A 70536-nucleotide genomic window follows, 5' to 3' on the forward strand; every position below is an offset into this window, starting at 1 on the left:
GAAAAGGGGAAGTGTAACGTTGCCATGGTTGCGGCGAGTTACACTTTGGGATTTTATGGTGCGTTCATAATAAAAAGTAAAAAGACACGTTTTGTTGTATTTATTTTTTAATATTATATCTACTTCTAAATCGCTGTATTCCTCAGACAAATAATAAACTTTGTAGTTGGACTACTTTTAGTCATTTTATTTAAATAATATTAAGATAAAAAAAAATTATTCTCAGTTTATATATTTTTTACTTAAAAACTTGATTTGTGTTTGTAGTGCCAGAAATTTGCTTTTAAATCTGTTTTGTTTTTTTTGTTTGCATAATGAAGACACAAAAATAACCTTCATAGATGTTAATGTTCGCCAGCAGATGGCAGTAGCGTCAACAAGCGTTAATGGAACATTTGTGAGGAAACTATCCCTTTAAATGTAAAACCTCACAACTTCCAGCTGAAACTTCCGCTGGGTTTATGTGATGGATTTGACAGAATGAGCAGCGACACTGATATTTTATCATCAGGAGGATTTTTGTTGCCGTCTGTGTCTTCAATAAAGAAGCAAAGAGAGGCGGCGCCATCTTGAGGCGAGTCACCGCAAGTACAACGAGATCCAGACGACTCGTTGGAGATGAATTTCACATCAGCTGGAAGGTGGAGGAGACAAAAAAAAAAAAAGAAGAAGCTGCAGTCGACTCTGTTTCCAGCAGAATCTCTGACGGCTTCGTTTCCACGAACTCATAAATCAAAACAGAACTTTATTTAAAATGTGAGAGCAGATTATAAAGTTTGAAACATGTCGGACTGAATCTGAGGGAAAATATTTGTTTTGTGGAAACAACGTGAACAACATGACGATCAAAATCTGTGATGTTAGAAGAGAGAAAAGAATTCAAATCAATAGAATTTAATTTACTTTATTAAATAAATTTAAATCCATCAGTTCAATCAGTTTCTGAGGAGCTGTGAGGATTTGTAGTTTTGTATTTTAAACATCAGATAACAGTCCGTGTTATAAACTCGCCACCAACCTGAATGTTTTTCAGTGTTTCTGCATCATGTGACCCAGATTTTTTTTTCTTTTTTTTTTCAAATCCAGACGATGAAACCTCACGAGCAGCTTCAGCCGAGCTGTCAATCAGCAGCAGCAGTCTTATCTTTGTGCTGCAGGGGCTGATGGGAGGGTTTTGAGGACCTGTTAGAAACCACGTGTCCCTCGTCTGGTCTCTCACGGCTCGTCCTCGTTCGTCCTCGGCTGCGTCGGAGCGTCACTTCTCTCCAGGTTCACCAGAAGGAAACGCCGCCGCACCGAAGAAACGAAATGTTTTTCCTCCCGGCTGCTGCTCTGTGCTGTCTGTGTTCAGGTGAGTGTTTTCCAGCCAATCGGGAGCCGGCAAACTTCACCTTTAACTAACGCCGTCACGCTGACCTTCATCTGTCCGTCCGTGTCTCCACAGCGCTGGTTGCCATGGCAGCAGAGCTCATTCAGGATGATTTAACTCTGACCAGGAAAGTTGGAGACAAAGTCTCATTCAGCTGTGGACAAACTGACCAGTGTGATGGTAGTTATGTGTTCTGGTACCAGAAGAAAGAAACAGAAACATTCAGAGTGATTCTTGGTATTCGTAGGAGCGATGGAGAAATATATTCAGGGTACAATCATCCTCAGAAAGATGATTTCTCTTCAGTGAATAAAGGGAACGGCTGCGTCCTGCAGATCCAGAACGTTAAACTCCATCATTCAGCCACCTACTACTGCTCCTGTGGGAAGTATTCGTACCCACAGTGAGAAATGATCCCTGCAGCCTGAACAAAAACCAGCAGATGTCAAACAGTGTTTGTGACAGGAAGAGAGCAGTAAACCACAGCTCAGGTTCACATTTCACCTCCATCTCACAAACAGACTGAGCTGAGGGAAGTTTTTCTTTACTGCTGTCAGAACTTATTTTACATTTATTTCATTTGGTTTTCAGCAGCTTTCAAGATCAATATTTTTGTTCTCATTTTTATTTTCTGAAGTTAAAGAACCATTAGTTGGGTTAAAATGTCAAATAAAAAGTGCTGAGTCAGAAAAGTGACGTAGTTTTACATCAGAGTCTGTGACTATATTATTGAACACACAGGCTGCATCTTCTGTAAATATAAGTACTTTAAATCTTATTTTTTAGCGACAACCATAACGGGAGTCTTTATGTTTTCAGGTTCCTTCACCGACACGTGAACGCGATATCTCAAGAATGCCTCCAGAGAACTTCTTCAAACTTGGTACAAACGTTTACCGGGCTAAAGGATGAATTACAACTTGATTTTGGTGGTCAAGGGTCAAAGGTCAAAGTTAATGTGACCTCATGTCTTTCCTATCCCGTCATCCCATTCTTGTCACCTTGAATTTCAGAACGCTTTGAAGGAATTTCTTAAAATTTGGATAAAATCAGCACCTGTACTCAAGGATTTTGGGGTCACAGGTCAAAGGTCAAGGTCACTGTCAGCTCACTTTGACCCATCCTCATGAATATAATATGTCATGAATGCCTGGAGGTAGTTTCTTCACATGTTACACAAAGGTTCACTACATCAACGATAAACTGACTAGAAGGTCAAAGGTCGAGGTCAAAGGTCAAGGTCGCTGTGACCTCATGTCCATCTTATCCATCAGAAGAAGAGACAGTCATGTTGATATGAACCTGAAAGAAACACATCATGGAGCTGAAATATGACACTTTGGACTCGTTCACTTCATCTGACACGTTCAGCAGAAGACAGGTTTTTGTATCAGTCTGTTTCACTGTGTGTTTGGATCTTTGGCTCTGGAACTAAACTGTATGTAACAGGTAAGAACAAACATTTATTTTGCTTCAGCTATTTTATTGTAGAAACTGAAAATGTGTTTAAAGTCAGTTTCTGCTGCTTCGGGCTTCACAGGTTATTTTTTTCAACAGATAGCAGAGAATTCATCTTGCAGACATTGTTACGTAAGAAAAAATCTATAATCTCTGAAAATATGTTTGAATCTCCCATAACAACTAAATCTTTTTCTTTTTCTCTGCGTGAGAATGAAATTATCCACAAAAAGTGACATTTTAGTTTTGGAAGGAATATTTAGTGTTTGATTATCTGCGTAGTTCTAAATCATCACTTGACTTTTGAAAACAAAATGAGATTTATGGTAAATTTAATTTAATATTGTATTGTTCTTCTAAATTTATACAAAACTACACATTTTAAATCATCGTGTCGGATAGTTAATGAATATCTTAATGAATATTAACTGTTTAATCATCTCTGTAGTTTTGTATCATCATTTGATGTTTTGGAAAAACAAAATAATTGTGTTTATTATAAATGTAAGTAGGATTTTGTGTTAATTGAAACAAAACTATGAAAAGTAAAAAATTTTAATCAATCATCAATTAGTAGCTTCATTGTTCAGATTAAATCCTGTTGTTAATAATAAAGTAAACATTTCTGTTAATTGTTTTGGACAGATAATTAATATCTTAATGAATATTAACTGTTTGATCATCTCAGTAGTTTTGAGTCATCTCTTGAAGTTTTGGAAAACCAATATTATACTTTATTTTAAGTTTAAGTTAAAGTTTCATGTTTTTAAACGTATTTTTAAGAAAAGTACGGATATATGTTAATTTTATCGCACAGTCAATAAATAGCTAAATTGTTAACTTTAAATTCTTGTTAACTATTTGTTATATGAAGGTACAACTTTAACGTGAAAATACATTACTTTAAAAATGTAATAAATATATATGCATTTAAAAAATATATATTTGCAAATGTAAAAGGTGGTATTTAAATGAACACATTTTATTACTTGAATTTTCAATTTCAGAATAATGTCTTACATAACAGACTATTTAAAATTGTTATAAAATATAATTATCTAAACTGTATTGGTGTTTTGATGTGTTTAAAACAAAGTTTTAAATCAATTAACAATGTTTCTCTCTTTAGAGGCAACTGCAGAAATTTTTATATTTACCTTTATATTGAAGAAATATTTTCCATTGATTTCATGTAAATTTCATTGTATTTCATTAAGTTACATTAAAGTATTTGGTAAAATAATAACTGTGCAAATAAAGCTGTAATATGATTTAATTATTCAAACATTTTCAGTCTTCTACATGTGACACTTGAATACATGAAGTGATGATTGTGTCTGATATGAAGGTGAACACAGTATGTAGTGAACTTTGTGCTGTATTGATGAGTAGTTTATTGATCAGAGTCCATGTAGTTTCCAGGATCAGACTGAATGCAGTGCTGGAAGCTGCTGTTGACTGTGTCACTGTGTGTCTGTGCTGCTTGTTGCTGCTGTCAAACTTCAGATAAGCCGGTGGTGAAGCCGGAGGTAATCATGTACCCAGCAGCATGCAGAGCCCACCTGGAGGGGAGGACCTTCCTGCTGTGTCTGGCCTCAGCCATGTTTCCTCCTGAGGTCCAGTTCTCCTGGAAAAGACAGAACAAGAGCGACTCGCTGGAGGAGCCTCTCTCTTCTGAGGGAGAACAGCTGGAGCTCAGAGAGCCGGGACGCACCGCCTCCATCAGGGTGGTTGATCAGGATGATCTCCACACCTTTAAATACCACTGTTACGTCAAGCATGAGTGGGACACAGTGAAGAACCAGACAGAAGAAGGTAATGAAGGCTTGGTGACTGTGTTCAGCAGGGATTCAGCTTCACGTGGAGACTCTGTCAAAGAGGACGGACATGTCTCACTGCAGCTCCAAACATCTGTCTCCATTTTATTTCAGAGGTTCCAGCTCCAGCAACCACCGATCCTCCACAGACAGAACCAACAGACCCTCCATCTCTGCAGCAAGCTGACTGTAAGATCACCTGCTGTCGGTGTAGGGGTCATATTAAAGCTTGGTCAGGTCCTGAAGGGTCTTTGAGCTTTCAGTCAAACTGTAGTGGACACGTGTCTTCTTGCAAAACTGGTCGTCCCGCCAGGAAATGTTAAAGCGATAAAAAAAATTAATGATATTCACAAGAAATGTATATATTTGAACAGACTGTGGAGAGATGAATGACCTGTCTGTCTGTCTTTCTGTCTGTCTGTCAGTGTCCTTCCAGTCTCTGCGCAGGGTGAAGCTGCTCTGCGTGTTGTACACAGTGCTGATAGTGAAGAGTCTGGTGTACTGCTGTGGACTTTCTCTGATGACGAGCCTGAGAAACAAGAGACCGTCCACCAACTGAACACATGCTCGCTGACTGGTCATCTTAAATATAACTTTAATCAGTGTTCAGAAATTTTATTTTTGACGTGTGGTTGGTTTAAATGTGGACTTGGATAGAGTTGTCGAAATGTTTTTAAAAACTTAAAGTGTGACAAACAAAACGTGAAATTAAGCTGAATTTTTAGCTGCCTTGTTGGTATTTTAGCAGTTAACATTTCTTTCGTCTTGTTCTTATTTTTAAATATTGTAGGTTGTAGGTTCCTCTCATTTATTCAGTACAATATTCTCAATAAACTAACAAAAAAACATTATTGTTTCAGGTCTCTGCTTACAGTAATTTACCGTGATTATACATAAATTCTCTCCCATCCAAAACTGAAGTAAAAAAAAGAGAAACGTTCAGGCTGATACGAATATCATTGTACAACTAAACACAAACCATTCCTGTACTATTTTAGATAAACATGAACGTGCAGTTTTTTATCTAAACAAGCAGGTGTGTGAGATCCAGCTGGTTCAGGTCTGCATCTCCTGATCATTTATTTTGTGTATGAATCATTTTGTTTTAACTTGTGTCAGTGTCAAAGTAAACCTCTACGCCAGGGGTGTCAAACATACGGCCCGCAGGCCGGATCCGGCCCGCCGGGGGGTCAGGCTCGGCCCGCCGGATGACTTTGCTAAGTGTGAAAATTACAGAAAGACATAAATTGCATTTCTATGAGAACATGGAGGTTTATGAGTACAAACGTTGTGTTATTTTTGTTTTAATCGATCCAGTAATTGCTTCAAAAACAGCGTAAATGCGACGTCTGCTCCGGAGGAAGAAGCGCTCGGTGCCACAGGATGCAGCGCTCGCTGCTCGCTTTGTGACGCGTTTGTCGTCAAACGCGTCACAAAGCGAGGGAATCTGCAGAGGAGAGCCGGGGCAGATAAACAGTGGGCTGATGTCTGAGTTTTTGGTCTTTATGTTTCTAGTTTATTGTAGAAAGACCTTAAAACAGGGTTTATCATCCAAAAACCTTCACCAATGATTTAAACAAAGAGAAATATTGTTGTTGTGTATGCGTTATTATGCTATGATTTTACTGGTCTGGGCCACTTGAGATCAAAGTGGGCAGTATGTGGCCCCTTAACTAAAATGAGTTTGACACCCCTGCTCTACGCTGATGACACTGTTGTTTACACACATGAACATACAGCAGATTGAGCTGCTCTGAAGCTACAAATGCTCAAAAACAACAATCATGCAGCTTTTTGATAAATCAGGGCTGAAGTCTGAATGCTGAAGAAATGAAGGGCGTGTTTATTAGTAGTAGAGAATCAGTTTAATTCCCAGTAGGTTGGTGTGTCAGTGGAACTTATGAGGTGAATTTGTTTAAAGTTGACAACCGAAAGTGCACTTTGATGTTCCTCTTACTGGGTCAATTAATTCATGAATCTTAATCACTCATTGATAGTGATAACTTGAATTAGAGTAGATTGAGTTTAATTTTCTCGTGTTGCATTTTCTTTCTTTGTAAATTTCTCCTTTTTTTTGTTTTTGTTTTGTTGTTCAGGTGGGCGATGACGTTCAGTTTCAACTCTTGGCAGACGGGGGGCGCAGTGGAAAAAGTTATTTCGAGTAAAGAATGAAGACCAACGACAGAGAGGGGAGCTCATAACAGCTGCAGATATGAATCTGTTCTCTGTGGTTAGAAAAACCAAAAAAAAACTGTTGACTGCTAATGAAAACTTCCTTTCCTGCAGCAGACGGGCTGCGGGGGTTTCTGCTCTGCAGCCTCCACATTGTGGGTTTAATAAGACGTCGACAGTTACAACCGTTCACTCCGGTGGAAGAATGATTCCAGGAAGGAGCTGTGTTATTCATCGAAGAGAGAAACAGCTCAAACCGTAAATTGAGATCAGAGAAATGAACTTTGACGGAGTAAAAGCAGAGACCATAAACTTCCTGCTCTCTTTTTATGACCCGATATTTACAGTGTTTTTAGTCTGATAGAAATGACAAGAAAAAGTCTAAAAATGAATCTTGGAGAATAATAGTGACGAATCTTGGAGTGAGGTGTTGGTGACATGGCATTTTTGCTCATGTCAAACCTGTTAATAAGGTTATGCTATTAATACAAAGAGCAACAGCGCACAAACCACAGAGATAGAAACACAAACCACAGAGACAAACAAGTCATGACGTTTCACACGTTAACAAAACCTGGAACTTGTTCGGTGTTGGTTCACTTCAGGTCTCATTATTTTAGGTGCTCATAAAAATAAAGAAATTTACCCGTCAGAAGAGTTTGTACATGTTAGTGAATTTAATCCAATAAAATGTAATTAATTCACCTCACTACACACATTGACCCACTTCTCTCCAGGAAATTTATGTTAAATTTTACCATTGTAGCCGTCAATGTTTCACTCATGACGTGTCACATGATTCTGGCATTATAATATATCTTTAAGCTTATTAAGTAATTTTTGCTTCATTTGGGATCAATGATACACTGATGTGATTTTATATCTGATCTGTATTCACTGAAACGAAGAGATTGGCTGACTGTGGCCTCGATAATAAACTGGGGTTCCAGAAATCACAGCCCACCACTGAAGTGACTGGTCAAATCACTACTGAGTCCAGAGGTTCCAGTGAAAGAACTTTTATTCAACTTAGTTAGTCACCCAGAACGGAGGGGGTTTGCTCACATTCGTGGGTTAGTGTGTTTGTGTGGTTCTGAAACAGAAGAAGAACACACAACGTAAGAATAATGTAACTTAATAAAGAATAAGTTAATGGCAACTCGACGCCGTGTGGCATAACTAACACAAAGTGTTGACATCGATTCAAGGAACAAAAACACAGTCAGAATACTTGAAACAATGAGACTCAGGAACACATATCATACGTCAGTGATGAACTAAACAAGATCTCAACAGAGCGCTGAAGAAAGCATGCAGTGTTAATTAAGCCACGTGTGCAGAATGAATGGATGCTGCATTGCGCTAGCACTCGGCATTACAGGCTACAACAAACAACATGATGAAGGACGACTACTAGTGATGTTACGAGATGTGCCGACGCTTCGAAGCGTGTCGAGTAATGGAGGGGGCGTTTCCTCGAAGCGCGTGTCGAGGCTTGCTTCATTTAGGGGAGGAGCCAAAAATGATGACCTCCGAAGCCTCGCTGCCCGGCTGTACCACGTGACTGCTTCGGGAAGTGGTTCAGATTTTGCCGGGAGGTTTGACAGCAATATAAACCCCTCAGGCTGCATTCAAAATGTGGGTTGTTGGTGGAGAGTTGAGGTCAGTTGAGAGTTTGGATAGTTTGGAGAGTTTAGAGAGAGAGAGAGAGATAGTTTGGAGAAGTTAGAGAGAGAGAGAGAGATAGTTTGGAGATTTAGGAGAGTGAGGAGAGAAGGAGGTGATAAGATGGAGCCAGCTAGGAAGAGGAGGATTTCCCCTGTGTGGGAACACTTTGATTTAATAACTCCTAATAAGCTAAATCTAACTCTATTTCAGACACATTAGGTTTGCTTATCAAGAACTGTATTTTTCACAGTTTCTTATTTTATTCAAAGGTGAGGTGTTTATTGTGCTCCAAGGAGTTGGGGTACAATAACAACACCTCATCCATGCTGAGGCGTTACCGTGCCTTGCATGAGAATAAGGAGGAAACTGGAGCTTCACCCAGCCAAGGTAAGTCATTACAATATTACAAATGCACCATCACAATTTTTCCCTGTTCACTTTTGTTTATTGTGTAAATAAAGACAGGTAACAGACACTGTATTTATTCTCTTTTAACCAGCCACCAGAAAACAAGAGCTGGATGAAGCCCTCGTCTCCATGATAGTGAAGGACACACAGTCCTTCAGTATTGTGGATGATGTTGGATTCAGGGCATTTGTGTCCAAACTGGATCCTAATTATGTTCTCCCTACAAGGCAGGTATGTATGGCTGCATGCATGAAACAAATGAGTACTTTATTGTGTCTCACAGTTCAGCACTATATATTTTTTCCTTGAGGCTCTGAAGGCCACGGTGGAGGCCAAGTATGAGTCAGCTAAGGAGAAGGCTAAAGTGGAAAAGGTGGCTGCTGTTAGCCTTACTTCGGACATGTGGACATCCATCAATATGGATGCCTACCTGGCTGTAACATGCCATTTTGTGGGTGAGAAAACCACACTCAGTTCAGTGCTGTTAGGAGTGCAGGCATTCCCCCAATCACACACTGCTGAAAATATAGCTCGTGTGAAAGCCTCCCTGATGGAGGAATGGGGAATCGCTAATAAGGTGACATGTATGGTCACTGATGGTGCTCCCAATATGGTTGGCTGTGTGAGAGAGCTGAAGCTTCGGCACCATATTTGCATTGCACACACACTGAACCTGATAGTGAAGAAGGCACTTGACCAGCAGCCTGCGCTCTCTGGCATCCGGGCCAAAGCACGGAAGCTGGTTGGCTTCTTTAGAAGCAGCACCACTGCTAAGGTATGCTCTTTCCCTTTATTTCAATTTCTAATAACGCTAATAGTTTGTCTGTGTTCCTACTGCAGTGATTTAATGGCCTACTCATCTGCATCTTTAAAGGAGAAGCTTACACAAGTGCAACTTCATCTGGGGATGGCAAACATGAAGCCAATGCAAGAAGTGGAGACCAGATGGAGCAGCACATATTTGATGCTGCAACGTTTGGTGGAGCAAAGGGAGCCAGTAGGAGCAGCGTTAGCTGGGTTACAACATGACATCCCCTTCCTAACATCAGAAGAGTTCAACATTGTTGGAGGGTGCCTTTCTTTGCTGTCTCCCTTCTATGATGCCATCGTAGAGCTGTCGGCAGAGGAAAATGTGTCTGTCTCCAAAGTTGTCCCCCTCGTGAAGATGCTGGAGCACACCCTTCAGGAGGAAATAACAAAGCCGGCACCTGCAGCAGCATTGGAAATGGGAGACCAGCTCATCAGGCAACTCCGGGAGAAGCTGTACACTTTGCAGTCGACGAGCATCGTGTCTCTTGCTTCCCTCCTGGACCCCCGATTTAAAGCAATAGGATTTTTCAGCCAAACAAAAGCCACCGAAGCAATAAAACGACTGACCTCCGAGTGTGCCACCATTATACGGTCAACACAAAGCAGAGAGGAAATCCCCCAGGCTTCCACCTCTCGTGATGTCACAGGAGGTAATCTATTATTTTACATTTTGAGATCAATTATTCCTATGAGAACACTTAGTAACATGATCTGTGGTTTCCTCTTAGGTAGCAAACTGTGGCATCCTTTAGACACCAGCGTCATGGAGGCACGGAAGACTCAAAATGTGACAGCAGATGCCACTGTGGAGGTCCAGCGCTACCTTTCAGAGCCAAATATAAACAGGCTGGAAAACCCTCTGGAGTACTGGGAGAGGCAAAAATTACTGTATCCAAATTTATATAGACTTGCTCTTGCGTTTTTGTGCACGCCAGCATCTTCTGTACCCTGTGAAAGGGTGTTTTCAAAGGCCGGAGAGGTTGTGTTAAAAAAAAGGAATCGTTTAAAACCAAAAACTGTTGAGAAACTGTTATTTCTGAATGAAAATGAATAAAATGTCCCCTGTCCTGTACATCATTGTCCAAGTTACACAAGCATATTCAGTCCCCTCTTCCTTGTTCCACAAGCACTTCCACTGTCCTCTGCCTGCTTAAGCCCATGCCATTTTCCTAAAGTGACAGAAAAACATGATTACACAACCTGCCATATCATCAGATACTACCATTTTGGGAAAATTTACACACACAGAATATATTCAAAAAATATTTTATTATGCACATATGTGATAATTTATGTACAGAAATTATTTGGTCATGCATTTTTGTAATTCATAGTCATTCCCAACAGCCATAACAGACACAAAAATTCAATGCATCACATGTGGTTCAGATACAGCTGCCTGTGATTATACACTTGGCCAGTAGGTGGTTTCGTGTTCACATGAAGCTTCGAGAAATGAACCCTTTCTCGAACCAATTGGCTGAAGTGGTTCGATGCCTCATGAGGCTTCATCTCACCATCACTACTTACATGTCAAAGGACGCACACATGAAGTCTTCAAACGCTGTAACACACATTCACGACTACCACCTCCAGCATATTGTGGCAGGGGAGAGCTGCCCTGCACAGGTGAGCTGGTTCACACATGAGCGGTGGAACGTACCACTCCGAGGGGGTGTGGCGGAATAGTCCAAGTGAGCCCGGCCTTTTCACCAGAAACACAAACCACTGAGACAAACAAGTCATGACGTTTCACACGTTAAGAAAACCTGCAACTTGTTCAGTGTTGGTTCACTTCAGGTCTCATTATTTTAGGTACTATAAAAACATTGAAATTAACCCATCAAAAGAGTTTGTACATGTTAGTGAGTTTAATCAAATTTTTTTTAATTAATTCACCTCACTACACACATTAACCCACTTCTCTCCAGGAAATTTATGTTTATTTTTTACCGCTGTAGTCGTCTGTGTTTCACTCATGACGTGTCACATGATTCTGGCATTATAATATATCTTTAAGCTTATTAAGTCATTTTCGCTTCATTTGGGATCAATGCTACACTGATGTGATTTTGTATCTGATCTGTATTCACAGTGTAAATGGAAGTTACAAAGCTGCAGTAAATCTCAATTAAAGTAGAGTTCATGAGGTCGGTGTTCATTTTATGTTATAGAGTTTTTCTGATCTGAGTCAAAATCACAGTTTATCAAGACATTTTGAGAAAAGACCATAACGTACAAACATATTTTAAAACATTTATGGAATGATCACATGTAATTAATGTTTTTAGATTGTAATTTTTAGTATATTTCAAATTAAGAAATTTATTGGAAATAGTGTTGTCAGTAGTTTCCTATAAAACATTATTGCTAGTTTGTGTTTCCTTTTTTTTTAAATGTGTTGCATGAATATATTAAATGAAACTAATTCATGAAAAGATTAAAACCACCCATCATGTTTTCATCCCCCTGCTGTTTGTTCACTCGTGTAAACAACAGTGTCATCAGCGTAGAGGTTTACATCCGCACTGTAATACAGTTATAAAAGATAATCTACAACCAAACTAAACGAAGATCTGTATTTAACGTTGTTGACCCTGATGTTTATTTTTATTTGTATTCTTTTAGATTTTCTTCGGGACATTCTCTGAGAATGTATTAAATGTTATTTAAAATCAGAGTTAAACTATTGAGGCTGTGATTGTTCACAGTTTATATCATTTACAAAAATTCTTCTAAACTTAAGTTTATGAAGTCAGAAAATATAATTGATTTATTCCTAATTGAGGTTACTATATGAAAAACGAGATATACTGTTAAAAATACCTGACAGATAACAATTGAATTTTCTTTATTATTGGATTAGAAAATAACACTCAGAGCAGAGGGACAATAATTTTAAAGATTTATGTGTATTTATGTTTTTGTATGTTTAGAATAACTGTTTGAAAAGACAAAAGAAAGAGCGAGATCCGTATCAGCCTTTTTTTTTTTTTTTACTTAAGTTTTGGATGTGAGATCATTTTCGTACAATCACAGTAAACTACTACAAGCATAGATAAAAACAACAACAATGATATTTTTCAGTTTATAGAGAATATTGTACTGCAGAAATGAGAGGAACCTACAACGCTGAGTATAATTAAAAGTAAGATCGAGGCGAAAACAATATTAAGTGCTAAAACATCAACAAGTCAGCAAATAAAGCGTCTAAACTTGGAATTAAATTGAAGTCAAACTTCTCCAACTGTATCTAACTCCACATTTCAACCAACCACACTCGTCCCATTTTAAAATTTCTGAACACTGATCAAAGTTACAAATTTAGATGAGTTGATGATATTTGTTGGTGGCAAAAGACGAGCAGAAAACAGTCAGTGAGCATGTGTTCAGTTGGTGGACGGTCTCTTGTTTCTCAGGCTCGTCATCAGAGAAAGTCCACAGCAGTACACCAGACTCTTCACTATCAGCACTGTGTACAACACACAGAGCAGCTTCACCCTGCGCAGAGACTGGAAGGACACTGACAGACAGACAGAAAGACAGACAGACAGGTCATTCATCTCTCCACAGTCTGTTCAAATATATACATTTCTTGAGAATATCATTCATTTTTATGTTACTTTAACTTTTCCTGGCGGGACGACCAGTTTTACAAGAAGACACGTGTCCACTACAGTTTGACTGAAAGCTCAAAGGCCCTTCAGGACCTGACCAAGCTTTAATATGACCCCTACACCGACAGCAGGTGATCTTACAGTCAGCTTGCTGCAGAGATGGAGGGTCTGTTGGTTCTGTCTCTGGAGAGAACCTCTCAAATAAAATGGAGACAGATGTTTGGAGCTGCAGTGAGACATGTCCGTCCTCTTTGACAGAGTCTCCACATGAAGCTGAATCCCTGCTGAACACAGTCACCAAGCCTTCATTACCTTCTCTCTGGTTCGACTCATGCTTGACGTCACAGTGGTATTTAAAGGTGTGGAGATCATCCTGATCAACCACCCTGATGGAGGCGGTGCGTCCCGGCTCTCTGAGCTCCAGCTGTTCTCCCTCAGAAGAAAGAAGCTCCTCCAGCAAGTAGTTCTTCTTCTGTCTTTTCCAGGAGAACTGGACCTCAGGAGGAAACATGGCTGAGGCCAGACACAGCAGGAAGGTCCTCCCCTCCAGGTGGGCTCTGCATGCTGCTGGGTACATGATTACCTCCGGCTTCACCACCGGCTTATCTGAAGTTTGACAGCAGCAACAAGCAGCACAGACACACAGTGACACAGTCAACAGCAGCTTCCAGCACTGCATTCAGTCTGATCCTGGAAACTACATGGACTCTGATCAATAAACTACTCATCAATACAGCACAAAGTTCACTACATACTGTGTTCACCTTCATATCAGACACAATCATCACTTCATGTATTCAAGTGTCACATGTAGAAGACTGAAAATGTTTTACAGATTATATCATATTACAGCTTATTTGCACGGTTATTATTTTACCAAATACTTTAATGTAACTTAATGAAATTCACATGAAATCAGTGGAAAATATTTCTTCAATATGAAAGTAAATATAAAAATTTCCGTAGTTGCCTCTAAAGAGAGAAACATTGTTAATTGATTTAAAACATTGTTTTAAACACATCAAAACACCAATACAGTTTAGATAATTATATTTTATAACAATTTTAAGTAGTCTGTCATGTAAGACATTATTCTGAAATTGAAAATTCAAGTAATAAAATGTGTTCATTGATGATTAAACAGTTAATATTCATTAAGATGTTCATTAACTATCCGACACGATGATTTAAAATGTGTACTTTTGTATAAATTTAGAAGAACAATACAATATTAAATTAAATTTACCATAAATCTCATCTTGTTTTCAAAAGTCAAGTGATGATTTAGAACTACGCAGATAATCAAACACTAAATATTCCTAACAAAACTAAAATGTCACTTTTTGTGGATAATTTTATTCTCACGCAGAAAAAATAAAAAGATTTAGTTGTTATGGGAGATTCAAACATATTTTCAGAGATTATAGATTTTTTCTTATGTAACAATGTCTGCAAGATGAATTCTCTGCTATCTGTTAAAAAAATAACCTGTGAAGCCCGAAGCAGCAGAAACTGACTTTAAACACATTTTCAGTTTCTACAATAAAATAGCTGAAGCAAAATAAATGTTTGTTCTTACCTGTTACATACAGTTTAGTTCCAGAGCCAAAGATGTCGTAGCTGTATCCTCCCACAGTGAAACAGACTGATACAAAATCCTGTCTTCTGCTGAACGTGTCAGATGAAGTGAACGAGTCCAAAGTGTCATATTTCAGCTCCATGATGTGTTTCTTTCAGGTTCATATCAACATGACTGTCTCTTCTTCTGATGGATAAGATGGACATGAGGTCACAGTGACTTTGACCTTTGACCTCGTCCTTTGACCTTCCAGTCAGTTTATCGTTGATGTAGTGAACCTTTGTGCAACATGTGAAGAAACTACCTCCAGGCATTCATGACATATTATATTCACGAGGATGGGTCAAAGTGAGCTGACAGTGACCTTGACCTTTGACCTGTGACCCCAAAATCCTTGAGTACAGGTGCTGATTTGATCCAAATTTGAAGAAATTCCTTCAAAGCGTTCTGAAATTCAAAGTGACAAGAATGGGATGACGGGATAGGAAAGACATGAGGTCACATTAACTTTGACCTTTGACCCTTGACCACCAAAATCAAGTTGTAATTCATCCTTTCGCCCGGTAAACGTTTGTACCAAGTTTGAAGAAGTTCTCTGGAGGCATTCTTGAGATATCGTGTTCACGTGTCGGTGAAGGAACCTGAAAACATAAAGACTCCCGTTATGGTTGTCGCTAAAAAATAAGATTTAAAGTACTTATATTTACAGAAGATGCAGCCTGTGTGTTCAACAATATAGTCACAGACTCTGATGTAAAACTACGTCACTTTTCTGACTCAGCACTTTTTATTTGACATTTTAACCCAACTAATGGTTCTTTAATTTCAGAAAATAAAAATGAGAACAAAAATATTGATCTTGAAAGCTGCTGAAAACAAAATGAAATAAATGTAAAATAAGTTCTGACAGCAGTAAAGAAAAACTTCCTTCAGCTCAGTCTGTTTGTGAGATGGAGGTGAAATGTGAACCTGAGCTGTGGTTTACTGCTCTCTTCCTGTCACAAACACTGTTTGACATCTGCTGGTTTTTGTTCAGGCTGCAGGGATCATTTCTCACTGTGGGTACGAAGACGTCCAACAGGAGCAGTAGTAGGTGGCTGAATGATGGAGTTTAACGTTCTGGATCTGCAGCTCCCAGACGATCTCTTTATTCACTGAAGAGAAATCATCTTGCTGAGGATGATTGTACCCTGAATATATTTCTCCATCGCTCCTACGAATACCAAGAATCACTCTGAATGTTTCTGTTTCTTTCTTCTGGTACCACCACACATGATTACTACCACACTGGTCAGTTTGTTTACAGCTGAATGAGACTTTGTCTCCAACTTTCCTGGTCAGAGTTAAATCATCCTGAATGAGCTCTGCTGCCATGGCAACCAGCGCTGTGGAGACACGGACGGACAGATGAAGGTCAGCCTGACGGCGTTAGTTAAAGGTGAAGTTTGCCGGCTCCCGATTGGCTGGAAAACACTCACCTGAACACAGACAGCACAGAGCAGCAGCCGGGAGGAAAAACATTTCGTTTCTTCGGTGCGGCGGCGTTTCCTTCTGGTGAACCTGGAGAGAAGTGACGCTCCGACGCAGCCGAGGACGAACGAGGACGAGCCGTGAGAGACCAGACGAGGGACACGTGGTTTCTAACAGGTCCTCAAAACCCTCCCATCAGCCCCTGCAGCACAAAGACAAGACTGCTGCTGCTGATTGACAGCTCGGCTGAAGCTGCTCGTGCGGTTTCATCGTCTGGATTTGAAAAAAAAAGAAAAAAAAAAATCTGGGTCACATGATGCAGAAACACTGAAAAACATTCAGGTTGGTGGTGAGTTTATAACACGGACTGTTATCTGATGTTTAAAATACAAAACTACAAATCCTCACAGCTCCTCAGAAACTGATTGAACTGATGGATTTAAATTTATTTAATAAAGTAAATTAAATTCTATTGATTTGAATTCTTTTCTCTCTTCTAACATCACAGATTTTGATCGTCATGTTGTTCACGTTGTTTCCACGAAACAAATATTTTCCCTCAGATTCAGTCCGACATGTTTCAAACTTTATAATCTGCTCTCACATTTTAAATAAAGTTCTGTTTTGATTTATGAGTTCGTGGAAACGAAGCCGTCAGAGATTCTGCTGGAAACAGAGTCGACTGCAGCTTCTTCTTTTTTTTTTGTCTCCTCCACCTTCCAGCTGATGTGAAATTCATCTCCAACGAGTCGTCTGGATCTCGTTGTACTTGCGGTGACTCGCCTCAAGATGGCGCCGCCTCTCTTTGCTTCTTTATTGAAGACACAGACGGCAACAAAAATCCTCCTGATGATAAAATATCAGTGTCGCTGCTCATTCTGTCAAATCCATCACATAAACCCAGCGGAAGTTTCAGCTGGAAGTTGTGAGGTTTTACATTTAAAGGGATAGTTTCCTCACAAATGTTCCAGTTTTGAATGAAAGCAGTTAAAATCTGAAACAAATATTTTCCCCCAGATTCAGTCTGACCAATAGAAACTCCCGTCTCCAGCGTTGGCCCCGCCCACTACATCCAACTTAACCTTCAACAATGCTTTTGACTTGAGAGTGAAGGTTTTAAATTTCAGCCAAAAGAATTCTAGTTTCACGAGCAAAATTCTTCATCTGTGACCAAAACTATCAAAACTTTAAGAGCAAATTTGTTGGCAATGCAATAATTTTATTCTCAGTTTATATATGTTTTCCTTACAAACTTGATTTGTGATTGCAGTGCCAGAAATTTACTTTTAAAACTATTATTTCATTTGCTTGCATTAGAAAGACACAAAAATACCCTTCATAGATGTTAATGTTCGCCAGCAGATGGCAGTAGCGTCAACAAGATCTCAATGAAGGCCGCTGTGCTCCTTTACAACAGTTCGGTCGACCCAGTCGACCCAGCGAGACCGTTGGGACGGACGTTAGAAACGCAGATACTCAATCGATTCTACTTTTATTTGTATTTTCAGGTAAGAAAATGACTAAACACTCGTATTAAGTTTGTTCTTGTTCGATATGCTGTCTGGTACGTTTGGTTGTCCAAGACGGGACTCGTGAATATTGTTTGTTTTGTTTTGTTTTATCACTGTATGATATTTAGATGAAGGTCAGTGTTTTAGTTTCCTGTCTGTTCCAGTGACAGAGAAGCTGATCGTGTGACCTTCAGGAACATGTTACATTTTCCACAGTAAACCTGCTCTGTGAAGGATTTTAACTGCTTTCATTCATAACTGGAACATTTGCGAGGAAACTATCCCTTTAAATGTAAAACCTCACAACTTCCAGCTGAAACTTCCGCTGGGTTTATGTGATGGATTTGACAGAATGAGCAGCGACACTGATATTTTATCATCAGGAGGATTTTAAGTTAAAGGTCAGACAATGGACCGTAATTTTTCCACGTTTCTGGCTGGGGCCATTGTTATTGTTTACTCTCGTGATCAGCTGATCGCTGAGTAGGCCCCTACTGCTGCTGCCCGGAGCGAGGCCTGAGATCCCGGACGAACTTCTGAGAAGACGTCGGGGTTGCAGAGCTGGAGCTAAGCTGAAGGCGAAAAGGAGGAAATATAAACCAGCGGTACCGGAGATCTTAATGGGGAACGTGAGGTCGTTGGCCAACAAGACGTACGAGCTCGGCGCGCTGGTAAAGACCCAGAGAGAGTACCGGGAGTGCAGCATCATGTGTTTCACCGAGACGTGGCTGCACTCACATCTCCCGGACCACAGCGCGGCCGTACCCGGCTTCAGGACTGTTCGGGCGGACGGAGACGTTGTTCGGAGCGGCAAGAAGAAAGGTGGAGGGATTGCAGTCTATGTGAACGAGAGGTGGTGCAATCCCGACCACGTGTGTGAAGGAACGTTTCTGTATCCCGGACATTGAACTTCTAGCCGTGGGGATGCGCCCGTATTATTTGCCGAGGGAGTTCACGTCCGCCATTGTTATCGCTGTGTACGTTCCTCCATCAGCTGACGTAGAGGCAGCAGTGTACACCATCTACTCCACCGTGTCCAAACTGCAGACTAAGCATCCCGGTGCATTTTTGGCAGTTACTGGAGACTTTAACCAGTCTGGATAAAGTACTGCCAACTTTGCACCAGTATGTTAACTGCCCCACACGGAACAATAAAACTCTGGACTTACTGTATGCTAATGCCATGGATGCATACAGTACTACTGCCCCCCCCCCTTGGTAGATCAGACCACAACCTGGTCCTGCTGACTCCCAAGTATGTCCCCCTGGTGCAGAGGCAGCCTGTGACCACCAGGACTGTGAGGAGGTGGACACAGGAGGCTAAAGACGCCCTGCAGGACTGCTTTGAGTCCACGGACTGGGATGTGCTGTGTGGACCACATGGGGAGGACATCAACAGCAGGACGGACTGTATCACAGAATACATTAAATTCTGTGAACACACCACCGTACCATCCCGGACTGTACACTGCTTCCCCAACAATAAGCCGTGGATCACCAGTGACCTGAAAGTTCTTCTTAAAAAGAAGAAAGCAGCCTTCAGGTCTGGGGACAGGGAGGAGCTCAGGAGAGTGCAGCGCCACCTGAAGGAGAAGCTCAGGGAGTGCAAGGACTCCTCCAGGAGGAAGCTGGAGGCCAAACTCCAACAGAACAACGTGAGGGAGGTGTGGACCGGTATGAAGGAGATTACTGGGTTCAAGGGGAGAGAGAGACAACCAGGGGGACCACAGTTTGTCCGTCTGGGCAGTGTGCTGTCTGATACGGTGGTCAGTGGTACTGGAGCTCCTCAGGGAACTGTTCTGTCTCCCTTCCTGTTCACCTTATACACAACTGACTTCCAGTACAACTCAGAGTCCTGCCATCTGCAGAAGTTCTCTGATGACTCTGCAGTGGTCGGTGTATAAGGGATGGACGGGAGGACGAGTACAGGGCAGTAGTGGAGGACTTTGTGGAGTGGGCGGGAAGAAATCACCTGCTCCTGAACGTGGCCAAGACCAGAGAGATGGTGGTCGACTTCAGGAGGAAGACGACGGCTCCACAACCGCTGAGAGTTCTGGGAGAGGAGGTGGACATGGTTGAGGAGTACAAGTACCTGGTGTCTCCATGACAACAGACTGAACTGGAAGACCAACATCAACGCTGTCTACAAGAAGGGGATGAGTCGACTCTTTTTCTTGAGGAAACTTCGATCCTTCAATGTGTGCAGCAAGATGTTTGGAGATGTTCTACCATCTGTTGTGGCCAGTGAACTGTACTTCACTGTGGTCTGCTGGGGGAGCAGCGTTGGAGCCGGTGACACCAACAGACTTCACAAACTGGTTAAGAAGGCCGGCTCCATCATCGACTACAAACTGGACAGCCTGGAAAAGGTGGTGGAGAGGAGGACGCTGAACAAACTATTATCCATATCGGATCATCCTGACCACCCTCTCCACCACCTGCTGCAGGGACAGTGGAGCACTTTCTCTAAAACAGGCCTGGCCAACCCGCGGCTCCCGAGCCGCATGCGGCTCTTTGCCTGGTTTCATGCGGCTCTTTTACGTTCATATCAACATTTGTGTTTGTGTTTTTTTTTTTGTGCGTGTTCGCTTCACTTGAGTTCAATATGGTATTTTCGTCAAACGCGCATGAGGTGAAATTCCGCAAAGCAGGAGGGGCAAACCCATTCAAGTAAACAATTAGTGTCAATTTCGCTCTCAAAATGGCAGAAAAAAATGCACAGCTAAACGAAAATATGAAGATGAACACAGGACGTTTTTAACAGAGTGGGAAAGTTTATATTTTTTTGTTGAACGTAATGGCGAGCCATTCTGCCTGATATGTCAGACGTCATTAGCGCATTTCAAAGCTTCAAATCTTCAGCGCCACTTCAGCTCACTCCATGCTAACATCGATAAGGAATTTCCAAAAGGTACTGAATTTCGCAAGCACAAGTTGGACACTTTGAAAAGTCAGGCAGAAAAGCAGGTACAGTTTTTCCAAAAAATTACGAAGCACTCAGAGACTGTCACGCTTGCATCGTATCAACTGGCTTGGAACATTGCACGGGCTAAAAAGCCATTTAATGAAGGGGAGTTCGTTAAAAAATGCCTCAGTGACGTTGTTGAAATCTTGTCTCCTGAAAACGACAAACTAAAACGAATGGTATCAGACGTCCAACTGTCCCGCCACACTGTTGAACACAGAATATCGGACATTAACACGGCTGTTGAATCACAGTTGCACTCTGACCTTCAAGCATGTGAGTATTTTAGTGTCGCATTGGATGAGAGTTGTGACATACAAGACGAGTCTCAGCTGGCAATATTTGCACGGTCTGTGTCAAAAGATTGTGTGATCAAAGAAGAACTCCTTGATGTTGTGCCATTAAAAGACAGAACCCGTGGCATAGATGTGAAAGAAACAATGATGGCTGCATTTGCGAAAGCAAATCTGCCCACACCGAAGCTAACTGCAGTAGCCACGGATGGAGCGCCAGCCATGATCGGATCTGTGAACGGACTTGTGGGGCTGTGCAAAGCTGACCAAACATTTCCTGAGTTTTGGAATTTCCACTTCATCATCCACAGGGAGCAACTCGTGTCTAAATCATTGAATTTAGACAACGTCATGAAGCCTGTGGTGGAAATCGTCAACTACATCCGCACACATGCGCTTAACCACAGGCAATTCAAGGATCTCATCGCTGAGCTGGACCAAGGACTTCCAGGTGACCTGCCGCTGCACTGCACTGTGAGGTGGCTGTCAAAAGGCAAGGTGCTCGCTCGCTTCTTTGAGCTTTTGGATGCCGTGAAACTGTTCATGGAAGAGAAGGACAAGGACTATCCCGAGCTCTCGGACGTCGAGTGGATTATGGATCTGGCCTTTTTGGTCGACATGCTGTGTCACTTGGACAGACTGAACCTGACCCTGCGGGGTAAGTTAAAAATGCTGCCTGACCTGGTGCAAAGTGTGTTTGCGTTTGTCAACAAACTGAAGCTGTTCAAGGCGCATATTCAAAAGGGAGATTTAACGCATTTTCCCACTCTGCTAAAAGCCAGCGGGCAAGTCACCAGCGCCGCCCTGAATAAGCAAAGAGCCAGATATGCAACACTGGTTGAAAACCTGCACGAAAGCTTTGTCATCCGGTTCCGTGATCTACAACTGAAAAGGCCACAGATTACGTTCCTCGTCGACCCATTTAATGCGGAGACGGACTGTTTGAAAGCCCCGCTAGTCACAGATGAGGCCGCGGCTGAGTTGGAGATGATCGATCTTTGTGAGGAGGACCAACTGAAACCTGCTTTAAGGGAAGGGACCATTGAGTTCTGGAAAAGTGTGCCAATGGAAAAATACCCCAATGTCAAACGGGCTGCGCTTAAGATACTGTCAATGTTTGGGTCAACATACGTCTGCGAGTCTGTGTTTTCTACCCTGAAACACGTGAAATCAAAGCATCGATCTGTTCTGACTGACACCCATGTGAAAGAATTGCTTCGAGTGGCAACAACAGAATACAAGCCAGATTTGAAGAGGATTGTTCAAGGCAAGGAATGCCAGAAGTCGCACTAAGCAACATGCATAGTAAGTGAAAAACGCTATTGTAAATTATTATGTTTTTGTTTGTGGACTTTGTTGAACTGAGAGTTTGTGTGTGTGAGACAGTGCACACAATGTTCATTGTTGAAAATGACTGGCCTGTGGTCTTAGTACTGTAGGAGTCAATTTCTGTCATTATCATGTTGGTGTGTGACATGATAATGTCACACAATAAATTTGGCTGAGCAGAGGTGTGTGTGTAAGAGGAAGGGATGGGGTGATGTTCATGTGTGCCCATGTGTATGATGTGGCTCTTTGCGGTAACACAGTAAAAAATGTGGCTCTTAGTCTCTGACTGGTTGGCCACCCCTGATCTAAAAGATTCCTCCAGCTCCGCTGTCACAAGGACAGATACAGGAGATCATTCCTGCCGACAGCAATAAGACTGTACAATAACTCACCTCTGGCAAAATCCATCACATAACAATAACACTGTTGACTGTGTGTCTTGGTTTGTTTGAATATAACATATATACATATATACTGTACTGTATATACTGTGCTTTTTATATTTTGTATTTTATATTTTTTACTGCTATTTACTGCTATGTTATTGCTTTTCTATTATTCTATTCTATTCTATTCTATTCTATTCTATTCTATTCTATTCTATTCTATTATTTTATTCTATTATTTCTATTATTATCTTATTGCTTCTGTATGCTGCTGTGGCGAAAAAAATTCCCCTCGGGGATTAATAAAGTAACTACCTACCTACCTACCTACCTACCTACCTACCTACAACACCATTTCCAATACATTTCTTAATTTTAAATAGACTAAAAATTACAATCTAAACACATTAATTACATATGATCTTTCCATAAATGTTTTAAAATATGTTTGTACGTTATGGTCTTTTCTCAAAATGTCTTGATAAACTGTGATTTTGACTCATCAGAAAAACTCTAATGACATAAAATAAACACCGACCTCATGAACTCTACTTTAATTGAGATTTACTGCAGCTTTGTAACTTCCATTTACACTGTGAATACAGATTAGATACAAAATCACATCAGTGTAGCATTGATCCCAAATGAAGCGAAAATTAATTAAAAAGCTTAAAGATATATTATAATGCCAGATTCATGTGACATGTCATGAGTGAAACACAGATGGCTACAGCGGTAAAATTTAACATAAATTTCCCGGAGAGAAGTGGGTCACTGTGTGTAGTGAGGTGAATTAATTACATTTTATTTGATTAAATTCACTAACATGTACAGACTCTTCTGACGGGTACATTTCTTTGTTTTTATTAGCACCTAAAATAATGAGACCTGAAGTGAACCAACACCGAACAAGTTCCAGGTTTTGTTAACGTGTGAAACGTCATGACTTGTTTGTCTCTGTGGTTTGTGTTTCTATCTCTGTGTGGTTTGTGCGCTGTTGCTCTTTGTATTAATAGCATAACCTTATTAACAGGTTTGACATGAGCAAAAATGCCATGTCACCAATACCTCACTCCAAGATTCGTCACTATTATTCTCCAAGATTCATTTTTAGACTTTTTCTTGTCATTTCTATCAGACTAAAAACACTGTAAATATCGGGTCGTAAAAAGAGAGCAGGAAGTTTCTGGTCTCTGCTTTTACTCTGTCAAAGTTCATTTCTCCGATATTAATTTACGGTTTGAGCTGTTTCTCTCTTCGATGAATAACACAGCTCCTTCCTGGAATCATTCTTCCACCGGAGTGAACGGTTGTAACTGTCGACGTCTTATTAAACCCACAATGTGGAGGCTGCAGAGCAGAAACCCCCGCAGCCCGTCTGCTGCAGGAAAGGAAGTTTTCATTAGCAGTCAACAGGTTTTTTTTGGTTTTTCTAACCACAGAGAACAGATTCATATCTGCAGCTGTTATGAGCTCCCCTCTCTGTCGTTGGTCTTCCTTCTTTACTCGAAATAACTGTTTCCACTGCTCCCCCTGTCTAATAAACTAATAATAAACACGCCCTTCATTTCTTCAGCATTCAGACTTCAGCCGTTTTATCAAAAAGCTGCATGATTGTTGTTTTTGAGCATTTGTAGCTTCAGAGCAGCTCAATCTGCTGTATGTTCATGTGTGTAAACAACAGTGTCATCAGCGTAGAGCAGGGGTGTCAAACTCATTTTAGTTAAGGGGCCACATACTGCCCACTTTGATCTCAGGTGGGCCAGACCAGTAAAATCATAGCATAATAACGCATACATAACAACAATATTTCTCTTTGTTTAAATCATTGGTGAAGGTTTTTGGATGATAAACCTTGTTTTAAGGTCTTTCTACAATAAACTAGAAACATAAAGACCAAAAACTCAGACATCAGCCCACTGTTTATCTGCCCCGGCTCTCCTCTGCAGATTCCCTCGCTTTGTGATGCGTTTGACGTCAAACGCGTCACAAAGCGAGCAGCGAGCGCTGCTGCCTGTGGCACCGAGCGCTTCTTCCTCCGGAGCAGACGTCGCATTTACGCTGTTTTTGAAGCAATTACTAGATCGATTAAAACAAAAATAACAAAACGTTTGTTCTCATAAACCTCCATATTCTCATAGAAATGCAATTTATGTCTTTCTGTAATTTTCACACTTAGCAAAGTCATCCGGCGGGCCGAGCTGGACCCCCCTGGCGGGCCGGATCCGGCCTGCGGGCCGTATGTTTGACACCCCTGGGGTAGAGGTTTACTTTGACACTGACACAAGTTAAAACAAAATGATTCATACACAAAATAAATGATCAGGAGATGCAGACCTGAACCAGCTGGATCTCACACACCTGCTTGTTTAGATAAAAAACTGCACGTTCATGTTTATCTAAAATAGTACAGGAATGGTTTGTGTTTGTTTGTACAATGATATTCGTATCAGCCTGAACGTTTCTCTTTTTTTTACTTCAGTTTTGGATGGGAGAGAATTTATGTACAATCACGGTAAATTACTGTAAGCAGAGACCTGAAACAATAATGTTTTTTTGTTAGTTTATTGAGAATATTGTACTGAATAAATGAGAGGAACCTACAACCTACAATATTTAAAAATAAGAACAAGACAAAAGAAATGTTAACTGCTAAAATACCAACAAGGCAGCTAAAAATTCAGCTTAATTTCACGTTTTGTTTGTCACACTTTAAGTTTTTAAAAACATTTCGACAACTCTATCCAAGTCCACATTTAAACCAACCACACGTCAAAAATAAAATTTCTGAACACTGATTAAAGTTATATTTAAGATGACCAGTCAGCGAGCATGTGTTCAGTTGGTGGACGGTCTCTTGTTTCTCAGGCTTGTCATCAGAGAAAGTCCACAGCAGTACACCAGACTCTTCACTATCAGCACTGTGTACAACACGCAGAGCAGCTTCACCCTGCGCAGAGACTGGAAGGACACTGACAGACAGACAGAAAGACAGACAGACAGGTCATTCATCTCTCCACAGTCTGTTCAAATATATACATTTCTTGTGAATATCATTAATTTTTTTAATCGCTTTAACATTTCCTGGCGGGAGGACCAGTTTTGCAAGAAGACACGTGTCCACTACAGTTTGACTGAAAGCTCAAAGACCCTTCAGGACCTGACCAAGCTTTAATATGACCCCTACACCGACAGCAGGTGATCTTACAGTCAGCTTGCTGCAGAGATGGAGGGTCTGTTGGTTCTGTCTGTGGAGGATCGGTGGTTGCTGGAGCTGGAACCTCTGAAATAAAATGGAGACAGATGTTTGGAGCTGCAGTGAGACATGTCCGTCCTCTTTGACAGAGTCTCCACGTGAAGCTAAATCCCTGCTGAACACAGTCACCAAGCCTTCATTACCTTCTCTCTGGTTCGACTCATGTTTGACGTAACAGTGGTATCTAAAGGTGTGGAGATCATCCTGATCAACCACCCTGATGGAGGCGGTGCGTCCCGGCTCTCTGAGCTCCAGCTGTTCTCCCTCAGAAGTAAGAAGCTTCTCCAGCAAGTCGTTCTTCTTCTGTCTTTTCCAGGAGAACTGGACCTCAGGAGGAAACATGGCTGAGGCCAGACACAGCAGGAAGGTCCTCCCCTCCAGGTGGGCTCTGCATGCTGCTGGGTACATGATTACCTCCGGCTTCACCACCGGCTTATCTGAAGTTTGACAGCAGCAACAAGCAGCACAGACACACAGTGACACAGTCAACAGCAGCTTCCAGCACTGCATTCAGTCTGATCCTGGAAACTACATGGACTCTGATCAATAAACTACTCATCAATACAGCACAAAGTTCACTACATACTGTGTTCACCTTCATATCAGACACAATCATCACTTCATGTATTCAAGTGTCACATGTAGAAGACTGAAAATGTTTTACAGATTACATCATATTACAGCTTATTTGCACGGTTATTATTTTACCAAATACTTTAATGTAACTTAATGAAATACAATGAAATTTACATGAAATCAATGGAAAATATTTCTTCAATATAAAGGTAAATATAAAAGTTTCCGTGGTTGCCTCTAAAGACAGAAACATTGTTAATTGATTTAAAACATTGTTTTAAACACATCAAAACACCAATAAATTTTAGATAATTACATTTCATAACAATTTTAAGTATTCTGTTATGTAAGACATTATTCTGAAATTGAAAATTAAAGTAATAAAATATGTTCATTTAAATATCACCTTTTACATTTGCAAATATATATATTTTTAAAATGCATATATATTTATTACATGTTAACATATTCATGTTTTAATGTATTATCATGTTAAAGTTGTACCTTCATATCACAAATAATTATCAAGAATTTAATGTTAACAATTAAGCTACTTATTGACTATCCCATAAAATTTATATATATTTATACTTTTCTTAAAAAATACTTTAACTTAAACTTAAAATAAAGTATAATCTTGGTTTTCCAAAACTTCAAGAGATGACTCAAAACTACTGAGATGATCAAACAGTTAATATTCATTAAGATATTAATTATCTGTCCAAAACAATTAACAGAAATGTTTACTTTATTATTAACAACAGGATTTAATCTGAACAATGAAGCTACTAATTGATGATTGATTACATGTTTTACTTTTCATAGTTTTGTTTCATAATTTTTTTTACAAAATTTTAACTTAACACAAAATCCTACATTCATATATAATAAATAAAATTATTTTGTTTTTCCAAAACATCAAGAGATGACACAAAACTACTGAGATGATTAAGCAGTTAATATTCATTAAGATGTTCATTAACTATCTGACACGATGATTTAAAACGTGTACTTTCGTATACATTTAGAAGAACAATACAATATTAAATTAAATTTACCATAAATCTCATCTTGTTTTCAAAAGTCAAGTGATGATTTAGAACTACGCAGAAAATCAAACACTAAATATTCCTACCAAAACTAAAATTTCACTTTTTGTGGATAATTTCATTCTCACGCAGAGAAAAAGAAAAAGATTTAGTTGTTATGGGAGATTCAAACATATTTTCAGAGATTATAGATTTTTCTTATGTAACAATGTCTGTAAGATGAATTCTCTGCTATCTGTTAAAAAAAATAACCTGTGAAGCCCGAAGCAGCAGAAACTGACTTTAAACACATTTTCAGTTTCTACAATAAAATAGCTGAAGCAAAATAAATGTTTGTTCTTACCTGTTACATACAGTTTAGTTCCAGAGCCAAAGATCCAAACCTTCCACAGTGAAACAGACTGATACAAAAACCTGTCTTCTGCTGAACGTGTCAGATGAAGTGAACGAGTCCAAAGTGTCATATTTCAGCTCCATGATGTGTTTCTTTCAGGTTCGTATCAACATGACTGTCTCTTCTTCTGATGGATAAGATGGACGTGAGGTCACAGTGACCTTGACCTTTGAACTCGACATTTGACCTTCCAGTCAGTTTATCGTTGACGTAGTGAACCTTTGTGCAACATGTGAAGAAACTACCTCCAGGCATTCATGACATATTATATTCAGGAGGATGGATTAAAGTGAACGGACAGTGACCTTGACCTTTGACCTGTGACCCCAAAATCCTTGAGTACAGGTGCTGATTTTATCCAAATTTGAAGAAATTCCTTCAAAGCGTTCTGAAATTCAAAGTGACAAGAATGGGATGACGGGATAGGAAAGACATGAGGTCACATTAACTTTGACCTTTGACCCTTGACCACCAAAATCAAGTTGTAATTCATCCTTTAGCCCGGTAAACGTTTGTACCAAGTTTGAAGAAGTTCTCTGGAGGCATTCTTGAGATATCGCGTTCACGTGTCGGTGAAGGAACCTGAAAACATAAAGACTCCCGTTATGGTTGTCGCTAAAAAATAAGATTTAAAGTACTTATATTTACAGAAGATGCAGCCTGTGTGTTCAATAATATAGTCACAGACTCTGATGTAAAACTACGTCACTTTTCTGACTCAGCACTTTTTATTTGACATTTTAACCCAACTAATGGTTCTTTAACTTCAGAAAATAAAAATGAGAACAAAAATATTTCTGTGATGTGCAGTTTGCTGATTATCAAAGGAAGTGATGGTCGTACTTCAAAAAAAGGTCCCAGTTAAAAACAATAATTCAAATTCATGCAACTTTACCATCAACTTTCTCTTGTTTTTATCTTGAAAGCTGCTGAAAACAAAATGAAATAAATCTAAAATAAGTTCTGACAGCAGTAAAGAAAAACTTCCCTCAGCTCAGTCTGTTTGTGAGATGGAGGTGAAATGTGAACCTGAGCTGTGGTTTACTGCTCTCTTCCTGTCACAAACACTGTTTGACATCTGCTGGTTTTTGTTCAGGCTGCAGGGATCATTTCTCACTGTGGGTACGAAGACTTCCAACAGGAGCAGTAGTAGGTGGCTGAATGATGGAGTTTAACGTTCTGGATCTGCAGCTCCCAGACGATCCCTTTATTCACTGAAGAGAAATCATCTTTCTGAGGATGATTGTACTCTGAATATATTTCTCCATTGCTCCTACGAATAGCAAGAATCACTCTGAATGTTTCTGTTTCTTTCTTCTGGTACCAGTACACATAAACACTATCACACTGGTGAGTTTGTCCACAGCTGAATGAGACTTTGTCTCCAACTTTCCTGGTCAGAGTTAAATCATCCTGAATGAGCTCTGCTGCCATGGCAACCAGCGCTGTGGAGACACGGACGGACAGATGAAGGTCAGCGTGACGGCGTTAGTTAAAGGTGAAGTTTGCCGGCTCCCGATTGGCTGGAAAACACTCACCTGAACACAGACAGCACAGAGCAGCAGCCGGGAGGAAAAACATTTCGTTTCTTCGGTGCGGCGGCGTTTCCTTCTGGTGAACCTGGAGAGAAGTGACGCTCCGACGCAGCCGAGGACGAACGAGGACGAGCCGTGAGAGACCAGACGAGGGACACGTGGTTTCTAACAGGTCCTCAAAACCCTCCCATCAGCCCCTGCAGCACAAAGATAAGACTGCTGCTGCTGATTGACAGCTCGGCTGAAGCTGCTTGTGAGGTTTCATCGTCTGGATTTGAAAAAAAAAGAAAAAAAAAAATCTGGGTCACATGATGCAGAAACACTGAAAAACATTCAGGTTGGTGGTGAGTTTATAACACGGACTGTTATCTGATGTTTAAAATACAAAACTACAAATCCTCACAGCTCCTCAGAAACTGATTGAACTGAAAGATTTAAATGAATTTAATGAAGTAAAAAAAAATTATATTATTTATTTTGATTGTTTTAATTGTTTGTCATATATCATATTATAAATATTTCCCATCGGATTCAGTCCGACATGTTTCAAACTTTATAATCTGCTCTCACATTTTAAATAAAGTTCTGCTTTGATTTATGAGTTTGTGGAAACGAAGCCGTCAGAGATTCTGCTGGAAACAGAGTCGACTGCAGCTTCTTTTTTTTTTGTCTCCTCCACCTTCCAGCTGATGTGAAATTCATCTCCAACGAGTCGTCTGGATCTCGTTGTACTTGCGGTGACTCGCCTCAAGATGGCGCCGCCTCTCTTTGCTTCTTTATTGAAGACACAGACGGCAACAAAAATCCTCCTGATGATAAAATATCAGTGTCGCTGCTCATTCTGTCAAATCCATCACATAAACCCAGCGGAAGTTTCAGCTGGAAGTTGTGAGGTTTCACATTTAAAGGGATAGTTTCCTCACAAATGTTCCAGTTTTGAATGAAAGCAGTTAAAATCTGAAACAAATATTTTCCCCCAGATTCAGTCTGACCAATAGAAACTCCCGTCTCCAGCGTTGGCCCCGCCCACTACATCCAACTTAACCTTCAACAATGCTTTTGACTTGAGAGTGAAGGTTTTAAATTTGCAGCCAAAAGAATTCTAGTTTCACGAGCAAAATTCTTCATCTGTGACCAAAACTAACAAAACTTTAAGAGCAAATTTGTTGGCAATGCAATAGTTTTATTCTCAGTTTATATATGTTTTCCTTACAAACTTGATTTGTGATTGCAGTGCCAGAAATTTGCTTTTAAAACTATTATTTCATTTGCTTGCATTATAAAGACACAAAAATACCCTTCATAGATGTTAATGTTCGCCAGCAGATGGCAGTAGCGTCAACAAGATCTCAATGAAGGCCGCTGTGCTCCTTTACAACAGTTCGGTCGACCCAGTCGACCCAGCGAGACCGTTGGGACGGACGTTAGAAACGCAGATACTCAATCGATGCTACTTTTATTTGTATTTTCAGGTAAGAAAATGACTAAACACTCGTATTAAGTTTGTTCTTGTTCGATATGCCGTCTGGTACGTTTGGTTGTCCAAGACGGGACTCGTGAATGTTTTTTTTTATTGTTTTTTTTATCACTGTATGATATTTAGATGAAGGTCAGTGTTTTAGTTTCCTGTCTGTTCCAGTGACAGAGAAGCTGATCGTGTGACCTTCAGGAACATGTTACATTTTCCACAGTAAACCTGCTCTGTGAAGGATTTTAACTGCTTTCATTCATAACTGGAACATTTGTGAGGAAACTATCCCTTTAAATGTAAAACCTCACAACTTCCAGCTGAAACTTCCGCTGGGTTTATGTGATGGATTTGACAGAATGAGCAGCGACACTGATATTTTATCATCAGGAGGATTTTAAGTTAAAGGTCAGACAATGGACCGTAATTTTTCCACGTTTCTGGCTGGGGCCATTGTTATTGTTTACTCTCGTGATCAGCTGATCGCTGAGTAGGCCCCTACTGCTGCTGCCCGGAGCGAGGCCTGAGATCCCGGACGAACTTCTGAGAAGACGTCGGGGTTGCAGAGCTGGAGCTAAGCTGAAGGCGAAAAGGAGGAAATATAAACCAGCGGTACCGGAGATCTTAATGGGGAACGTGAGGTCGTTGGCCAACAAGACGGACGAGCTCGGCGCGCTGGTAAAGACCCAGAGAGAGTACCGGGAGTGCAGCATCATGTGTTTCACCGAGAAGTGGCTGCACTCACATCTCCCGGACCACAGCGCGGCCGTACCCGGCTTCAGGACTGTTCGGGCGGACGGAGACGTTGTTCAGAGCGGCAAGAAGAAAGGTGGAGGGATTGCAGTCTATGTGAACGAGAGGTGGTGCAATCCCGACCACGTCTGTGAAGGAACGTTTCTGTAGCCCGGACATTGAACTTCTAGCCGTGGGGATGCGCCCGTATTATTTGCCGAGGGACTTCACGTCCGCCATTGTTATCGCTGTGTACGTTCCTCCATCAGCTGACGTAGAGGCAGCAGTGGACACCATCTACTCCACCGTGTCCAAACTGCAGACTTAGCATCCCGGTGCATGTTTGGCAGTTACTGGAGACTTTAACCAGTCTGGATAAAGTACTGCCAACTTTGCACCAGTATGTTAACTGCCCCACACGGAACAATAAAACTCTGGACTTACTGTATGCTAATGCCATGGATGCATACAGTACTACTGCCCCCCCCCCCCCCCCTTGGTAGATCAGACCACAACCTGGTCCTGCTGACTCCCAAGTATGTTCCCCTGGTGCAGAGGCAGCCTGTGACCACCAGGACTGTGAGGAGGTGGACACAGGAGGCTAAAGACGCCCTGCAGGACTGCTTTGAGTCCACGAACTGGGATGTGCTGTGTGGACCACATGGGGAGGACATCAACAGCAGGAGGGACTGTATCACAGAATACATCAAATTCTGTGAACACACCACCGTACCATCCCAGACTGTACACTGCTTCCCCAACAATAAGCCGTGGATCACCAGTGACCTGAAAGTTCTTCTTAAAAAGAAGAAAGCAGCCTTCAGGTCTGGGGACAGGGAGGAGCTCAGGAGAGTGCAGCGCCACCTGAAGGAGAAGCTCAGGGAGTGCAAGGACTCCTACAGCAGGAAGCTGGAGGCCAAACTCCAACAGAACAACGTGAGGGAGGTGTGGACCGGTATGAAGGAGATTACTGGGTTCAAGGGGAGAGGGAGACAACCAGGGGGACCACAGTTTGTCCGTCTGGGCAGTGTGCTGTCTGATACGGTGGTCAGTGGTACTGGAGCTCCTCAGGGAACTGTTCTGTCTCCCTTCCTGTTCACCTTATACACAACTGACTTCCAGTACAACTCAGAGTCCTGCCATCTGCAGAAGTTCTCTGATGACTCTGCAGTGGTCGGTGTATAAGGGATGGACGGGAGGACGAGTACAGGGCAGTAGTGGAGGACTTTGTGGAGTGGGCGGGAAGAAATCACCTGCTCCTGAATGTGGCCAAGACCAGAGAGATGGTGGTCGACTTCAGGAGGAAGACGACGGCTCCACAACCGCTGAGAGTTCTGGGAGAGGAGGTGGACATGGTTGAGGAGTACAAGTACCTGGTGTCTCCATGACAACAGACTGAACTGGAAGACCAACATCAACGCTGTCTACAAGAAGGGGATGAGTCGACTCTTTTTCTTGAGGAAACTTCGATCCTTCAATGTGTGCAGCAAGATGTTGGAGATGTTCTACCATCTGTTGTGGCCAGTGCTTTGTACTTCACTGTGGTCTGCTGGGGGAGCAGCATTGGAGCCGGTGACACCAACAGACTTCACAAACTGGTTAAGAAGGCCGGCTTCATCATCGGCTACAAACTGGACAGCCTGGAAAAGGTGGTGGAGAGGAGGATGTTGAACAAACTATTATCCATATCGGATAATCCTGACCACCCTCTCCACCACCTGCTGCAGGGACAGAGGAGCACTTTCTCTAAAACAGGCCTGGCCAACCCGCGGCTCCCGAGCCGCATGCGGCTCTTTGCCTGGTTTCATGCGGCTCTTTTACGTTCATATCAACATTTGTGGTTTTTTTTTTGTGCGTGTTCGCTTCGCTTGAGTTCAATATGGCATTTTCGTCAAACGCGCATGAGGTGAAATTCCGCAAAGCAGGAGGGGCAAACCCATTCAAGTAAACAATTAGTGTCAATTTCGCTCTCAAAATGGCAGAAAAAAAATGCACAGCTAAACGAAAATATGAAGATGAACACAGGACGTTTTTAACAGAGTGGGAAAGTTTATATTTTTTTGTTGAACGTAATGGCAAGCCATTCTGCCTGATATGTCAGACGTCATTAGCGCATTTCAAAGCTTCAAATCTTCAGCGCCACTTCAGCTCACTCCATGCTAACATCGATAAGGAATTTCCAAAAGGTACTGAATTTCGCAAGCACAAGTTGGACACTTTTAAAAGTCAGGCAGAAAAGCAGGTACAGTTTTTCCAAAAAATTACGAAGCACTCAGAGACTGTCACGCTTGCATCGTATCAACTGGCTTGGAACATTGCACGGGCTAAAAAGCCATACAATGAAGGGGAGTTCGTTAAAAAATGCCTCAGTGACGTTGTTGAAATCTTGTCTCCTGAAAACAACAAACTAAAACGAATGGTATCAGACGTCCAACTGTCCCGCCACACTGTTGAACACAGAATATCGGACATTAACACGGCTATTGAATCACAGTTGTACTCTGACCTTCAAGCATGTGAGTATTTTAGTGTCGCATTGGATGAGAGTTGTGACATACAAGACGAGCCTCAGCTGGCAATATTTGCACGGTCTGTGTCAAAAGATTGTGTGATCAAAGAAGAACTCCTTGATGTTGTGCCATTAAAAGACAGAACCCGTGGCATAGATGTGAAAGAAACAATGATGGCTGCATTTGCGAAAGCAAATCTGCCCGTACCGAAGCTAACTGCAGTAGCCACGGATGGAGCGCCGGCCATGATCGGATCTGTGAACGGACTTGTGGGGCTGTGCAAAGCTGACCAAACATTTCCCGAGTTTTGGAATTTCCACTGCATCATCCACAGGGAGCAACTCGTGTCTAAATCATTGAATTTAGACAACGTCATGAAGCCTGTGATGGAAATCGTCAACTACATCCGCACACATGCGCTTAACCACAGGCAATTCAAGAATCTCATCGCTGAGCTGGACCAAGGACTTCCAGGTGACCTGCCGCTGCACTGCACTGTGAGGTGGCTGTCAAAAGGCAAGGTGCTCGCTCGCTTCTTTGAGCTTTTGGATGCCGTGAAACTGTTCATGGAAGAGAAGGACAAGGACTATCCCGAGCTCTCGGACGTCGAGTGGATTATGGATCTGGCCTTTTTGGTCGACATGCTGTGTCACTTGGACAGACTGAACCTGACCCTGCGGGGTAAGTTAAAAATGCTGCCTGACCTGGTGCAAAGTGTGTTTGCGTTTGTCAACAAACTGAAGCTGTTCAAGGCGCATATTCAAAAGGGAGATTTAACGCATTTTCCCACTCTGCTAAAAGCCAGCGGGCAAGTCACCAGCGCCGCCGCCCTGAATAAGCAAAGAGCCAGATATGCAACACTGGTTGAAAACCTGCACGAAAGCTTTGTCATCCGGTTCCGTGATCTACAACTGAAAAGGCCACAGATTACGTTCCTCGTCGACCCATTTAATGCGGAGACGGACTGTTTGAAAGCCCCGCTAGTCACAGATGAGGCCGCGGCTGAGTTGGAGATGATCGATCTTTGTGAGGAGGACCAACTGAAACCTGCTTTAAGGGAAGGGACCATTGAGTTCTGGAAAAGTGTGCCAATGGAAAAATACCCCAATGTCAAACGGGCTGCGCTTAAGATACTGTCAATGTTTGGGTCAACATACGTCTGCGAGTCTGTGTTTTCTACCCTGAAACACGTGAAATCAAAGCATCGATCTGTTCTGACTGACACCCATGTGAAAGAATTGCTTCGAGTGGCAACAACAGAATACAAGCCAGATTTGAAGAGGATTGTTCAAGGCAAGGAATGCCAGAAGTCGCACTAAGCAACATGCATAGTAAGTGAAAAACGCTATTGTAAATTATTATGTTTTTGTTTGTGGACTTTGTTGAACTGAGAGTTTGTGTGTGTGAGACAGTGCACACAATGTTCATTGTTGAAAATGACTGGCCTGTGGTCTTAGTACTGTAGGAGTCAATTTCTGTCATTATCATGTTGGTGTGTGACATGATAATGTCACACAATAAATTTGGCTGAGCAGAGGTGTGTGTGTAAGAGGAAGGGATGGGGTGATGTTCATGTGTGCCCATGTGTATGATGTGGCTCTTTGCGGTAACACAGTAAAAAATGTGGCTCTTAGTCTCTGACTGGTTGGCCACCCCTGATCTAAAAGATTCCTCCAGCTCCGCTGTCACAAGGACAGATACAGGAGATCATTCCTGCCGACAGCAATAAGACTGTACAATAACTCACCTCTGGCAAAATCCATCACATAACAATAACACTGTTGACTGTGTGTCTTGGTTTGTTTGAATATAACATATATACATATATACTGTACTGTATATACTGTGCTTTTTATATTTTGTATTTTATATTTTTTACTGCTATTTACTGCTATGTTATTGCTTTTCTATTATTCTATTCTATTCTATTCTATTCTATTCTATTCTATTCTATTCTATTCTATTATTTTATTCTATTATTTCTATTATTATCTTATTGCTTCTGTATGCTGCTGTGGCGAAAAAAATTCCCCTCGGGGATTAATAAAGTAACTACCTACCTACCTACCTACCTACCTACCTACCTACAACACCATTTCCAATACATTTCTTAATTTTAAATAGACTAAAAATTACAATCTAAACACATTAATTACATATGATCTTTCCATAAATGTTTTAAAATATGTTTGTACGTTATGGTCTTTTCTCAAAATGTCTTGATAAACTGTGATTTTGACTCAGATCAGAAAAACTCTAATGACATAAAATAAACACCGACCTCATGAACTCTACTTTAATTGAGATTTACTGCAGCTTTGTAACTTCCATTTACACTGTGAATACAGATTAGATACAAAATCACATCAGTGTAGCATTGATCCCAAATGAAGCGAAAATTAATTAAAAAGCTTAAAGATATATTATAATGCCAGATTCATGTGACACGTCATGAGTGAAACACAGACGGCTACAGCGGTAAAATTTAACATAAATTTCCCGGAGAGAAGTGGGTCACTGTGTGTAGTGAGGTGAATTAATTACATTTTATTTGATTAAATTCACTAACATGTACAGACTCTTCTGACGGGTACATTTCTTTGTTTTTATTAGCACCTAAAATAATGAGACCTGAAGTGAACCAACACCGAACAAGTTACAGGTTTTGTTAACGTGTGAAACGTCATGACTTGTTTGTCTCTGTGGTTTGTGTTTCTATCTCTGTGTGGTTTGTGCGCTGTTGCTCTTTGTATTAATAGCATAACCTTATTAACAGGTTTGACATGAGCAAAAATGCCATGTCACCAATACCTCACTCCAAGATTCGTCACTATTATTCTCCAAGATTCATTTTTAGACTTTTTCTTGTCATTTCTATCAGACTAAAAACACTGTAAATATCGGGTCGTAAAAAGAGAGCAGGAAGTTTATGGTCTCTGCTTTTACTCTGTCAAAGTTCATTTCTCCGATATTAATTTACGGTTTGAGCTGTTTCTCTCTTCGATGAATAACACAGCTCCTTCCTGGAATCATTCTTCCACCGGAGTGAACGATTGTAACTGTCGACGTCTTATTAAACCCACAATGTGGAGGCTGCAGAGCAGAAACCCCCGCAGCCCGTCTGCTGCAGGAAAGGAAGTTTTCATTAGCAGTCAACAGGTTTTTTTTGGTTTTTCTAACCACAGAGAACAGATTCATATCTGCAGCTGTTATGAGCTCCCCTCTCTGTCGTTGGTCTTCCTTCTTTACTCGAAATAACTGTTTCCACTGCTCCCCCCGTCTAATAAACTAATAATAAACACGCCCTTCATTTCTTCAGCATTCAGACTTCAGCCGTTTTATCAAAAAGCTGCATGATTGTTGTTTTTGAGCATTTGTAGCTTCAGAGCAGCTCAATCTGCTGTATGTTCATGTGTGTAAACAACAGTGTCATCAGCGTAGAGCAGGGGTGTCAAACTCATTTTAGTTAAGGGGCCACATACTGCCCACTTTGATCTCAGGTGGGCCAGACCAGTAAAATCATAGCATAATAACGCATACATAACAACAATATTTCTCTTTGTTTAAATCATTGGTGAAGGTTTTTGGATGATAAACCTTGTTTTAAGGTCTTTCTACAATAAACTAGAAACATAAAGACCAAAAACTCAGACATCAGCCCACTGTTTATCTGCCCCGGCTCTCCTCTGCAGATTCCCTCGCTTTGTGACGCGTTTGACGTCAAACGCGTCACAAAGCGAGCAGCGAGCGCTGCTGCCTGTGGCACCGAGCGCTTCTTCCTCCGGAGCAGACGTCGCATTTACGCTGTTTTTGAAGCAATTACTGGATCGATTAAAACAAAAATAACAAAACGTTTGTTCTCATAAACCTCCATATTCTCATAGAAATGCAATTTATGTCTTTCTGTAATTTTCACACTTAGCAAAGTCATCCGGCGGGCCGAGCTGGACCCCCTGGCGGGCCGGATCCGGCCTGCGGGCCGTATGTTTGACACCCCTGGGGTAGAGGTTTACTTTGACACTGACACAAGTTAAAACAAAATGATTCATACACAAAATAAATGATCAGGAGATGCAGACCTGAACCAGCTGGATCTCACACACCTGCTTGTTTAGATAAAAAACTGCACGTTCATGTTTATCTAAAGTAGTACAGGAATGGTTTGTGTTTAGTTGTACAATGATATTCGTATCAGCCTGAACGTTTCTCTTTTTTTTACTTCAGTTTTGGATGGGAGAGAATTTATGTACAATCACGGTAAATTACTGTAAGCAGAAACCTGAAACAATAATGTTTTTTTGTTAGTTTATTGAGAATATTGTACTGAATAAATGAGAGGAACCTACAACCTACAATATTTAAAAATAAGAACAAGACAAAAGAAATGTTAACTGCTAAAATACCAACAAGGCAGCTAAAAATTCAGCTTAATTTCACATTTTGTTTGTCACACTTTAAGTTTTTAAAAACATTTCGACAACTCTATCCAAGTCCACATTTAAACCAACCACACGTCAAAAATAAAATTTCTGAACACTGATTAAAGTTATATTTAAGATGACCAGTCAGCGAGCATGTGTTCAGTTGGTGGACGGTCTCTTGTTTCTCAGGCTCGTCATCAGAGAAAGTCCACAGCAGTACACCAGACTCTTCACTATCAGCACTGTGTACAACACGCAGAGCAGCTTCACCCTGCGCAGAGACTGGAAGGACACTGACAGACAGACAGAAAGACAGACAGACAGGTCATTCATCTCTCCACAGTCTGTTCAAATATATACATTTCTTGTGAATATCATTAATTTTTTTTATCGCTTTAACATTTCCTGGCGGGACGACCAGTTTTGCAAGAAGACACGTGTCCACTACAGTTTGACTGAAAGCTCAAAGACCCTTCAGGACCTGACCAAGCTTTAATATGACCCCTACACCGACAGCAGGTGATCTTACAGTCAGCTTGCTGCAGAGATGGAGGGTCTGTTGGTTCTGTCTCTGGAGGATCGGTGGTTGCTGGAGCTGGAACCTCTGAAATAAAATGGAGACAGATGTTTGGAGCTGCAGTGAGACATGTCCGTCCTCTTTGACAGAGTCTCCACGTGAAGCTAAATCCCTGCTGAACACAGTCACCAAGCCTTCATTACCTTCTCTCTGGTTCGACTCATGTTTGACGTAACAGTGGTATCTAAAGGTGTGGAGATCATCCTGATCAACCACCCTGATGGAGGCGGTGCGTCCCGGCTCTCTGAGCTCCAGCTGTTCTCCCTCAGAAGTAAGAAGCTTCTCCAGCAAGTCGTTCTTCTTCTGTCTTTTCCAGGAGAACTGGACCTCAGGAGGAAACATGGCTGAGGCCAGACACAGCAGGAAGGTCCTCCCCTCCAGGTGGGCTCTGCATGCTGCTGGGTACATGATTACCTCCGGCTTCACCACCGGCTTATCTGAAGTTTGACAGCAGCAACAAGCAGCACAGACACACAGTGACACAGTCAACAGCAGCTTCCAGCACTGCATTCAGTCTGATCCTGGAAACTACATGGACTCTGATCAATAAACTACTCATCAATACAGCACAAAGTTCACTACATACTGTGTTCACCTTCATATCAGACACAATCATCACTTCATGTATTCAAGTGTCACATGTAGAAGACTGAAAATGTTTTACAGATTACATCATATTACAGCTTATTTGCACGGTTATTATTTTACCAAATACTTTAATGTAACTTAATGAAATACAATGAAATTTACATGAAATCAATGGAAAATATTTCTTCAATATAAAGGTAAATATAAAAGTTTCCGTGGTTGCCTCTAAAGACAGAAACATTGTTAATTGATTTAAAACATTGTTTTAAACACATCAAAACACCAATAAATTTTAGATAATTACATTTCATAACAATTTTAAGTATTCTGTTATGTAAGACATTATTCTGAAATTGAAAATTAAAGTAATAAAATATGTTCATTTAAATATCACCTTTTACATTTGCAAATATATATATTTTTAAAATGCATATATATTTATTACATGTTAACATATTCATGTTTTAATGTATTATCATGTTAAAGTTGTACCTTCATATCACAAATAATTATCAAGAATTTAATGTTAACAATTAAGCTACTTATTGACTATCCCATAAAATTTATATATATTTATACTTTTCTTAAAAAATACTTTAACTTAAACTTAAAATAAAGTATAATCTTGGTTTTCCAAAACTTCAAGAGATGACTCAAAACTACTGAGATGATCAAACAGTTAATATTCATTAAGATATTAATTATCTGTCCAAAACAATTAACAGAAATGTTTACTTTATTATTAACAACAGGATTTAATCTGAACAATGAAGCTACTAATTGATGATTGATTACATGTTTTACTTTTCATAGTTTTGTTTCATAATTTTTTTTACAAAATTTTAACTTAACACAAAATCCTACATTCATATATAATAAATAAAATTATTTTGTTTTTCCAAAACATCAAGAGATGACACAAAACTACTGAGATGATTAAACAGTTAATATTCATTAAGATATTCATTAACTATTCAACACGATGATTTAAAACGTGTACTTTCGTGCACATTTAGAAGAACAATACAATATTAAATTAAATTTACCATAAATCTCATCTTGTTTTCAAAAGTCAAGTGATGATTTAGAACTACGCAGAAAATCAAACACTAAATATTCCTACCAAAACTAAAATTTCACTTTTTGTGGATAATTTCATTCTCACGCAGAGAAAAAGAAAAAGATTTAGTTGTTATGGGAGATTCAAACATATTTTCAGAGATTATAGATTTTTCTTATGTAACAATGTCTGTAAGATGAATTCTCTGCTATCTGTTAAAAAAATAACCTGTGAAGCCCGAAGCAGCAGAAACTGACTTTAAACACATTTTCAGTTTCTACAATAAAATAGCTGAAGCAAAATAAATGTTTGTTCTTACCTGTTACATACAGTTTAGTTCCAGAGCCAAAGATCCAAACACACAGTGAAACAGACTGATACAAAAACCTGTCTTCTGCTGAACGTGTCAGATGAAGTGAACGAGTCCAAAGTGTCATATTTCAGCTCCATGATGTGTTTCTTTCAGGTTCGTATCAACATGACTGTCTCTTCTTCTGATGGATAAGATGGACGTGAGGTCACAGTGACCTTGACCTTTGAACTCGACATTTGACCTTCCAGTCAGTTTATCGTTGACGTAGTGAACCTTTGTGCAACATGTGAAGAAACTACCTCCAGGCATTCATGACATATTATATTCAGGAGGATGGATTAAAGTGAACGGACAGTGACCTTGACCTTTGACCTGTGACCCCAAAATCCTTGAGTACAGGTGCTGATTTTATCCAAATTTGAAGAAATTCCTTCAAAGCGTTCTGAAATTCAAGGTGACAAGAATGGGATGACGGGATAGGAAAGACATGAGGTCACATTAACTTTGACCTTTGACCCTTGACCACCAAAATCAAGTTGTAATTCATCCTTTAGCCCGGTAAACGTTTGTACCAAGTTTGAAGAAGTTCTCTGGAGGCATTCTTGAGATATCGCGTTCACGTGTCGGTGAAGGAACCTGAAAACATAAAGACTCCCGTTATGGTTGTCGCTAAAAAATAAGATTTAAAGTACTTATATTTACAGAAGATGCAGCCTGTGTGTTCAATAATATAGTCACAGACTCTGATGTAAAACTACGTCACTTTTCTGACTCAGCACTTTTTATTTGACATTTTAACCCAACTAATGGTTCTTTAACTTCAGAAAATAAAAATGAGAACAAAAATATTTCTGTGATGTGCAGTTTGCTGATTATCAAAGGAAGTGATGGTCGTACTTCAAAAAAAGGTCCCAGTTAAAAACAATAATTCAAATTCATGCAACTTTACCATCAACTTTCTCTTGTTTTTATCTTGAAAGCTGCTGAAAACAAAATGAAATAAATCTAAAATAAGTTCTGACAGCAGTAAAGAAAAACTTCCCTCAGCTCAGTCTGTTTGTGAGATGGAGGTGAAATGTGAACCTGAGCTGTGGTTTACTGCTCTCTTCCTGTCACAAACACTGTTTGACATCTGCTGGTTTTTGTTCAGGCTGCAGGGATCATTTCTCACTGTGGGTACGAAGACTTCCAACAGGAGCAGTAGTAGGTGGCTGAATGATGGAGTTTAACGTTCTGGATCTGCAGCTCCCAGACGATCCCTTTATTCACTGAAGAGAAATCATCTTTCTGAGGATGATTGTACTCTGAATATATTTCTCCATTGCTCCTACGAATAGCAAGAATCACTCTGAATGTTTCTGTTTCTTTCTTCTGGTACCAGTACACATAAACACTATCACACTGGTGAGTTTGTCCACAGCTGAATGAGACTTTGTCTCCAACTTTCCTGGTCAGAGTTAAATCATCCTGAATGAGCTCTGCTGCCATGGCAACCAGCGCTGTGGAGACACGGACGGACAGATGAAGGTCAGCGTGACGGCGTTAGTTAAAGGTGAAGTTTGCCGGCTCCCGATTGGCTGGAAAACACTCACCTGAACACAGACAGCACAGAGCAGCAGCCGGGAGGAAAAACATTTCGTTTCTTCGGTGCGGCGGCGTTTCCTTCTGGTGAACCTGGAGAGAAGTGACGCTCCGACGCAGCCGAGGACGAACGAGGACGAGCCGTGAGAGACCAGACGAGGGACACGTGGTTTCTAACAGGTCCTCAAAACCCTCCCATCAGCCCCTGCAGCACAAAGACAAGACTGCTGCTGCTGATTGACAGCTCGGCTGAAGCTGCTCGTGAGGTTTCATCGTCTGGATTTGAAAAAAAAAGAAAAAAAAAATCTGGGTCACATGATGCAGAAACACTGAAAAACATTCAGGTTGGTGGTGAGTTTATAACACGGACTGTTATCTGATGTTTAAAATACAAAACTACAAATCCTCACAGCTCCTCAGAAACTGATTGAACTGAAAGATTTAAATGAATTTAATGAAGTAAAAAAAAATTATATTATTTATTTTGATTGTTTTAATTGTTTGTCATATATCATATTATAAATATTTCCCATCGGATTCAGTCCATGTTTCAAACTTTATAATCTGCTCTCACATTTTAAATAAAGTTCTGCTTTGATTTATGAGTTTGTGGAAACGAAGCCGTCAGAGATTCTGCTGGAAACAGAGTCGACTGCAGCTTCTTTTTTTTTTGTCTCCTCCACCTTCCAGCTGATGTGAAATTCATCTCCAACGACTCGTCTGGATCTCGTTGTACTTGCGGTGACTCGCCACAAGATGGCGACGCCTCTCTTTGCTTCTTTATTGAAGACACAGACGGCAATTAAAATCCTCCTGATGATAAAATATCAGTGTCGCTGCTCATTCTGTCAAATCCATCACATAAACCCAGCGGAAGTTTCAGCTGGAAGTTGTGAGGTTTCACATTTAAAGGGATAGTTTCCTCACAAATGTTCCAGTTTTGAATGAAAGCAGTTAAAATCTGAAACAAATATTTTCCCCCAGATTCAGTCTGACCAATAGAAACTCCCGTCTCCAGCGTTGGCCCCGCCCACTACATCCAACTTAACCTTCAACAATGCTTTTGACTTGAGAGTGAAGGTTTTAAATTTGCAGCCAAAAGAATTCTAGTTTCACGAGCAAAATTCTTCATCTGTGACCAAAACTAACAAAACTTTAAGAGCAAATTTGTTGGCAATGCAATAGTTTTATTCTCAGTTTATATATGTTTTCCTTACAAACTTGATTTGTGATTGCAGTGCCAGAAATTTGCTTTTAAAACTATTATTTCATTTGCTTGCATTATAAAGACACAAAAATACCCTTCATAGATGTTAATGTTCGCCAGCAGATGGCAGTAGCGTCAACAAGATCTCAATGAAGGCCGCTGTGCTCCTTTACAACAGTTCGGTCGACCCAGTCGACCCAGCGAGACCGTTGGGACGGACGTTAGAAACGCAGATACTCAATCGATGCTACTTTTATTTGTATTTTCAGGTAAGAAAATGACTAAACACTCGTATTAAGTTTGTTCTTGTTCGATATGCCGTCTGGTACGTTTGGTTGTCCAAGACGGGACTCGTGAATGTTTTTTTTTATTGTTTTTTTTATCACTGTATGATATTTAGATGAAGGTCAGTGTTTTAGTTTCCTGTCTGTTCCAGTGACAGAGAAGCTGATCGTGTGACCTTCAGGAACATGTTACATTTTCCACAGTAAACCTGCTCTGTGAAGGATTTTAACTGCTTTCATTCATAACTGGAACATTTGTGAGGAAACTATCCCTTTAAATGTAAAACCTCACAACTTCCAGCTGAAACTTCCGCTGGGTTTATGTGATGGATTTGACAGAATGAGCAGCGACACTGATATTTTATCATCAGGAGGATTTTAAGTTAAAGGTCAGACAATGGACCGTAATTTTTCCACGTTTCTGGCTGGGGCCATTGTTATTGTTTACTCTCGTGATCAGCTGATCGCTGAGTAGGCCCCTACTGCTGCTGCCCGGAGCGAGGCCTGAGATCCCGGACGAACTTCTGAGAAGACGTCGGGGTTGCAGAGCTGGAGCTAAGCTGAAGGCGAAAAGGAGGAAATATAAACCAGCGGTACCGGAGATCTTAATGGGGAACGTGAGGTCGTTGGCCAACAAGACGGACGAGCTCGGCGCGCTGGTAAAGACCCAGAGAGAGTACCGGGAGTGCAGCATCATGTGTTTCACCGAGAAGTGGCTGCACTCACATCTCCCGGACCACAGCGCGGCCGTACCCGGCTTCAGGACTGTTCGGGCGGACGGAGACGTTGTTCAGAGCGGCAAGAAGAAAGGTGGAGGGATTGCAGTCTATGTGAACGAGAGGTGGTGCAATCCCGACCACGTCTGTGAAGGAACGTTTCTGTAGCCCGGACATTGAACTTCTAGCCGTGGGGATGCGCCCGTATTATTTGCCGAGGGAGTTCACGTCCGCCATTGTTATCGCTGTGTACGTTCCTCCATCAGCTGACGTAGAGGCAGCAGTGGACACCATCTACTCCACCGTGTCCAAACTGCAGACTTAGCATCCCGGTGCATGTTTGGCAGTTACTGGAGACTTTAACCAGTCTGGATAAAGTACTGCCAACTTTGCACCAGTATGTTAACTGCCCCACACGGAACAATAAAACTCTGGACTTACTGTATGCTAATGTCATGGATGCATACAGTACTACTGCCACCCCCCCCCCCTTGGTAGATCAGACCACAACCTGGTCCTGCTGACTCCCAAGTATGTTCCCCTGGTGCAGAGGCAGCCTGTGACCACCAGGACTGTGAGGAGGTGGACACAGGAGGCTAAAGAAGCCCTGCAGGACTGCTTTGAGTCCACGGACTGGGATGTGCTGTGCTGTCCCACATGGGGAGGACATCAACAGCAGGACGGACTGTACCACAGAATACATTAAATTCTGTGAACACACCACCGTACCATCCCTGACTGTACACTGCTTCCCCAACAATAAGCTGTGGATCACCAGTGACCTGAAAGTTCTTCTTAAAAAGAAGAAAGCAGCCTTCAGGTCTGGGGACAGGGAGGAGCTCAGGAGAGTGCAGCGCCACCTGAAGGAGAAGCTCAGGGAGTGCAAGGACTCCTCCAGCAGGAAGCTGGAGGCCAAACTCCAACAGAACAACGTGAGGGAGGTGTGGACCGGTATGAAGGAGATTACTGGGTTCAAGGGGAGAGGGAGACAACCAGGGGGACCACAGTTTGTCCGTCTGGGCAGTGTGCTGTCTGATACGGTGGTCAGTGGTACTGGAGCTCCTCAGGGAACTGTTCTGTCTCCTTCCTGTTCATCTTATACACAACTGACTTCCAGTACAACTCAGAGTCCTGCCATCTGCAGAAGTTCTCTGATGACTCTGCAGTGGTCGGTGTATAAGGGATGGACGGGAGGACGAGTACAGGACAGTAGTGGAGGACTTTGTGGAGTGGAAGGGAAGAAATCACCTGCTCCTGAACGTGGCCAAGACCAGAGAGATGGTGGTCGACTTCAGGAGGAAGACGACGGCTCCACAACCGCTGAGAGTTCTGGGAGAGGAGATGGACATGGTTGAGAAGTACAAGTACCTGGTGTCTCCATGACAACAGACTGAACTGGAAGACCAACATCAACGCTGTCTACAAGAAGGGGATGAGTCGACTCTTTTTCTTGAGGAAACTTCGATCCTTCAATGTGTGCAGCAAGATGTTGGAGATGTTCTACCATCTGTTGTGGCCAGTGCTTTGTACTTCACTGTGGTCTGCTGGGGGAGCAGCATTGGAGCCGGTGACACCAACAGACTTAACAAACTGGTTAAGAAGGCCGGCTCCATCATCGGCTACAAACTGGACAGCCTGGAAAAGGTGGTGGAGAGGAGGATGTTGAACAAACTATTATCCATATCGGATAATCCTGACCACCCTCTCCACCACCTGCTGCAGGGACAGAGGAGCACTTTCTCTAAAACAGGCCTGGCCAACCCGCGGCTCCCGAGCCGCATGCGGCTCTTTGCCTGGTTTCATGCGGCTCTTTTACGTTCATATCAACATTTGTGTTTCTGGGTTTTTTTTTTGTGCGTGTTCGCTTCGCTTGAGTTCAATATGGTATTTTCGTCAAACGCGCATGAGGTGAAATTCCGCAAAGCAGGAGGGGCAAACCCATTCAAGTAAACAACTAGTGTCAATTTCGCTCTCAAAATGGCAGAAAAAAATGCACAGCTAAACGAAAATATGAAGATGAACACAGGACGTTTTTAACAGAGTGGGAAAGTTTATATTTTTTTGTTGAACGTAATGGCGAGCCATTCTGCCTGATATTTCAGACGTCATTAGCGCATTTCAAAGCTTCAAATCTTCAGCGCCACTTCAGCTCACTCCATGCTAACATCGATAAGGAATTTCCAAAAGGTACTGAATTTCGCAAGCACAAGTTGGACACTTTGAAAAGTCAGGCAGAAAAGCAGGTACAGTTTTTCCAAAAAATTACGAAGCACTCAGAGACTGTCACGCTTGCATCGTATCAACTGGCTTGGAACATTGCACGGGCTAAAAAGCCATACAATGAAGGGGAGTTCGTTAAAAAATGCCTCAGTGACGTTGTTGAAATCTTGTCTCCTGAAAACGACAAACTAAAACGAATGGTATCAGACGTCCAACTGTCCCGCCACACTGTTGAACACAGAATATCGGACATTAACACGGCTGTTGAATCACAGTTGCACTCTGACCTTCAAGCATGTGAGTATTTTAGTGTCGCATTGGATGAGAGTTGTGACATACAAGACGAGTCTCAGCTGGCAATATTTGCACGGTCTGTGTCAAAAGATTGTGTGATCAAAGAAGAACTCCTTGATGTTGTGCCATTAAAAGACAGAACCCGTGGCATAGATGTGAAAGAAACAATGATGGCTGCATTTGCGAAAGCAAATCTGCCCGTACCGAAGCTAACTGCAGTAGCCACGGATGGAGCGCCGGCCATGATCGGATCTGTGAACGGACTTGTGGGGCTGTGCAAAGCTGACCAAACATTTCCCGAGTTTTGGAATTTCCACTGCATCATCCACAGGGAGCAACTCGTGTCTAAATCATTGAATTTAGACAACGTCATGAAGCCTGTGGTGGAAATCGTCAACTACATCCGCACACATGCGCTTAACCACAGGCAATTCAAGAATCTCATCGCTGAGCTGGACCAAGGACTTCCAGGTGACCTGCCGCTGCACTGCACTGTGAGGTGGCTGTCAAAAGGCAAGGTGCTCGCTCGCTTCTTTGAGCTTTTGGATGCCGTGAAACTGTTCATGGAATAGAAGGACAAGGACTATCCCGAGCTCTCGGACGTCGAGTGGATTATGGATCTTGCCTTTTTGGTCGACATGCTGTGTCACTTGGACAGACTGAACCTGACCCTGCGGGGTAAGTTAAAAATGCTGCCTGACCTGGTGCAAAGTGTGTTTGCGTTTGTCAACAAACTGAAGCTGTTCAAGGCGCATATTCAAAAGGGAGATTTAACGCATTTTCCCACTCTGCTAAAAGCCAGCGGGCAAGTCACCAGCGCCGCCCTGAATAAGCAAAGAGCCGGATATGCAACACTGGTTGAAAACCTGCACGAAAGCTTTGTCATCCGGTTCCGTGATCTACAACTGAAAAGGCCACAGATTACGTTCCTCGTCGACCCATTTAATGCGGAGACGGACTGTTTGAAAGCCCCGCTAGTCACAGATGAGGCCGCGGCTGAGTTGGAGATGATCGATCTTTGTGAGGAGGACCAACTGAAACCTGCTTTAAGGGAAGGGACCATTGAGTTCTGGAAAAGTGTGCCAATGGAAAAATACCCCAATGTCAAACGGGCTGCGTTTAAGATACTGTCAATGTTTGGGTCAACATACGTCTGCGAGTCTGTGTTTTCTACCCTGAAACACGTGAAATCAAAGCATCGATCTGTTCTGACTGACACCCATGTGAAAGAATTGCTTCGAGTGGCAACAACAGAATACAAGCCAGATTTGAAGAGGATTGTTCAAGGCAAGGAATGCCAGAAGTCGCACTAAGCAACATGCATAGTAAGTGAAAAACGCTATTGTAAATTATTATGTTTTTGTTTGTGGACTTTGTTGAACTGAGAGTTTGTGTGTGTGAGACAGTGCACACAATGTTCATTGTTGAAAATGACTGGCCTGTGGTCTTAGTACTGTAGGAGTCAATTTCTGTCATTATCATGTTGGTGTGTGACATGATAATGTCACACAATAAATTTGGCTGAGCAGAGGTGTGTGTGTAAGAGGAAGGGATGGGGTGATGTTCATGTGTGCCCATGTGTATGATGTGGCTCTTTGCGGTAACACAGTAAAAAATGTGGCTCTTAGTCTCTGACTGGTTGGCCACCCCTGATCTAGTTTCACCGGTTATCTCCTTGACTTACGGACATTCACGAGTCCCGTCTTGGACAACCAAACGTACCAGACGGCATATCGAACAAGAACAAACTTAATACGAGTGTTTAGTCATTTTCTTACCTGAAAATACAAATAAAAGTAGCATCGATTGAGTATCTGCGTTTCTAACGTCCGTCCCAACGGTCTCGCTGGGTCGACTGGGTCGACCGAACTGTTGTAAAGGAGCACAGCGGCCTTCATTGAGATCTTGTTGACGCTACTGCCATCTGCTGGAGAACATTAACATCTATGAAGGGTATTTTTGTGTCTTTATTATGCAAGCAAATGAAATAATAGTTTTAAAAGCAAATTTCTGGCACTGCAATCACAAATCAAGTTTGTAAGGAAAACATATATAAACTGAGAATAAAATTATTGCATTGCCAACAAATTTGCTCTTAAAGTTTTGTTAGTTTTGGTCACAGATGAAGAATTTTGCTCGTGAAACTAGAATTCTTTTGGCTGCAAATTTAAAACCTTCACTCTCAAGTCAAAAGCATTGTTGAAGGTTAAGTTGGATGTAGTGGGCGGGGCCAACGCTGGAGACGGGAGTTTCTATTGGTCAGACTGAATCTGGGGGAAAATATTTGTTTCGGATTTTAACTGCTTTCATTCAAAACTGGAACATTTGTGAGGAAACTATCCCTTTAAATGTGAAACCTCACAACTTCCAGCTGAAACTTCCGCTGGGTTTATGTGATGGATTTGACAGAATGAGCAGCGACACTGATATTTTATCATCAGGAGGATTTTTGTTGCCGTCTGTGTCTTCAATAAAGAAGCAAAGAGAGGCGGCGCCATCTTGAGGCGAGTCACCGCAAGTACAACGAGATCCAGACGACTCGTTGGAGATGAATTTCACATCAGCTGGAAGGTGGAGGAGACAAAAAAAAAAGAAGAAGCTGCAGTCGACTCTGTTTCCAGCAGAATCTCTGACGGCTTCGTTTCCACGAACTCATAAATCAAAACAGAACTTTATTTAAAATGTGAGAGCAGATTATAAAGTTTGAAACATGTCGGACTGAATCTGAGGGAAAATATTTGTTTCGTGGAAACAACGTGAACAACATGACGATCAAAATCTGTGATGTTAGAAGAGAGAAAAGAATTCAAATCAATAGAATTTAATTTACTTTATTAAATGAATTTAAAAACATTTCAGAGTTCAATCAATTTCTGAGGAGCTGTGAGGATTTGTAGTTTTGTATTTTAAACATCAGATAACAGTCCGTGTTATAAACTCACCACCAACCTGAATGTTTTTCAGTGTTTCTGCATCATGTGACCCAGATTTTTTTTTTTCTTTTTTTTTTCAAATCCAGACGATGAAACCGCACGAGCAGCTTCAGCCGAGCTGTCAATCAGCAGCAGCAGTCTTATCTTTGTGCTGCAGGGGCTGATGGGAGGGTTTTGAGGACCTGTTAGAAACCACGTGTCCCTCGTCTGGTCTCTCACGGCTCGTCCTCGTTCGTCCTCGGCTGCGTCGGAGCGTCACTTCTCTCCAGGTTCACCAGAAGGAAACGCCGCCGCACCGAAGAAACGAAATGTTTTTCCTCCCGGCTGCTGCTCTGTGCTGTCTGTGTTCAGGTGAGTGTTTTCCAGCCAATCGGGAGCCGGCAAACTTCACCTTTAACTAACGCCGTCACGCTGACCTTCATCTGTCCGTCCGTGTCTCCACAGCGCTGGTTGCCATGGCAGCAGAGCTCATTCAGGATGATTTAACTCTGACCAGGAAAGTTGGAGACAAAGTCTCATTCAGCTGTAAACAAACTGACCTGTGTGATAGTGTTAATGTGTACTGGTACCAGAAGAAAGAAACAGAAACATTCAGAGTGATTCTTGATATTCGTAGGAGCGATGGAGAAATAGATTCAGGGTACAATCATCCTCAGAAAGATGATTTCTCTGCAGTGAATAAAGAGAACGGCTGCGTCCTGCAGATCCAGAACGTTAAACTCCATCATTCAGCCACCTACTACTGCTCCTGTTATAAGTATTCGTACCCACAGTGAGAAATGATCCCTGCAGCCTGAACAAAAACCAGCAGATGTCAAACAGTGTTTGTGACAGGAAGAGAGCAGTAAACCACAGCTCAGGTTCACATTTCACCTCCATCTCACAAACAGACTGAGCTGAGGGAAGTTTTTCTTTACTGCTGTCAGAACTTATTTTAGATTTATTTCATTTTGTTTTCAGCAGCTTTCAAGATCAATATTTTTGTTCTCATTTTTATTTTCTGAAGTTAAAGAACCATTAGTTGGGTTAAAATGTCAAATAAAAAGTGCTGAGTCAGAAAAGTGACGTAGTTTTACATCAGAGTCTGTGACTATATTATTGAACACACAGGCTGCATCTTCTGTAAATATAAGTACTTTAAATCTTATTTTTTAGCGACAACCATAACGGGAGTCTTTATGTTTTCAGGTTCCTTCACCGACACGTGAACGCGATATCTCAAGAATGCCTCCAGAGAACTTCTTCAAACTTGGTACAAACGTTTACCGGGCTAAAGGATGAATTACAACTTGATTTTGGTGGTCAAGGGTCAAAGGTCAAAGTTAATGTGACCTCATGTCTTTCCTATCCCGTCATCCCATTCTTGTCACCTTGAATTTCAGAACGCTTTGAAGGAATTTCTTCAAATTTGGATAAAATCAGCACCTGTACTCAAGGATTTTGGGGTCACAGGTCAAAGGTCAAGGTCACTGTTAGCTCACTTTGATCCATCCTCATGAATATAATATGTCATGAATGCCTGGAGGTAGTTTCTTCACATGTTGCACAAAGGTTCACTACAACAATGATAAACTGAGTGGAAGGTCAAAGGTCGAGGTCAGAGGTCAAGGTCATTGTGACCTCACGTCCATCTTGTCCATCAGAAGAAGAGACAGTCATGTTGATATGAACCTGAAAGAAACACATCATGGAGCTGAAATATGACACTTTGGACTCGTTCACTTCATCTGACACGTTCAGCAGAAGACAGGTTTTTGTATCAGTCTGTTTCACTGTGGGGAGATACTTCTACGGCATCTTTGGCTCTGGAACTAAACTGTATGTAACAGGTAAGAACAAACATTTATTTTGCTTCAGCTATTTTATTGTAGAAACTGAAAATGTGTTTAAAGTCAGTTTCTGCTGCTTCGGGCTTCACAGGTTATTTTTTTTTAACAGATAGCAGAGAATTCATCTTGCAGACATTGTTACATAAGAAAAAAATCTATAATTTCTGAAAATATGTTTGAATCTCCCATAACAACTACATTTTATTGATGTTTTCTGCGTTGGAATAAAATTATCCACAAAAAGTGACATTTTAGTTTTGTTAGGAATATTTAGTGTTTGATTATCTGCGTAGTTCTAAATCATCACTTGACTTTTGAAAACAAGATGAGATTTATGGTAAATTTAATTTAATATTGTATTGTTCTTCTAAATTTATACAAAACTACACATTTTAAATCATCGTGTCGGATAGTTAATGAATATCTTAATGAATAGTAACTGTTTAATCATCTCAGTAGTTTTGTATCATCATTTGATGTTTTGGAAAAACAAAATAATTGTGTTTATTACAAATGTAAGTAGTATTTTGTGTTAAGTTAAAAATTTGTGAAAAAAAAAATTATGAAACAAAACTATGAAAAGTAAAATTTTTAATCAATCATCAATTAGTAGCTTAATTGTTCACATGAAATCCTGTTGTTAATAATAAAGTAAACATTTCTGTTAATTGTTTTGGACAGATAATTAATATCTTAATGAATATTAACTGTTTGATCATCTCAGTAGTTTTGAGTCATTTCTTGAAGTTTTGGGAAAACAAAATTATATTTAAAATTTAAGTTGAAGTTTAATTTTTTAAAAGAATTTTTAAGAAAACTATAGATATATATTAATTTTGTCGGATAGTCAATAAGTAGCTTAATTGTTGATGTTAAATTCTTGATAATTATTTGTTACATGAAGGTACAACTTTAATGTGAAAATACATGAATATAAAAATGTAATAAATATATATGCATTTTAAAAATATATATATTTGCAAATATAAAAAGGTGATATTTAAATGAACACATTTTATTACGTGAATTTTCATTTTCAGAATAATGTCTTACAAAACAGAATACTTAAAATTGTTATGAAATATAATTATCTAAAATGTATTGGTGTTTTGATGTGTTTAACAGTTAAAGTTAATGGTGGTAAATATTTAAAGTGCAACACAATGTTTTAAATCAATTAACAATGTTTCTCTCTTTAGAGACAACTACGGAAACTTTTATATTTACCTTTATATTGAAGAAATATTTTCCATTGATTTCATGTAAATTCAATTATATATCATTAAGTTACATTAAAGTATTTGGTAAAATAATAACCGTGCAAATAAAGCTGTAATATGATTTAATTATTCAAACATTTTCAGTCTTCTACATGTGACACTTGAATACATGAAGTGATGATTGTGTCTGATATGAAGGTGAACACAGTATGTAGTGAACTTTGTGCTGTATTGATGAGTAGTTTCTTGATCAGAGTCCATGTAGTTTCCAGGATCAGACTGAATGCAGTGCTGGAAGCTGCTGTTGACTGTGTCACTGTGTGTCTGTGCTGCTTGTTGCTGCTGTCAAACTTCAGATAAGCCGGTGGTGAAGCCGGAGGTAATCATGTACCCAGCAGCATGCAGAGCCCACCTGGAGGGGAGGACCTTCCTGCTGTGTCTGGCCTCAGCCATGTTTCCTCCTGAGGTCCAGTTCTCCTGGAAAAGACAGAAGAAGAACGACTTGCTGGAGGAGCTTCTCTCTTCTGAGGGAGAACAGCTGGAGCTCAGAGAGCCGGGACGCACCGCCTCCATCAGGGTGGTTGATCAGGATGATCTCCACACCTTTAAATACCACTGTTACGTCAAGCATGAGTGGGGCACAGTGAAGAACCAGACAGAAGAAGGTAATGAAGGCTTGGTGACTGTGTTCAGCAGGGATTCAGCTTCACGTGGAGACTCTGTCAAAGAGGACGGACATGTCTCACTGCAGCTCCAAACATCTGTCTCCATTTTATTTCAGAGGTTCCAGCTCCAGCAACCACCGATCCTCCACAGACAGAACCAACAGCTGACTGTAAGATCACCTGCTGTCGGTGTAGGGGTCATATTAAAGCTTGGTCAGGTCCTGAAGGGTCTTTGAGCTTTCAGTCAAACTGTAGTGGACACGTGTCTTCTTGTAAAACTGGTTGTCCCGCCAGGAAATGTTAAAGCGATTAAAAAATGAATGATATTCTCAAGAAACGTATATATTTGAGCAGACTGTGGAGAGATGAATGACCTGTCTGTCTGTCTTTCTGTCTGTCTGTCAGTGTCCTTCCAGTCTCTGCGCAGGGTGAAGCTGCTCTGCGTGTTGTACACAGTGCTGATAGTGAAGAGTCTGGTGTACTGCTGTGGACTTTCTCTGATGACGAGCCTGAGAAACAAGAGACCGTCCACCAACTGAACACATGCTCACTGACTGTTTTCTGCTCGTCTTTTACCACCAACAAATATCATCAACTCATCTAAATTTGTAACTTTGATCAGTGTTCAGAAATCTTAAAATGGGACTGGTGTGGTTGGTTGAAATGTGGAGTTAGATACAGTTGGAGAAGTTTGACTTCAATTTAATTCCAAGTTTAGACGCTTTATTTGCTGCCTTGTTGATGTTTCAGCACTTAATATTTCTTTCGTCTCGATCTTACTTTTAATTATGCTCAGCGTTGTAGGTTCCTCTCATTTCTGCAGTACAATATTCTCTATAAACTGAAAAATATCATTGTTGTTGTTTTTTAACTATGCTTGTAGTAGTTTACTGTGATTGTACGAAAATGATCTCACATCCAAAACTTAAGTAAAAAAAAAAAAAAAAGGCTGATACGGATCTCACTCTTTCTTTTGTCTTTTCAAACAGTTATTCTATACATACAAAAACATAAATACACATAAATCTTTAAAATTATTGTCCCTCTGCTCTGAGTGTTATTTTCTAATTTAATAATAAAGAAAATTCAACTATTATCTGTCAGGTATTTTTAACAGTATATCTCTCGTTTTTCATGTAGTAACCTCAATTAGGAATAAATCAATTATATTTTCTAACTTCACAAAATTAAGTTTTGAAGAATTTTTGTAAATGATATAAACTGAACAATCACAGCCTCAATAGTTTAACTCTGATTTTAAATAACATTTAATACATTCTCACAGAATGTCCCGAAGAAAAGCTAAAAGAATACAAATAAAAATAAACATCAGGGTCAACAACGTTAAATACAGATCTTCGTTTAGTTTGGTTGTAGATTATCTTTTATAACTGTATTACAGTGCGGATGTAAACCTCTACGCTGATGACACTGTTGTTTACACGAGTGAACAAACAGCAGGGGGATGAAAACATGATGGGTGGTTTTAATCTTTTCATGAATTAGTTTCATTTAATATATTCATGCAACACATTTCAAAAAAAGGGAAACACAAACTGGCAATAATGTTTTATAGGAAACTACTGACAACACTATTTCCAATACATTTCTTAATTTGAAATATACTAAAAATTACAATCTAAAACATTAATTAAATATGATCTTTCATAAATGTTTTAAAATATGTTTGTACGTTATGGTCTTTTCTCAAAATGTCTTGATAAACTGTGATTTTGACTCAGATCAGAAAAACTCTATGACATAAAATAAACACCGACCTCATGAACTCTACTTTAATTGAGATTTACTGCAGCTTTGTAACTTCCATTTACACTGTGAATACAGATCAGATACAAAATCACATCAGTGTAGCATTGATCCCAAATGAAGCGAAAATGACTTAATAAGCTTAAAGATATATTATAATGCCAGAATCATGTGACACGTCATGAGTGAAACACAGACGGCTACAGCGGTAAAAAATAAACATAAATTTCCCGGAGAGAAGTGGGTCAATGTGTGTAGTGAGGTGAATTAATTACATTTTATTGGATTAAACTCACTAACATGTACAAACTCTTTTGATGGGTTAATTTCAATGTTTTTATAGCACCTAAAATAATGAGACCCGAAGTGAACCAACACCGAACAAGTTACAGGTTTTGTTAACGTGTGAAACGTCATGACTTGTTTTTCTCTGTGGTTTGTGTTTCTGGTGAAAAGGCCGGGCTCACTTGGACTATTCCGCCACACCCCCTCGGAGTGGTACGTTCCACCGCTCATGTGTGAACCAGCTCACCTGTGCAGGGCAGCTCTCCCCTGCCACAATATGCTGGAGGTGGTAGTCGTGAATGTGTGTTACAGCGTTTGAAGACTTCATGTGTGCGTCCTTTGACATGTAAGTAGTGATGGTGAGATGAAGCCTCATGAGGCATCGAACCACTTCAGCCAATTGGTTCGAGAAAGGGTTCATTTCTCGAAGCTTCATGTGAACACGAAACCACCTACTGGCCAAGTGTATAATCACAGGCAGCTGTATCTGAACCACATGTGATGCATTGAATTTTTGTGTCTGTTATGGCTGTTGGGAATGACTATGAATTACAAAAATGCATGACCAAATAATTTCTGTATATAAATTATCACATATGTGCATAATAAAATATTTTTTGAATATATTCTGTGTGTGTAAATTTTCCCAAAATGGTAGTATCTGATGATATGGCAGGTTGTGTAATCATGTTTTTCTGTCACTTTAGGAAAATGGCATGGGCTTAAGCAGGCAGAGGACAGTGGAAGTGCTTGTGGAACTAGGAAGAGGGGACTGAATATGCTTGTGTAACTTGGACAATGATGTACAGGACAGGGGACATTTTATTCATTTTTATTCAGAAATAACAGTTTCTCAACAGTTTTTGGTTTTAAACGATTCCTTTTTTTTAACACAACCTCTCCGGCCTTTGAAAACACCCTTTCACAGGGTACAGAAGATGCTGGCGTGCACAAAAACGCAAGAGCAAGTCTATATAAATTTGGATACAGTAATTTTTGCCTCTCCCAGTTCTCCAGAGGGTTTTCCAGCCTGCTTATATTTGGCTCTGAAAGGTAGTACTGGACCGCCACAGTGGCATCTGCTGTCACATTTTGAGTCTTCCGTGCCTCCATGACGCTGGTGTCTAAAGGATGCCACAGTTTGCTACCTAAGAGGAAACCACAGATCATGTTACTAAGTGTTCTCATAGGAATAATTGATCTCAAAATGTAAAATAATAGATTACCTCCTGTGACATCATGAGAGGTGGAAGCCTGGGGGATTTCCTCTCTGCTTTGTGTTGACCGTATAATGGTGGCACACTCGGAGGTCAGTCGTTTTATTGCTTCGGTGGCTTTTGTTTGGCTGAAAAATCCTATTGCTTTAAATCGGGGGTCCAGGAGGGTAGCAAGAGACACGATGCTCGTCGACTGCAAAGTGTACAGCTTCTCCCGGAGTTGCCTGATGAGCTGGTCTCCCATTTCCAACGCTGCTGCAGGTGCCGGCTTTGTTATTTCCTCCTGAAGGGTGTGCTCCAGCATCTTCACGAGGGGGACAACTTTGGAGACAGACACATTTTCCTCTGCCGACAGCTCTACGGTGGCATCGTAGAAGGGAGACAGCAAAGAAAGGCACCCTCCAACAATGTTGAACTCTTCTGATGTTAGGAAGGGGATGTCATGTTGTAACCCAGCTAACGCTGCTCCTGCTGGCTCCCTTCGCTCCACCAAACGTTGCAGCATCAAATATGTGCTGCTCCATCTGGTCTCCACTTCTTGCATTGGCTTCATGTTTGCCATCCCCAGATGAAGTTGCACTTGTGTAAGCTTCTCCTTTAAAGATGCAGATGAGTAGGCCATTAAATCACTGCAGTAGGAACACAGACAAACTATTAGCGTTATTAGAAATTGAAATAAAGGGAAAGAGCATACCTTAGCAGTGGTGCTGCTTCTAAAGAAGCCAACCAGCTTCCGTGCTTTGGCCCGGATGCCAGAGAGCGCAGGCTGCTGGTCAAGTGCCTTCTTCACTATCAGATTCAGTGTGTGTGCAATGCAAATATGGTGCCGAAGCTTCAGCTCTCTCACACAGCCAACCATATTGGGAGCACCATCAGTGACCATACATGTCACCTTATTAGCGATTCCCCATTCCTCCATCAGGGAGGCTTTCACACGAGCTATATTTTCAGCAGTGTGTGATTGGGGGAATGCCTGCACTCCTAACAGCACTGAACTGAGTGTGGTTTTCTCACCCACAAAATGGCATGTTACAGCCAGGTAGGCATCCATATTGATGGATGTCCACATGTCAGAAGTAAAGCTAACAGCAGCCACCTTTTCCACTTTAGCCTTCTCCTTAGCTGACTCATACTTGGCCTCCACCGTGGCCTTCAGAGCCTAAAGGAAAAAATATATAGTGCTGAACTGTGAGACACAATAAAGTACTCATTTGTTTCATGCATGCACCCATACATACCTGCCTTGTAGGGAGAACATAATTAGGATCCAGTTTGGACACAAATGCCCTGAATCCAACATCATCCACAATACTGAAGGGCTGTGTGTCCTTCACTATCATGGAGACGAGGGCTTCATCCAGCTCTTGTTTTCTGGTGGCTGGTTAAAAGAGAATAAATACAGTGTCTGTTACCTGTCTTTATTTACACAATAAACAAAAGTGAACAGTGAAAAATTGTGATGGTGCATTTGTAATATTGTAATGACTTACCTTGGCTGGGTGAAGCTCCAGTTTCCTCCTTATTCTCATGCAAGGCACGGTAACGCCTCAGCATGGATGAGGTGTTGTTATTGTACCCCAACTCCTTGGAGCACAATAAACACCTCACCTTTGAATAAAATAAGAAACTGTGAAAAATACAGTTCTTGATAAGCAAACCTAATGTGTCTGAAATAGAGTTAGATTTAGCTTATTAGGAGTTATTAAATCAAAGTGTTCCCACACAGGGGAAATCCTCCTCTTCCTAGCTGGCTCCATCTTATCACCTCCTTCTCTCCGCACTCTCCTAAATCTCCAAACTATCTCTCTCTCTCTCTAAACTCTCCAAACTATCCAAACTCTCAACTGACATCAACTCTCCACCAACAACCCACATTTTGAATGGAGCCTGAGGGGTTTATATTGCTGTCAAACCTCCCGGCAAAATCTGAACCACTTCCCGAAGCAGTCACGTGGTACAGCCGGGCAGCGAGGCTTCGGACGTCATCATTTTTGGCTCCTCCCCTAAATGAAGCAAGCCTCGACACGCGCTTCGAGGAAACGCCCCCTCCGTTACTCGACACGCTTCGAAGCGTCGGCACATCTCGTAACATCACTAGTAGTCGTCCTTAATCATGTTGTTTGTTGTAGCCTGTAATGCCGAGTGCTAGCGCAATGCAGCATCCATTCATTCTGCACATGTGGCTTAATTAACACTGCATGCTTTCTTCAGCGCTCTGTTGAGATCTTGTTTAGTTCATCACTGACGTATGATATGTGTTCCTGAGTCTCATTGTTTCAAGTATTCTGACTGTGTTTTTGTTCCTTGAATCGATGTCAACACTTTGTGTTAGTTATGCCACACGGCGTCGAGTTGCCATTAACTTATTCTTTATTAAGTTACATTATTCTTACGTTGTGTGTTCTTCTTCTGTTTCCGAACCACACAAACACACTAACCCACGAATGTGAGCAAACCCCCTCCGTTCTGGGTGACTAACTAAGTTGAATAAAAGTTCTTTCACTGGAACCTCTGGACTCAGTAGTGATTTGACCAGTCACTTCAGTGGTGGGCTGTGATTTCTGGAACCCCAGTTTATTATCGAGGCCACAGTCAGCCAATCTCTTCGTTTCAGTGAATACAGATCAGATATAAAATCACATCAGTGTATCATTGATCCCAAATGAAGCAAAAATTACTTAATAAGCTTAAAGATATATTATAATGCCAGAATCATGTGACACGTCATGAGTGAAACACAGACGGCTACAGCGGTAAAATTTAACATAAATTTCCCGGAGAGAAGTGGGTCAATGTGTGTAGTGAGGTGAATTAATTACATTTTATTGGATTAAATTCACTAACATGTACAAACTCTTCTGACGGGTAAATTTCTTTATTTTTATAGCACCTAAAATAATGAGACCTGAAGTGAACCAACACCGAACAAGTTCCAGGTTTTGTTAACGTGTGAAACGTCATGACTTGTTTGTCTCAGTGGTTTGTGTTTCTATCTCTGTGGTTTGTGCGCTGTTGCTCTTTGTATTAATAGCATAACCTTATTAACAGGTTTGACATGAGCAAAAATGCCATGTCACCAACACCTCACTCCAAGATTCGTCACTATTATTCTCCAAGGTTCATTTTTAGACTTTTTCTTGTCATTTCTATCAGACTAAAAACACTGTAAATATCGGGTCATAAAAAGAGAGCAGGAAGTTTATGGTCTCTGCTTTTACTCTGTCAAAGTTCATTTCTCCGATATTAATTTACGGTTTGAGCTGTTTCTCTCTTCGATGAATAACACAGCTCCTTCCTGGAATCATTCTTCCACCGGAGTGAACGGTTGTAACTGTCGACGTCTTATTAAACCCACAATGTGGAGGCTGCAGAGCAGAAACCCCCGCAGCCCGTCTGCTGCAGGAAAGGAAGTTTTCATTAGCAGTCAACAGTTTTTTTTTTGGTTTTTCTAACCACAGAGAACAGATTCATATCTGCAGCTGTTATGAGCTCCCCTCTCTGTCGTTGGTCTTCCTTCTTTACTCGAAATAACTTTTTCCACTGCGCCCCCCGTCTGCCAAGAGTTGAAACTGAACGTCATCGCCCACCTGAAGCTCGGGGCACGTTAGTTTTACACTTGACATTAATGCAGAAGTACTTCGGTACATCACAAAATGACCTGGAGGTTTTTACACCTTTTTATAGTTAAATTATGAATCAGCAGAACAGGAGAGAACGTACACGTATACAAAAATTAAATGACCCCGCTGTCTGAGCTGAATCACATGAATATACAACAAAACAAAAACAAAAAAAAGGAGAAATTTACAAAGAAAGAAAATGCAACACGAGAAAATTAAACTCAATCTACTCTAATTCAAGTTATCGCTATCAATGAGTGATTAAGATTCATGAATTAATTGACCCAGTAAGAGGAACATCAAAGTGCACTTTCAGTTGTCAACTTTAAACAAATTCACCTCATAAGTTCCACTGACACACCAACCTACTGGGAATTAAACTGATTCTCTACTACTAATAAACACGCCCTTCATTTCTTCAGCATTCAGACTTCAGCCCTGATTTATCAAAAAGCTGCATGATTGTTGTTTTTGAGCATTTGTAGCTTCAGAGCAGCTCAATCTGCTGTATGTTCATGTGTGTAAACAACAGTGTCATCAGCGTAGAGCAGGGGTGTCAAACTCATTTTAGTTAAGGGGCCACATACTGCCCACTTTGATCTCAAGTGGGCCAGACCAGTAAAATCATAGCATAATAACGCATACACAACAACAATATTTCTCTTTGTTTAAATCATTGGTGAAGGTTTTTGGATGATAAACCCTGTTTTAAGGTCTTTCTACAATAAACTAGAAACATAAAGACCAAAAACTCAGACATCAGCCCACTGTTTATCTGCCCCGGCTCTCCTCTGCAGGTTCCCTCGCTTTGTGACGCGTTTGACGTCAAACGCGTCACAAAGCGAGCAGCGAGCGCTGCTGCCTGTGGCACCGAGCGCTTCTTCCTCCGGAGCAGACGTCGCATTTACGCTGTTTTTGAAGCAATTACTGGATCGATTAAAACAAAAATAACACAACGTTTGTACTCATAAACCTCCATATTCTCATAGAAATGCAATTTATGTCTTTCTGTAATTTTCACACTTAGCAAAGTCATCCGGCGGGCCGAGCTGGACCCCCCGGCGGGCCGTATGTTTGACACCCCTGGCGTAGAGGTTTACTTTGACACTGACACAAGTTAAAACAAAATGATTCATACACAAAATAAATGATCAGGAGATGCAGACCTGAACCAGCTGGATCTCACACACCTGCTTGTTTAGATAAAAAACTGCACGTTCATGTTTATCTAAAATAGTACAGGAATGGTTTGTGTTTAGTTGTACAATGATATTCGTATCAGCCTGAACGTTTCTCTTTTTTTTACTTCAGTTTTGGATGGGAGAGAATTTATGTACAATCACGGTAAATTACTGTAAGCAGAGACCTGAAACAATAATGTTTTTTTGTTAGTTTATTGAGAATATTGTACTGAATAAATGAGAGGAACCTACAACCTACAATATTTAAAAATAAGAACAAGACGAAAGAAATGTTAACTGCTAAAATACCAACAAGGCAGCTAAAAATTCAGCTTAATTTCACGTTTTGTTTGTCACACTTTAAGTTTTTAAAAACATTTTCACAACTCTATCCAAGTCCACATTTAAACCAACCACACGTCAAAAATAAAATTTCTGAACACTGATTAAAGTTATATTTAAGATGACCAGTCAGCGAGCATGTGTTCAGTTGGTGGACGGTCTCTTGTTTCTCAGGCTCGTCATCAGAGAAAGTCCACAGCAGTACACCAGACTCTTCACTATCAGCACTGTGTACAACACGCAGAGCAGCTTCACCCTGCACAGAGACTGGAAGGACACTGACAGACAGACAGAAAGACAGACAGACAGGTCATTCATCTCTCCACAGTCTGTTCAAATATATACATTTCTTGTGAATATCATTAATTTTTTTTATCGCTTTAACATTTCCTGGCGGGACGACCAGTTTTGCAAGAAGACACGTGTCCACTACAGTTTGACTGAAAGCTCAAAGACCCTTCAGGACCTGACCAAGCTTTAATATGACCCCTACACCGACAGCAGGTGATCTTACAGTCAGCTTGCTGCAGAGATGGAGGGTCTGTTGGTTCTGTCTCTGGAGGATCGGTGGTTGCTGGAGCTGGAACCTCTGAAATAAAATGGAGACAGATGTTTGGAGCTGCAGTGAGACATGTCCGTCCTCTTTGACAGAGTCTCCACGTGAAGCTGAATCCCTGCTGAACACAGTCACCAAGCCTTCATTACCTTCTTCTGTCTGGTTCTTCACTGTGTCCCACTCATGCTTGACGTAACAGTGGTATTTAAAGGTGTGGAGATCATCCTGATCAACCACCCTGATGGAGGCGGTGCGTCCCGGCTCTCTGAGCTCCAGCTGTTCTCCCTCAGAAGAGAGAGGCTCCTCCAGCGAGTCGCTCTTGTTCTGTCTTTTCCAGGAGAACTGGACCTCAGGAGGAAACATGGCTGAGGCCAGACACAGCAGGAAGGTCCTCCCCTCCAGGTGGGCTCTGCATGCTGCTGGGTACATGATTACCTCCGGCTTCACCACCGGCTTATCTGAAGTTTGACAGCAGCAACAAGCAGCACAGACACACAGTGACACAGTCAACAGCAGCTTCCAGCACTGCATTCAGTCTGATCCTGGAAACTACATGGACTCTGATCAATAAACTACTCATCAATACAGCACAAAGTTCACTACATACTGTGTTCACCTTCATATCAGACACAATCATCACTTCATGTATTCAAGTGTCACATGTAGAAGACTGAAAATGTTTGAATAATTAAATCATATTACAGCTTTATTTGCACAGTTATTATTTTACCAAATACATTAATGTAACTTAATGAAATACAATGAAATTTACATGAAATCAATGGAAAATATTTCTTCAATATAAAGGTAAATATAAAAATTTCTGCAGTTGCCTCTAAAGAGAGAAACATTGTTAATTGATTTAAAACTTTGTTTTAAACACATCAAAACACCAATAAATTTTAGATAATTATATTTTATAACAATTTTAAGTATTCTGTTATGTAAGACATTATTCTGAAATTGAAAATTCAAGGAATAAAATGTGTTCATTTAAATACCACCTTTTACATTTGCAAATATATATTTTTTAAATGCATATATATTTATTACATTTTTAAAGTAATGTATTTTCACGTTAAAGTTGTACCTTCATATAACAAATAGTTAACAAGAATTTAATGTTAACAATTTAGCTATTTATTGACTGTGCGATAAAATTAACATATATCCGTACTTTTCTTAAAAATACTTTTAAAAACATGAAACTTTAACTTAAACTTAAAATAAAGTATAATATTGGTTTTCCAAAACTTCAAGAGATGACTCAAAACTACTGAGATGATCAAACAGTTAATATTCATTAAGATATTCATTAACTATCTGACACGATGATTTTAAACGTGTACTTTCGTGCACATTTAGAAGAACAATACAATATTAAATTAAATTTACCATAAATCTCATCTTGTTTTCAAAAGTCAAGTGATGATTTAGAACTACGCAGATAATCAAACACTAAATATTCCTTCCAAAACTAAAATGTCACTTTTTGTGGATAATTTCATTCTCACGCAGAGAAAAATAAAAAGATTTAGTTGTTATGGGAGATTCAAACATATTTTCAGAAATTATAGATTTTTTTCTTATGTAACAATGTCTGCAAGATGAATTCTCTGCTATCTGTTAAAAAAAAATAACCTGTGAAGCCCGAAGCAGCAGAAACTGACTTTAAACACATTTTCAGTTTCTACAATAAAATAGCTGAAGCAAAATAAATGTTTGTTCTTACCTGTTACATACAGTTTAGTTCCAGAGCCAAAGATCTCCCCACAGTGAAACAGACTGATACAAAAACCTGTCTTCTGCTGAACGTGTCAGATGAAGTGAACGAGTCCAAAGTGTCATATTTCAGCTCCATGATGTGTTTCTTTCAGGTTCATATCAACATGACTGTCTCTTCTTCTGATGGATAAGATGGACGTGAGGTCACAGTGACCTTGACCTTTGACCTCGACATTTGACCTTCCAGTCAGTTTATCGTTGACGTAGTGAACCTTTGTGCAACATGTGAAGAAACTACCTCCAGGCATTCATGACATATTATATTCATGAGGATGGGTCAAAGTGAGCTGACAGTGACCTTGACCTTTGACCTGTGACCTCCAAAATCCTTGAGTACAGGTGCTGATTTTATCCAAATTTGAAGAAATTCCTTCAAAGCGTTCTGAAATTCAAGGTGACAAGAATGGGATGACGGGATAGGAAAGACATGAGGTCACATTAACTTTGACCTTTGACCCTTGACCACCAAAATCAAGTTGTAAGTCATCCTTTAGCCCGGTAAACGTTTGTACCAAGTTTGAAGAAGTTCTCTGGAGGCATTCTTGAGATATCGCGTTCACGTGTCGGTGAAGGAACCTGAAAACATAAAGACTCCCGTTATGGTTGTCGCTAAAAAATAAGATTTAAAGTACTTATATTTACAGAAGATGCAGCCTGTGTGTTCAATAATATAGTCACAGACTCTGATGTAAAACTACGTCACTTTTCTGACTCAGCACTTTTTATTTGACATTTTAACCCAACTAATGGTTCTTTAACTTCAGAAAATAAAAATGAGAACAAAAATATTGATCTTGAAAGCTGCTGAAAACCAAATGAAATAAATGTAAAATAAGTTCTGACAGCAGTAAAGAAAAACTTCCCTCAGCTCAGTCTGTTTGTGAGATGGAGGTGAAATGTGAACCTGAGCTGTGGTTTACTGCTCTCTTCCTGTCACAAACACTGTTTGACATCTGCTGGTTTTTGTTCAGGCTGCAGGGATCATTTCTCACTGTGGGTAACAGACTTCCAACAGGAGCAGTAGTAGGTGGCTGAATGATGGAGTTTAACGTTCTGGATCTGCAGCTCCCAGACGATCCCTTTATTCACTGAAGAGAAATCATCTTTCTGAGGATGATTGAACCCTGAATATATTTCTCCATTGACCCAATTAAGGTCAAGAATCGCTCTGAATGTTTCTGTTTCTTTCTTCTGGTACCACCACACATAAACATCATCACACTGGTGAGTTTGTTCACAGCTGAATGAGACTTTGTCTCCAACTTTCCTGGTCAGAGTTAAATCATCCTGAATGAGCTCTGCTGCCATGGCAACCAGCGCTGTGGAGACACGGACGGACAGATGAAGGTCAGCGTGACGGCGTTAGTTAAAGGTGAAGTTTGCCGGCTCCCGATTGGCTGGAAAACACTCACCTGAACACAGACAGCACAGAGCAGCAGCCGGGAGGAAAAACATTTCGTTTCTTCGGTGCGGCGGCGTTTCCTTCTGGTGAACCTGGAGAGAAGTGACGCTCCGACGCAGCCGAGGACGAACGAGGACGAGCCGTGAGAGACCAGACGAGGGACACGTGGTTTCTAACAGGTCCTCAAAACCCTCCCATCAGCCCCTGCAGCACAAAGATAAGACTGCTGCTGCTGATTGACAGCTCGGCTGAAGCTGCTCGTGAGGTTTCATCGTCTGGATTTGAAAAAAAAAGAAAAAAAAAATCTGGGTCACATGATGCAGAAACACTGAAAAACATTCAGGTTGGTGGTGAGTTTATAACACGGACTGTTATCTGATGTTTAAAATACAAAACTACAAATCCTCACAGCTCCTCAGAAACTGATTGAACTGATGGATTTAAATGAATTTAATGAAGTAAAAAAAAATTATATTCTTTGTTTTGATTCTTTTTATTGTTTGTCATATATCATATTATAAATATTTCCCATCGGATTCAGTCCGACATGTTTCAAACTTTATAATCTGCTCTCACATTTTAAATAAAGTTCTTCTTTGATTTATGAGTTCGTGGAAACGAAGCCGTCAGAGATTCTGCTGGAAACAGAGTCGACTGCAGCTTCTTCTTTTTTTTGTCTCCTCCACCTTCCAGCTTATGTGAAATTCATCTCCAACGAGTCGTCTGGATCTCGTTGTACTTGCGGTGACTCGCCACAAGATGGCGCCGCCTCTGTTTGCTTCTTTATTGAAGACACAGACGGCAACAAAAATCCTCCTGATGATAAAATATCAGTGTCGCTGCTCATTCTGTCAAATCCATCACATAAACCCAGCGGAAGTTTCAGCTGGAAGTTGTGAGGTTTCACATTTAAAGGGATAGTTTCCTCACAAATGTTCCAGTTTTGAATGAAAGCAGTTAAAATCCGAAACAAATATTTTCCCCCAGATTCAGTCTGACCAATAGAAACTCCCGTCTCCAGCGTTGGCCCCGCCCACTACATCCAACTTAACCTTCAACAATGCTTTTGACTTGAGAGTGAAGGTTTTAAATTTGCAGCCAAAAGAATTCTAGTTTCACGAGCAAAATTCTTCATCTGTGACCAAAACTAACAAAACTTTAAGAGCAAATTTGTTGGCAATGCAATAATTTTATTCTCAGTTTATATATGTTTTCCTTACAAACTTGATTTGTGATTGCAGTGCCAGAAATTTGCTTTTAAAACTATTATTTCATTTGCTTGCATTGTAAAGACACAAAAATGCCCTTCATAGATGTTAATGTTCGCCAGCAGATGGCAGTAGCGTCAACAAGATCTCAATGAAGGCCGCTGTGCTCCTTTACAACAGTTCGGTCGACCCAGTCGACCCAGCGAGACCGTTGGGACGGACGTTAGAAACGCAGATACTCAATCGATGCTACTTTTATTTGTATTTTCAGGTAAGAAAATGACTAAACAATCGTATTAAGTTTGTTCTTGTTCGATATGCCGTCTGGTACGTTTGGTTGTACAAGACGGGACTCGTGAATGTCCGTAAGTCAAGGAGATAACCGGTGAAACTAGATGATCCTTTCATGTTAAAAACAAGACCGACTGGATTTAAAATGTAAATATAAGATTATTTAACCCGGTTACACCGTTTTCTAGTCTAAGACTAGAAGTAAAAATCATTTGATGTCAAAAAGGCCTCTGGCCAGCTGGAAGGTGGAAGAGGTGAGAAAAACAAACTGACATCAACATGCACTACAGAACAACAACAACAACTGTGTGTTTTTCTGTCTTTACGTTAATAATCTTTTTCTCGCGTCTTTTCGTCCCTCCAGACGTCCCACAGCAACATGTCTGTCAGGAGGAGGAGGAGTTTCTCTCAGACCTTCAGCTCTGGAACGAGGAGAGGAACTCCGGTTTGGACCAGGAGGAACCAGAACCTCCGCAGATCAAAGAGGAAGAGGAGGAACTCGGTCGGGACGGAGAGCAGCTCGTTCTGAAGCTGGAGACGGAAACCTTCACGGGGACTCCAACTTTTGAGGAAAGCGACCGCAGCGACCCGGAACCGGACAGCGATCGCAGCTTTCTAGTCGCCGAGAGCCGAGATCAAAAAGGAGGCCGGCGCGCAAAGGCCGAGATGAAGCCGAAGAAGAGACGCCTCAGGAGCAACGCAGACGAGTCGGTCGCGTCCCAAACGGGTAAAAAGCCTCTAAAATGTGACGTTTGCGGAAAGCGCTTCGACTACAAGTCCCACACGGACAAACATCGGAGGATCCACGCGGGCGAGAAGCCGTACTCGTGCCAAACGTGCGGGAAGCGCTTCACGCAGACGGCGCACGTGAAACGGCACATGACGATCCACACGGGCGACAAGCGCTACGCCTGCGACACCTGCGGCAAACGCTTCACCCAGACGTCGCACCTGAAAAAGCACACGAGGACTCACGCGGGGGAGAAGTCGTAGCGACCCCGGGGAACTTTTTGTCTACCGGAAGCACTTATGAATCATAATGTTATTTATTTTATTTTTTAATTCAACTTTTATTTTTATTTTTTTTATTATTAAATCAGGTTTCAATCTGTATCAGACTGCACAACCCGTGTAAGGTTGTCTTGATTGTGGAGGAATCTTTAGCAGAAAGCTCATTGCATTTTTACTTTTAACAGTCCTGCATCTTTTTTTTTCTTCTTTTTTTTCCACTAATAGTGTTTTTGGAAAACGTCACGTTAAAAGTCTTCACTGATGCGAACGCGTGGAAAAACGTTTACAAAGAAAAGGGGAAGTGTAACGTTGCCATGGTTGCAGCGAGTTACACTTTGGGATTTTATGGTGCGTTCATAATAAAAAGTAAAAAGACACGTTTTGTTGTATTTATTTTTTAATATTATATCTCCTTCTAAATCGCTGTATTCCTCAGACAAATAATAAACTTTGTAGTTGGACTACTTTTAATCATTTTATTTAAAAAATATTAAGATAAAAAAAAAAATTATTCTCAGTTTATATATTTTTTACTTAAAAACTTGATTTGTGTTTGTAGTGCCAGAAATTTGCTTTTAAATCTGTTATTTTTTTTTTGTTTGCATAATGAAGACACAAAAATAACCTTCATAGATGTTAATGTTCGCCAGCAGATGGCAGTAGCGTCAACAAGCGTTAATGGAACATTTGTGAGGAAACTATCCCTTTAAATGTAAAACCTCACAACTTCCAGCTGAAACTTCCGCTGGGTTTATGTGATGGATTTGACAGAATGAGCAGCGACACTGATATTTTATCATCAGGAGGATTTTTGTTGCCGTCTGTGTCTTCAATAAAGAAGCAAAGAGAGGCGGCCCCATCTTGAGGCGAGTCACCGCAAGTACAACGAGATCCAGACGACTCGTTGGAGATGAATTTCACATCAGCTGGAAGGTGGAGGAGACAAAAAAAGAAGAAGCTGCAGTCGACTCTGTTTCCAGCAGAATCTCTGACGGCTTCGTTTCCACGAACTCATAAATCAAAACAGAACTTTATTTAAAATGTGAGAGCAGATTATAAAGTTTGAAACATGTCGGACTGAATCTGAGGGAAAATATTTGTTTCGTGGAAACAACGTGAACAACATGACGATCAAAATCTGTGATGTTAGAAGAGAGAAAAGAATTCAAATCAATAGAATTTAATTTACTTTATTAAATGAATTTAAATCCATCAGTTCAATCAGTTTCTGAGGAGCTGTGAGGATTTGTAGTTTTGTATTTTAAACATCAGATAACAGTCCGTGTTATAAACTCACCACCAACCTGAATGTTTTTCAGTGTTTCTGCATCATGTGACCCAGATTTTTTTTTTCTTTTTTTTTTCAAATCCAGACGATGAAACCGCACGAGCAGCTTCAGCCGAGCTGTCAATCAGCAGCAGCAGTCTTATCTTTGTGCTGCAGGGGCTGATGGGAGGGTTTTGAGGACCTGTTAGAAACCACGTGTCCCTCGTCTGGTCTCTCACGGCTCGTCCTCGTTCGTCCTCGGCTGCGTCGGAGCGTCACTTCTCTCCAGGTTCACCAGAAGGAAACGCCGCCGCACCGAAGAAA

The 70536-nt window shown here is 40.9% G+C and overlaps 6 protein-coding genes across 10 annotated transcripts in view; 4 read left to right on the plus strand and 2 right to left on the minus strand.

Moving 5' to 3' along the window:
- The first annotated feature begins 466 nt into the window (after nt 1-466).
- Nucleotides 467-5490, plus strand: LOC138210769 (immunoglobulin lambda-like polypeptide 5). 2 transcript variants are annotated; one of them, XM_069170079.1, is made up of 6 exons: nt 467-641; nt 1087-1351; nt 1445-2818; nt 4334-4642; nt 4759-4833; nt 5070-5490. In XM_069170079.1, the coding sequence occupies exons 3-6, from the start codon at nt 2701-2703 to the stop codon at nt 5201-5203; spliced, it is 636 nt and encodes a 211-aa protein (XP_069026180.1). In that variant the 5' UTR covers nt 467-641; nt 1087-1351; nt 1445-2700; the 3' UTR covers nt 5204-5490. The 2 variants fall into 2 exon arrangements, with proteins under 2 accessions (XP_069026180.1, XP_069026181.1); XM_069170080.1 differs by lacking the exon at nt 4759-4833 and having other exon boundaries at nt 469-641.
- A 19764-nt stretch (nt 5491-25254) lies between these two features.
- Nucleotides 25255-29243, minus strand: LOC138210774 (immunoglobulin lambda-like polypeptide 5). Of its 3 annotated transcripts, XM_069170091.1 has the most exons (5): nt 28646-29243; nt 28077-28515; nt 26252-26545; nt 26061-26135; nt 25255-25824 (listed from the first exon to the last, which is right to left on the minus strand). In XM_069170091.1, the coding sequence occupies exons 2-5, from the start codon at nt 28195-28197 to the stop codon at nt 25691-25693; spliced, it is 624 nt and encodes a 207-aa protein (XP_069026192.1). In that variant the 5' UTR covers nt 28198-28515; nt 28646-29243; the 3' UTR covers nt 25255-25690. The 3 variants fall into 3 exon arrangements, with proteins under 3 accessions (XP_069026192.1, XP_069026191.1, XP_069026194.1); XM_069170090.1 differs by having other exon boundaries at nt 28077-29243; XM_069170093.1 differs by lacking the exon at nt 26061-26135 and having other exon boundaries at nt 25257-25824; nt 28077-29243.
- A 9391-nt stretch (nt 29244-38634) lies between these two features.
- Nucleotides 38635-43159, minus strand: LOC138210776 (immunoglobulin lambda-like polypeptide 5). Its single transcript, XM_069170096.1, has 7 exons — nt 42924-43159; nt 42281-42830; nt 41904-41967; nt 41338-41773; nt 39514-39807; nt 39323-39397; nt 38635-39086 (listed from the first exon to the last, which is right to left on the minus strand). The coding sequence occupies exons 4-7, from the start codon at nt 41453-41455 to the stop codon at nt 38953-38955; spliced, it is 621 nt and encodes a 206-aa protein (XP_069026197.1). The 5' UTR covers nt 41456-41773; nt 41904-41967; nt 42281-42830; nt 42924-43159; the 3' UTR covers nt 38635-38952.
- Nucleotides 43160-50026: 6867 nt separating this feature from the next.
- On the plus strand, nt 50027-55329 carry LOC138210763 (uncharacterized). Of its 2 annotated transcripts, XM_069170070.1 has the most exons (6): nt 50027-50137; nt 50653-50917; nt 51011-52395; nt 53972-54280; nt 54397-54450; nt 54686-55329. In XM_069170070.1, the coding sequence occupies exons 3-6, from the start codon at nt 52254-52256 to the stop codon at nt 54817-54819; spliced, it is 639 nt and encodes a 212-aa protein (XP_069026171.1). In that variant the 5' UTR covers nt 50027-50137; nt 50653-50917; nt 51011-52253; the 3' UTR covers nt 54820-55329. The 2 variants fall into 2 exon arrangements, with proteins under 2 accessions (XP_069026171.1, XP_069026172.1); XM_069170071.1 differs by lacking the exon at nt 54397-54450 and having other exon boundaries at nt 50028-50137.
- Nucleotides 55330-67782: 12453 nt separating this feature from the next.
- Nucleotides 67783-68932, plus strand: LOC138210760 (zinc finger protein 233-like). The gene is made up of 2 exons (XM_069170065.1): nt 67783-67914; nt 68299-68932. The coding sequence occupies exons 1-2, from the start codon at nt 67890-67892 to the stop codon at nt 68925-68927; spliced, it is 654 nt and encodes a 217-aa protein (XP_069026166.1). The 5' UTR covers nt 67783-67889; the 3' UTR covers nt 68928-68932.
- Nucleotides 68933-69897: 965 nt separating this feature from the next.
- LOC138210766 (immunoglobulin lambda-like polypeptide 5) overlaps nt 69898-70536 on the plus strand; it is a 5012-nt gene continuing 4373 nt past the window's right edge. The window contains exons 1-2 of the transcript XR_011179275.1: nt 69898-69987; nt 70319-70536. The exon at nt 70319-70536 is cut by the window's right edge and continues 47 nt beyond it. The gene's annotated coding sequence lies outside the window, so the exon portion shown is untranslated. The remainder of the gene's footprint in view (nt 69988-70318) is intronic.

Source organism: Embiotoca jacksoni, unplaced genomic scaffold, assembly GCF_022577435.1.
Source record: "Embiotoca jacksoni isolate LCO1_2020_lvr unplaced genomic scaffold, fEmbJac1.0.p SCAF_48, whole genome shotgun sequence".
NCBI lineage: Eukaryota > Metazoa > Chordata > Actinopteri > Embiotocidae > Embiotoca > Embiotoca jacksoni.

Excerpts from the sequence above, each read along its gene's own strand:
- LOC138210769 (XM_069170079.1), top strand. The coding sequence starts at position 2,701 with ATGACACTTTGGACTCGTTCACTTCATCTGACACGTTCAGCAGAAGAC. Across the intron at positions 4,643-4,758 it reads GAAGAACCAGACAGAAGAAG|AGGTTCCAGCTCCAGCAACC; the intron begins GTAATGAAGGCT and ends ATTTTATTTCAG. Across the intron at positions 4,834-5,069 it reads ATCTCTGCAGCAAGCTGACT|TGTCCTTCCAGTCTCTGCGC; the intron begins GTAAGATCACCT and ends TCTGTCTGTCAG.
- LOC138210774 (XM_069170091.1), bottom strand. The coding sequence starts at position 28,197 with ATGACACTTTGGACTCGTTCACTTCATCTGACACGTTCAGCAGAAGAC. Across the intron at positions 26,546-28,076 it reads AACTAAACTGTATGTAACAG|ATAAGCCGGTGGTGAAGCCG; the intron begins GTAAGAACAAAC and ends GTCAAACTTCAG. Across the intron at positions 25,825-26,060 it reads ATCTCTGCAGCAAGCTGACT|TGTCCTTCCAGTCTCTGCGC; the intron begins GTAAGATCACCT and ends TCTGTCTGTCAG.
- LOC138210776 (XM_069170096.1), bottom strand. The coding sequence starts at position 41,455 with ATGACACTTTGGACTCGTTCACTTCATCTGACACGTTCAGCAGAAGAC. Across the intron at positions 39,808-41,337 it reads AACTAAACTGTATGTAACAG|ATAAGCCGGTGGTGAAGCCG; the intron begins GTAAGAACAAAC and ends GTCAAACTTCAG. Across the intron at positions 39,398-39,513 it reads TGAGTCGAACCAGAGAGAAG|AGGTTCCAGCTCCAGCAACC; the intron begins GTAATGAAGGCT and ends ATTTTATTTCAG.
- LOC138210763 (XM_069170070.1), top strand. The coding sequence starts at position 52,254 with ATGGAGCTGAAATATGACACTTTGGACTCGTTCACTTCATCTGACACG. Across the intron at positions 54,281-54,396 it reads GAAGAACCAGACAGAAGAAG|AGGTTCCAGCTCCAGCAACC; the intron begins GTAATGAAGGCT and ends ATTTTATTTCAG. Across the intron at positions 54,451-54,685 it reads GACAGAACCAACAGCTGACT|TGTCCTTCCAGTCTCTGCGC; the intron begins GTAAGATCACCT and ends TCTGTCTGTCAG.
- LOC138210760 (XM_069170065.1), top strand. The coding sequence starts at position 67,890 with ATGCTACTTTTATTTGTATTTTCAG. Across the intron at positions 67,915-68,298 it reads ACTTTTATTTGTATTTTCAG|ACGTCCCACAGCAACATGTC; the intron begins GTAAGAAAATGA and ends TCGTCCCTCCAG.